This window comes from Callionymus lyra, chromosome 6 (assembly GCF_982586985.1).
Source record: "Callionymus lyra chromosome 6, fCalLyr1.hap1.1, whole genome shotgun sequence".
Lineage (NCBI taxonomy): Eukaryota > Metazoa > Chordata > Actinopteri > Syngnathiformes > Callionymidae > Callionymus > Callionymus lyra.
The window spans coordinates 179,076-251,164 of NC_141823.1; the positions used below are offsets into that span (position 1 = coordinate 179,076).

Genomic DNA, 72,089 nt, shown 5'->3' on the forward strand with positions numbered 1-72,089 from the left:
GAGCTCTGATTGGCTGCTGTGCATATTAATCAAATGGTTATTGCGCCGATTGGTTGAACATTTGATTGACATGCACAGCAGCCAATCAGAGCTCCCGCCCCTTCCACTGAACGCACTGAAAAGATCATATGAATCGAGAATAAAAAGAGCAAAACGTGCGACAGTCATTTTACGCAATTCAGAAAAACGATATAGAATTATAAGCTTGTTTTTTTTAAATAATATATCGAACAAAATAATGCGCGTTTGATCGCTTCAGGTTCTTCTCTAGAGTCACAGAAACATGACGTCACTTCAGGTTCTTCTCTAGAGTCACAGAAACATGACGTCACTACAGGTTCTTCTCTAGAGTCACAGAAACATGACGTCACTTCAGGTTCTTCTCTAGAGTCACAGAAACATGACGTCACTTCAGGTTCTTCTCTACTAGAGTCACAGAAACATGACGTCACTTCAGGTTCTTCTCTACGAGAGTCACAGAAACATGACGTCACTTCAGGTTCTTCTCTAGAGTCACAGAAACATGACGTCACTTCAGGTTCTTCTCTACGAGAGTCACAGAAACATGACGTCACTTCAGGTTCTTCTCTACGAGAGTCACAGAAACATGACGTCACTTCAGGTTCTTCTCTACTAGAGTCACAGAAACATGACGTCACTTCAGGTTCTTCTCTAGAGTCACAGAAACATGACGTCACTTCAGGTTCTTCTCTAGAGTCACAGAAACATGACGTCACTTCAGGTTCTTCTCTAGAGTCACAGAAACATGACGTCACTTCAGGTTCTTCTCTAGAGTCACAGAAACATGACGTCACTTCAGGTTCTTCTCTAGAGTCACAGAAACATGACGTCACTTCAGGTTCTTCTCTAGAGTCACAGAAACATGACGTCACTTCAGGTTCTTCTCTAGAGTCACAGAAACATGACGTCACTTCAGGTTCTTCTCTAGAGTCACAGAAACATGACGTCACTTCAGGTTCTTCTCTAGAGTCACAGAAACATGACGTCACTTCAGGTTCTTCTCTACGAGAGTCACAGAAACATGACGTCACTTCAGGTTCTTCTCTACGAGAGTCACAGAAACATGACGTCACTTCAGGTTCTTCTCTAGAGTCACAGAAACATGACGTCACTTCAGGTTCTTCTCTAGAGTCACAGAAACATGACGTCACTTCAGGTTCTTCTCTACTAGAGTCACAGAAACATGACGTCACTTCAGGTTCTTCTCTAGAGTCACAGAAACATGACGTCACTTCAGGTTCTTCTCTACGAGAGTCACAGAAACATGACGTCACTTCAGGTTCTTCTCTAGAGTCACAGAAACATGACGTCACTTCAGGTTCTTCTCTAGAGTCACAGAAACATGACGTCACTTCAGGTTCTTCTCTAGAGTCACAGAAACATGACGTCACTTCAGGTTCTTCTCTAGAGTCACAGAAACATGACGTCACTTCAGGTTCTTCTCTAGAGTCACAGAAACATGACGTCACTTCAGGTTCTTCTCTACGAGAGTCACAGAAACATGACGTCACTTCAGGTTCTTCTCTAGAGTCACAGAAACATGACGTCACTTCAGGTTCTTCTCTAGAGTCACAGAAACATGACGTCACTTCAGGTTCTTCTCTAGAGTCACAGAAACATGACGTCACTTCAGGTTCTTCTCTAGAGTCACAGAAACATGACGTCACTTCAGGTTCTTCTCTAGAGTCACAGAAACATGACGTCACTTCAGGTTCTTCTCTAGAGTCACAGAAACATGACGTCACTTCAGGTTCTTCTCTAGAGTCACAGAAACATGACGTCACTTCAGGTTCTTCTCTAGAGTCACAGAAACATGACGTCACTTCAGGTTCTTCTCTGGAGTCACAGAAACATGACGTCACTTCAGGTTCTTCTCTACTAGAGTCACAGAAACATGACGTCACTTCAGGTTCTTCTCTAGAGTCACAGAAACATGACGTCACTTCAGGTTCTTCTCTACGAGAGTCACAGAAACATGACGTCACTTCAGGTTCTTCTCTACTAGAGTCACAGAAACATGACGTCACTTCAGGTTCTTCTCTAGAGTCACAGAAACATGACGTCACTTCAGGTTCTTCTCTACGAGAGTCACAGAAACATGACGTCACTTCAGGTTCTTCTCTAGAGTCACAGAAACATGACGTCACTTCAGGTTCTTCTCTAGAGTCACAGAAACATGACGTCACTTCAGGTTCTTCTCTAGAGTCACAGAAACATGACGTCACTTCAGGTTCTTCTCTACTAGAGTCACAGAAACATGACGTCACTTCAGGTTCTTCTCTACTAGAGTCACAGAAACATGACGTCACTTCAGGTTCTTCTCTACTAGAGTCACAGAAACATGACGTCACTTCAGGTTCTTCTCTACTAGAGTCACAGAAACATGACGTCACTTCAGGTTCTTCTCTACGAGAGTCACAGAAACATGACGTCACTTCAGGTTCTTCTCTAGAGTCACAGAAACATGACGTCACTTCAGGTTCTTCTCTAGAGTCACAGAAACATGACGTCAGGTCCATCAAAGTTAAGCTGCAGGTTTCAATGAAAGCGCAACAAATGCTGGTTTTCCTTTTGTGATCGAGTCCTTAAAACACACTTGCATTAATACACCATCACATGATGACTATTTGTAAATGACCTTTATCTCACGAATATAATAAGAATACGCAGAAACACAAACACGTTAAACAGGTGCAGGTGAGACACATTCTAATGACGTCAGAGACGATCAGACAAAGCGATGATGATGTGAAGTTACTGATGAACAGTTTTATTCTCGTTAAACTTCATCTGAAATTTAATTAATCCACTTGTGTGATTCATATCAGACATGTTTAAAATTAACAAATATAAACTGTTAGTTTGAATTCATGTTTTCATTTGTTTTTGTTTTTTTCATGATCACAGAAATGGAGAAATTTTAGTCCTGTGCTTCATTTAAATATGATGGACATATTGAAATGGAGGCATGGAAAGGGATGAACCCGTCTGAATTCTTTGTTGATTTTGATGAACAAAGGAAAAGGGCTTGAATTCGTGTCAAGCACAGATTCTTACATCTGAATATTATTTATATGGCTCCCACTGAAATCAATTTCCAAATATTTTGCTTTCATGGCTCTCTGAGTCAAAAAGGTTCCCGACCCCTGCTCTATAGTGTTACTCTGCATTACTCATGAAACCTCCTTAGTGTTACTCTGCATTACTCATGGAGCCTCTATAGTGTTACTCTGCATTACTCATGGAGCCTCTATAGTGTTACTCTGCATTACTCATGGGGCCTCTATAGTGTTACTCTGCATTACTCATGAAACCTCCTTAGTGTTACTCTGCATTACTCATGGAGCCTCTATAGTGTTACTCTGCATTACTCATGGAGCCTCTATAGTGTTACTCTGCATTACTCATGAAACCTCTATAGTGTTACTCTGCATTACTCATGGAACCTCCTCAGTGTTACTCTGCATTACTCATGGAACCTCTATAGTGTTACTCTGCATTACTCATGGAGCCTCCTCAGTGTTACTCTGCATTACTCATGGAGCCTCTATAGTGTTACTCTGCATTACTCATGGAGCCTCCTCAGTGTTACTCTGCATTACTCATGGAGCCTCTATAGTGTTACTCTGCATTACTCATGGAGCCTCCTCAGTGTTACTCTGCATTACTCATGGAGCCTCTATAGTGTTACTCTGCATTACTCATGGAGCCTCCTCAGTGTTACTCTGCATTACTCATGGAGCCTCTATAGTGTTACTCTGCATTACTCATGGAGCCTCTATAGTGTTACTCTGCATTACTCATGGAGCCTCTATAGTGTTACTCTGCATTACTCATGGAGCCTCTATAGTGTTACTCTGCATTACTCATGAAACCTCCTTAGTGTTACTCTGCATTACTCATGGAGCCTCTATAGTGTTACTCTGCATTACTCATGGAGCCTCTATAGTGTTACTCTGCATTACTCATGAAACCTCTATAGTGTTACTCTGCATTACTCATGGAACCTCCTCAGTGTTACTCTGCATTACTCATGGAACCTCTATAGTGTTACTCTGCATTACTCATGGAGCCTCCTCAGTGTTACTCTGCATTACTCATGGAGCCTCTATAGTGTTACTCTGCATTACTCATGGAGCCTCCTCAGTGTTACTCTGCATTACTCATGGAGCCTCTATAGTGTTACTCTGCATTACTCATGGAGCCTCCTCAGTGTTACTCTGCATTACTCATGGAGCCTCTATAGTGTTACTCTGCATTACTCATGGAGCCTCCTCAGTGTTACTCTGCATTACTCATGGAGCCTCTATAGTGTTACTCTGCATTACTCATGGAGCCTCCTCAGTGTTACTCTGCATTACTCATGGAGCCTCTATAGTGTTACTCTGCATTACTCATGGAGCCTCTATAGTGTTACTCTGCATTACTCATGGAGCCTCTATAGTGTTACTCTGCATTACTCATGGAGCCTCCTTAGTGTTACTCTGCATTACTCATGGAGCCTCCTTAGTGTTACTCTGCATTACTCATGGAGCCTCTATAGTGTTACTCTGCATTACTCATGGAGCCTCCTCAGTGTTACTCTGCATTACTCATGGAGCCTCCTCAGTGTTACTCTGCATTACTCATGGAGCCTCCTCAGTGTTACTCTGCATTACTCATGGAGCCTCCTCAGTGTTACTCTGCATTACTCCATGACTTCAGTCATGAACATGTCGACTAATGTTGATTATTTGAATTTGTTCTTTTTAGAGTAATAGTCAAAAACGAGCTAACCTGTCTTAGAACAAAAATACTTGAAACATTAAGTTTAAAGTTTTACAGTAACATTCCACTGTAGCTGCCGACACTGATGCCTTCACTGCCGTCAAACCCTAACGTGGTCCTCGTACCTGAGAGCAGCTTCTCTGTGATCTCCATCAGGTCGTGGTAGTCGGCGTACGCCATGTAGAACTCGCAGGTGGTGAACTCTGGATTGTGAGTGAGATCGATGCCTTCGTTCCTGAACTGGCGCCCGATCTCGTAGACTCGGTCGATCCCGCCGACCACGAGCATCTGCGAGGAGACTTGGATGAAGCAGCTGCAACAAGAGTGTTATTGAGCCGGAGTGTGGACCTTGTGGTAGAGTTCAGGAGCGATCCTCATGTAGAGCTTCATGTCCAGCTCGTTGTGGTGAGTCACGAACGGACGCGCCACGGCTCCGCCCGGGATGATGTTCATCATGGGGGTCTCGATCTGCACCGGGAGAGGCATCAGCTCCACACAAGTCGTCTCCGACACACCAGTCAAGTTACCTCCAAAAAGCCGAGCTGGTCCAGGAAGCTGCGCAGGTACGTGATGATCTTGGCTCGAGTCACAAACTTTTGTCTCACGTAGTCGTTGAGGATCAGGTCCAGGTAGCGCTGCCTGAACCTCGTCTCCTTGAGAGTGGAAGTGAAAGAGCTTCAGGTCCGACACATAAACACACTTTCTTCAAGGACTCTTGTCTTCTACTTCAAAGTACACGTGTAGTATTATTAAATACTTTGGTTTGGATCAGTACCTTGTCTTTCAGGCCGAAGTGCAAGTGAGGCAGCATGTGCAGACACGGAGAGAGAAGCGTCAACTCAACGGGAATGATGCTGAGTTCGCCCTTTTTCGTCTTCCCGGGGTTCCCTCGCACGCCGATGATGTCACCGCGCCTCAGCTTGTTGTTGATGGCGAAGAACGCATCCTCAGACGAGTAGGCTCTTCAAATAAGACACAAGATGAACAAAACAATCCAAACACTCGTCCTTCGACGTAGTTCACCTGGAGTTGGCCATGACCTGGAGCTTCACACCTTCTCCTCGCAGGTCGTAGAACAGCAGCTTCGCACCAGACACTCTCTTGGCGTGGACGCGACCTGAGGACGGTTCAGATCAACAACGGTTCCAATCCTTCCACAGAGACTTCCTGTCCTGATTCAACACCTGACACATTGAGCAGCACGTCCGTCAACTGGTCTCCGGGCTGCAGGTGCTCGTACTTCTCGATGAACTCCGTGAGGGACAAGTCCACCTTGAACTTGTGTGGGTACGGGTCCTCGGACGTGCCCTTCAGCTCCTGGATGGCCTGGGTGCGGATTTTGTAGTATTGCTGAGAAGAGAAAACATTTCAGGACTTGAAGAACGGTTGAGTCAAGAGAAGGTTTCATGAGATCATCTGTAGAAGGAGTCAAAGGTTAGATGTTGGACAACATGAAACAATAAAGAAGTGAAATAAAGAAAACAAAGTCTAAACTTGAAAGTAAACATCTGTGGTGTTTGAAAGAAGCATTTGTTCAGTAAGTCCAGCATCTGCAGATGCAGCAGCTCACGCACGTGTTTCCTTCTGTTCATGATTCACAAACGACAGTCAAATAATAATTATGAAATACTTCATAAAGTTCATGTTGATTATATGATTCAAAACGTTCTACTTTATAAAACACTGAAGTCATGGAGCCTTACATTGGGGTCGAGGGTCTCCTCGTCCAGGTCGTTCTGCTTGTCGTCAGTTTCCTTCTTCTGCTCCTTCACTTTGGCCTCCTTCTCTCCAGCCTTCTTCTCCGCCTTCATCCTCCTCTTCTGCTCACTGCGACACACACCGGTTTCAACAGTCGTTCAGATATCACACAAGTCTGCGACGGCGACAAAAGGTTGGTTGTTTTCTCAGTGGAAGGAAAAGCCACCAACCTTCCGTCACCTCGCCATCGGATCCCATAAACCTGCGCCGCAGCCGTGCGTGGCCAGGTGTGTTTTAACCACCGTCCGCCGACCACACAGGCTCGACACACCTGCTGCGCTCTGGCCACACACAACATGACCGTCTACCTGAGGGAGTTACAAGAGCAGACACAACATGACCATCTACCTGAGGGAGTTACAAGAGCTTCTACCTGAGGGAGTTACAAGAGCGTCTACCTGAGGGAGTTACAAGAGTGTCTACCTGAGGGAGTTACAAGAGCGTCTACCTGAGGGAGTTACAAGAGCGTCTACCTGAGGGAGTTACAAGAGCGTCTACCTGAGGGAGTTACAAGAGTGTCTACCTGAGGGAGTTACAAGAGCAGACACAACATGACCATCTACCTGAGGGAGTTACAAGAGCTTCTACCTGAGGGAGTTACAAGAGCGTCTACCTGAGGGAGTTACAAGAGTGTCTACCTGAGGGAGTTACAAGAGCAGACACAGCATGACCATCTACCTGAGGGAGTTACAAGAGTGTCTACCTGAGGGAGTGACAAGAGCAGACACAGCATGACCATCTACCTGAGGGAGTTACAAGAGTGTCTACCTGAGGGGGTTACAAGAGCAGACACAACATGACCATCTACCTGAGGGAGTTACAAGAGTGTCTACCTGAGGGAGTTACAAGAGCAGACACAGCATGACCATCTACCTGAGGGAGTTACAAGAGTGTCTACCTGAGGGAGTAACAAGAGCTTCTACCTGAGGGAGTTACAAGAGTGTCTACCTGAGGGAGTTACAAGAGTGTCTAACTGAGGGAGTTACAAGAGTGTCTACCTGAGGGAGTTACAAGAGTGTCTAACTGAGGGAGTTACAAGAGTGTCTACCTGAGGGAGTTACAAGAGTGTCTACCTGAGGGAGTTACAAGAGCGTCTACCTGAGGGAGATACAAGAGTGTCTACCTGAGGGAGTTACAAGAGTGTCTACCTGAGGGAGTTACAAGAGTGTCTACCTGAGGGAGTTACAAGAGTGTCTACCTGAGGGAGTTACAAGAGCGTCTACCTGAGGGAGATACAAGAGTGTCTACCTGAGGGAGTTACAAGAGTGTCTAGGTAGTTACAAGAGTGTCTACCTGAGGGAGTTACAAGAGCGTCTACCTGAGGGAGTTACAAGAGCTTCTACCTGAGGGAGTTACAAGAGTGTCTACCTGAGGGAGTTACAAGAGTTACAAGAGTGTCTACCTGAGGGAGTTACAAGAGCTTCTACCTGAGGGAGTTACAAGAGCTTCTACCTGAGGGAGTTACAAGAGCGTCTACCTGAGGGAGTTACAAGAGCGTCTACCTGAGGGAGTTACAAGAGTGTCTACCTGAGGGAGTTACAAGAGCTTCTACCTGAGGGAGTTACAAGAGTGTCTACCTGAGGGAGTTACAAGAGCTTCTACCTGAGGGAGTTACAAGAGTGTCTACCTGAGGGAGTTACAAGAGCGTCTACCTGAGGGAGTTACAAGAGTGTCTACCTGAGGGAGTTACAAGAGCTTCTACCTGAGGGAGTTACAAGAGCGTCTACCTGAGGGAGTTACAAGAGCGTCTACCTGAGGGAGTTACAAGAGTGTCTACCTGAGGGAGTTACAAGAGTGTCTACCTGAGGGAGTTACAAGAGTGTCTACCTGAGGGAGTTACAAGAGCTTCTACCTGAGGGAGTTACAAGAGCGTCTACCTGAGGGAGTTACAAGAGCTTCTACCTGAGGGAGTTACAAGAGCGTCTACCTGAGGGAGTTACAAGAGCGTCTACCTGAGGGAGTTACAAGAGCTTCTACCTGAGGGAGTTACAAGAGTGTCTACCTGAGGGAGTTACAAGAGCTTCTACCTGAGGGAGTTACAAGAGCGTCTACCTGAGGGAGTTACAAGAGCGTCTACCTGAGGGAGTTACAAGAGCGTCTACCTGAGGGAGTTACAAGAGTGTCTACCTGAGGGAGTTACAAGAGTGTCTACCTGAGGGAGTTACAAGAGTGTCTACCTGAGGGAGTTACAAGAGTGTCTACCTGAGGGAGTTACAAGAGCTTCTACGTGAGGGAGTTACAAGAGTGTCTACCTGAGGGAGTTACAAGAGTTACAAGAGTGTCTACCTGAGGGACTTACAAGAGTTACAAGAGTGTCTACCTGAGGGAGTTACAAGAGTTACAAGAGTGTCTACCTGAGGGAGTTACAAGAGTGTCTACCTGAGGGAGTTACAAGAGTGTCTACCTGAGGGACTTACAAGAGCGTCTACCTGAGGGAGTTACAAGAGCAGACACACTCGACGTGAAAGACTCAAATACTTGATATCGTCTCAAAAGATCAAGTGGTTAAAAAAATGAAACCATTGACCAACAATCTTCATACAAGTTTAGACGATGACACAAGGAAAATAAATACATGTCATTGCGAGAATAAAGAAGTGTTTATATGTGTAAAGATCTTCTCAGACCAGGCTTAGTTTAATTACAGTTGAAATACAGACACATTTAAAAAAAATGTCGGTCCAGGTTCAACACATCGATTTCATGGAAGATAAAGAGGAAATGATTCATCGTGGATTTATAATCTGGTGGTTAAAACTGACCAAAGTCCAGCTTGTGAGTTTAGAAACATTTGTGCTGATGATTGTAATAAGAGTTTAACATTTTTATTTGTTCAGGCTTTTCTTTGATTCTCTGGAACTCTTGTGTTTTTCTCACTGTTATCTTGACCTTTAAAGTATGTACTTTATTGAATATTGTTTTGATTGTTTAAGTTCTTTGTGACCCTGGTCTGGAAAAGTTCTCTATAAATACAAATTACTTAATTCTTAGAAGGTTATCTTTAGTGGAGCGAAAGTATCAAGACATTCTATTCTATGTTAATCTTTGTTTTATGTCGTTTATCTTTAGACTTAGAATGATGTAATCTTGCACTTTGTTTTAGAAACTTTGTTCTTGTTTTTATTTTACTGTGAGATTCTATCTATATATAGATATAGATATATCTATATATATCTATATATATCTCACTAGTTTATCAGAGAACTGTGTAGAAACCAGTAGATAAAAGATACTGAAGTTCACAAACTCTTATTGATTTTCATCTTTCATGAATGTTTTGAGTCACGAAGAGACAAAACATTTTATTTAAATACAATGAAGTTTGAATGTTATCGATTCGTATCGTTTTGCCATAAAATCATGACGAAACGAAACAGGCTGTTGCCGCGGTGGCTGCTGGGAAGAGTAGTCCCACTGATGAAACCTCGCGTTCCTTCAATGAAGCACCGGAAGGAGCTTTAATGTGTGTTTTCCCTGAAGAACATGTTCACCGCATCCACGACATACACGAGACTAACGGTTGCTGAGAAGGAGAGAAAAAATGATTTACTTTTTGCTGAGTTTCCCTCCGTCCGCCTCAGTCACGTCAGCCATGTTCTCGAGTGGTGTCCAGAAAGAACTGCGCATGCGCGTGGTCTCAAGAAAGCCGCGAGATCCTGGTGGTGCGTTCAGGTGTCAGAGGAAACTAGACTGTTGTGGAAAGAAACTGGTCCGCAGTTTATATATACAGTAGTATATATATATATAGTTATTACGTCATGTTTTGTGATGTCATTCATATCTTTGTGAGCCAATCCAGTTCCAGGACCAGGACCACGTGACCGACTATCAACAAACCCTCCTTTCCAGGAGCTCCGAATACACCTGACCAGGGAGGCTGAGGAGTGAGACCCCTATAGGTTAGTTTAGGTTAGGTTAGATTAGATAAGGTTAGGTTAGGTTAGATTAGATTAGATTAGATTAGATTAGATTAGGTTAGGTTAGGTTAGATTAGATTAGGTTAGGTTAGGTTAGATTAGATTAGATTAGGTTAGGTTAGGTTAGGTTAGTTTAGGTTAGGTTAGATTAGATAAGGTTAGATTAGGTTAGGTTAGGTTAGATTAGATTAGATTAGATTAGGTTAGGTTAGGTTAGATTAGATTAGGTTAGGTTAGGTTAGGTTAGATTAGATTAGGGTTAGGGTTAGGTTAGGTTAGGTTAGTTTAGGTGAGGTTAGGTTAGATTGGATAAGATTATATTAGGTTAGGGTTAGATTAGATTAAATTCGATTAATTAGGTAGAACTTTATTGATCCTCAGGTCTCCTTAAGAAATTGTTTTTCCAATTAGACACAACAATACAGGCGATTATTTATAAAAATAAAGTAAGAACAAAGAGAAACAAAGATAAAGAACAAGATGATACAATCTAAGTCTAAAGATAAAGAACAAGATGATACAATCTAAGTCTAAAGATAAAGAACAAGATGATACAATCTAAGTCTAAAGATAAAGAACAAGATGATACAATCTAAGTCTAAAGATAAAGAACAAGATCAAAGACAAATAACAAAGACTAACATAGAACATCGAGACACTTTCACTTCTGACCCCAAACTCAGAATTAAACAATATAATACAAAACAATATAATAACACGAGGAAGGAATGAGTCCTTTAGGTCTATGAGTGTTGCATCATGGGAGGAGCATTGGTGCTCCATGTGTTCACTGATGACAGTGTTGCATCATGGGAGGAGCATTGGTGCTCCATGTGTTCACTGATGACAGTGTTGCATCATGGGAGGAGCATTGGTGCTCCATGTGTTCACTGATGACAGTGTTGCATCATGGGAGGAGCATTGGTGCTCCATGTGTTCACTGATGACAGTGTTGCTTCATGGGAGGAGCGTTGGTGCTCCATGTGTTCACTGATGACAGTGTTGCATCATGGGAGGAGCATTGGTGCTCCATGTGTTCACCGATGACAGTGTTGCATCATGGGAGGAGCATTGATGCTCCATGTGTTCACTGATGACAGTGTTGCATCATGGGAGGAGCATTGGTGCTCCATGTGTTCACTGATGACAGTGTTGCATCATGGGAGGAGCATTGATGCTCCATGTGTTCACTGATGACAGTGTTGCATCATGGGAGGAGCATTGGTGCTCCATGTGTTCACTGATGACAGTGTTGCATCATGGGAGGAGCATTGATGCTCCATGTGTTCACTGATGACAGTGTTGCATCATGGGAGGAGCATTGGTGCTCCATGTGTTCACTGATGACAGTGTTGCATCATGGGAGGAGCATTGGTGCTCCATGTGTTCACTGATGACAGTGTTGCATCATGGGAGGAGCATTGGTGCTCCATGTGTTCACTGATGACAGTGTTGCATCATGGGAGGAGCATTGATGCTCCATGTGTTCACTGATGACAGTGTTGCATCATGGGAGGAGCATTGGTGCTCCATGTGTTCACTGATGACAGTGTTGCATCATGGGAGGAGCATTGGTGCTCCATGTGTTCACTGATGACAGTGTTGCATCATGGGAGGAGCATTGGTGCTCCATGTGTTCACTGATGACAGTGTTGCATCATGGGAGGAGCATTGGTGCTCCATGTGTTCACTGATGACAGTGTTGCATCATGGGAGGAGCATTGATGCTCCATGTGTTCACTGATGACAGTGTTGCATCATGGGAGGAGCATTGGTGCTCCATGTGTTCACTGATGACAGTGTTGCATCTTGGGAGGAGCATTGGTGCTCCATGTGTTCACTGATGACAGTGTTGCATCATGGGAGGAGCGTTGATGCTCCATGTGTTCACCGATGACAGTGTTGCATCATGGGAGGAGCGTTGATGCTCCATGTGTTCACCGATGACAGTGTTGCATCATGGGAGGAGCGTTGATGCTCCATGTGTTCACCGATGACAGTGTTGCATCATGGGAGGAGCGTTGATGCTCCATGTGTTCATCATGGGAGGAGCATTGATGCTCCATGTGTTCACTGATGACAGTGTTGCATCATGGGAGGAGCATTGATGCTCCATGTGTTCACTGATGACAGTGTTGCATCATGGGAGGAGCATTGGTGCTCCATGTGTTCACTGATGACAGTGTTGCATCATGGGAGGAGCATTGATGCTCCATGTGTTCACTGATGACAGTGTTGCATCATGGGAGGAGCATTGGTGCTCCATGTGTTCACCGATGACAGTGTTGCATCATGGGAGGAGCGTTGGTGCTCCATGTGTTCACCGATGACAGTGTTGCATCATGGGAGGAGCATTGGTGCTCCATGTGTTCACCGATGACAGTGTTGCATCATGGGAGGAGCGTTGGTGCTCCATGTGTTCACTGATGACAGTATTGCATCATGGGAGGAGCATTGATGCTCCATGTGTTCACTGATGACAGTGTTGCATCATGGGAGGAGCATTGATGCTCCATGTGTTCACCGATGACAGTGTTGCATCATGGGAGGAGCATTGGTGCTCCATGTGTTCACTGATGACAGTGTTGCATCATGGGAGGAGCATTGATGCTCCATGTGTTCACTGATGACAGTGTTGCATCATGGGAGGAGCATTGATGCTCTAGTGTTTCATCATGGGAGGAGCGTTGATGCTCCATGTGTTCACCGATGACAGTGTTGCATCATGGGAGGAGCGTTGATGCTCCATGTGTTCACCGATGACAGTGTTGCATCATGGGAGGAGCGTTGATGCTCCATGTGTTCACCGATGACAGTGTTGCATCATGGGAGGAGCGTTGATGCTCCATGTGTTTACTGATGACAGTGTTGCATCATGGGAGGAGCGTTGATGCTCCATGTGTTCACTGATGACAGTGTTGCATCATGGGAGGAGCATTGATGCTCCATGTGTTCACTGATGACAGTGTTGCATCATGGGAGGAGCATTGATGCTCCATGTGTTCACTGATGACAGTGTTGCATCATGGGAGGAGCATTGATGCTCCATGTGTTCACCGATGACAGTGTTGCATCATGGGAGGAGCATTGATGCTCCATGTGTTCACCGATGACAGTGTTGCATCATGGGAGGAGCGTTGGTGCTCCATGTGTTCACTGATGACAGTGTTGCATCATGGGAGGAGCATTGATGCTCCATGTGTTCACTGATGACAGTGTTGCATCATGGGAGGAGCATTGATGCTCCATGTGTTCACTGATGACAGTGTTGCATCATGGGAGGAGCGTTGATGCTCCATGTGTTCACCGATGACAGTGTTGCATCATGGGAGGAGTGTTGATGCTCCATGTGTTCACCGATGACAGTGTTGCATCATGGGAGGAGCATTGGTGCTCCATGTGTTCACCGATGACAGTGTTGCATCATGGGAGGAGCGTTGATGCTCCATGTGTTTACTGATGACAGTGTTGCATCATGGGAGGAGCGTTGATGCTCCATGTGTTCACCGATGACAGTGATGCATCATGGGAGGAGCATTGGTGCTCCATGTGTTCACTGATGACAGTGTTGCATCATGGGAGGAGCATTGATGCTCCATGTGTTCACTGATGACAGTGTTGCATCATGGGAGGAGCATTGATGCTCTAGTGTTTCATCATGGGAGGAGCGTTGATGCTCCATGTGTTCACCGATGACAGTGTTGCATCATGGGAGGAGCGTTGATGCTCCATGTGTTCACCGATGACAGTGTTGCATCATGGGAGGAGCGTTGATGCTCCATGTGTTCACCGATGACAGTGTTGCATCATGGGAGGAGCGTTGATGCTCCATGTGTTTACTGATGACAGTGTTGCATCATGGGAGGAGCGTTGATGCTCCATGTGTTCACTGATGACAGTGTTGCATCATGGGAGGAGCATTGATGCTCCATGTGTTCACTGATGACAGTGTTGCATCATGGGAGGAGCATTGATGCTCCATGTGTTCACTGATGACAGTGTTGCATCATGGGAGGAGCATTGATGCTCCATGTGTTCACCGATGACAGTGTTGCATCATGGGAGGAGCATTGGTGCTCCATGTGTTCACCGATGACAGTGTTGCATCATGGGAGGAGCGTTGGTGCTCCATGTGTTCACTGATGACAGTGTTGCATCATGGGAGGAGCATTGATGCTCCATGTGTTCACTGATGACAGTGTTGCATCATGGGAGGAGCGTTGATGCTCCATGTGTTCACCGATGACAGTGTTGCATCATGGGAGGAGTGTTGATGCTCCATGTGTTCACCGATGACAGTGTTGCATCATGGGAGGAGCGTTGATGCTCCATGTGTTTACTGATGACAGTGTTGCATCATGGGAGGAGCGTTGATGCTCCATGTGTTCACCGATGACAGTGTTGCATCATGGGAGGAGCGTTGATGCTCCATGTGTTTACTGATGACAGTGTTGCATCATGGGAGGAGCGTTGATGCTCCATGTGTTCACCGATGACAGTGTTGCATCATGGGAGGAGCGTTGATGCTCCATGTGTTCACCGATGACAGTGTTGCATCATGGGAGGAGCGTTGGTGCTCCATGTGTTCACTGATGACAGTGTTGCATCATGGGAGTAGCATTGGTGCTCCATGTGTTCACTGATGACAGTGTTGCATCATGGGAGGAGCATTGGTGCTCCATGTGTTCACTGATGACAGTGTTGCATCATGGGAGGAGCATTGGTGCTCCATGTGTTCACTGATGACAGTATTGCATCATGGGAGGAGCATTGGTGCTCCATGTGTTCACTGATGACAGTGTTGCATCATGGGAGGAACATTGATGCTCCATGTGTTCACTGATGACAGTGATGCATCATGGGAGGAGCGTTGGTGCTCCATGTGTTCACTGATGACAGTGATGCATCATGGGAGGAGCATTGGTGCTCCATGTGTTCACTGATGACAGTATTGCATCATGGGAGGAGCATTGGTGCTCCATGTGTTCACTGATGACAGTGTTGCATCATGGGAGGAACATTGATGCTCCATGTGTTCACTGATGACAGTGATGCATCATGGGAGGAGCGTTGGTGCTCCATGTGTTCACTGATGACAGTGATGCATCATGGGAGGAGTGTTGGTGCTCCATGTGTTCACTGATGACAGTGTTGCATCATGGGAGATGATCATGATGACAGTAGTTGATGCATCCGACAATGATGCATCCGACAATGATGCATCCGACAATGATGCATCCGACAATGATGCATCCGACAATGATGCATCCGACACTGATGCATCCGACAATGATGCATCCGACAATGATGCATCCGACAATGATGCATCGGACAATGATGCATCCGACAATGATGCATCCGACAATGATGCATCCGACAATGATGCATCCGACAATGATGCATCCGACAATGATGCATTCGACAATGATGCATCCGACAATGATACATCCGACAATGATACATCCGACAATGATACATCCGACAATGATGCACCCGACAATGATGCACCCGACAATGATACATCCGACAATGATACATCCGACAATGATACATCCGACAATGATGCATCCGACAATGATGCATCCTACAATGATGCACCCGACAATGATGCATCCGACAATGATGCATCCGACAATGATGCATCCGACAATCATTCATCCGACAATGATACATCCAACAATGATACATCCAACAATGATGCATCCAACAATGATGCATCCAACAATGATGCATCCAACAATGATGCATCCGACAATGATTCATCCAACAATGATTCATCCCACAATGATTCATCCGACAATGATGCATCCAACAATGATTCATCCAACAATGATTCATCCAACAATGATTCATCCAACAATGATGCATCCAACAATGATTCATCCAACAATGATTCATCCAACAATGATGCATCCGACAATGATGCATCCAACAATGATTCATCCAACAATCATTCATCCAACAATGATGCATCCGACAATGATGCATCCAACAATGATACATCCAACAATGATTCATCCAACAATGATGCATCTGACAATGAGTCATCCAACAATGATGCATCTGACAATGAGTCATCCGACAATGATACATCCAACAATGATGCATCCGACAATGATGCATCCACCAATGATACATCCAACAATGATTCATCCAACAATGATGCATCCGACAATGATTCATCCAACAATGATACATCCAACAATCATTCATCCGACAATGATGCATCTGACAATGATGCATCCGACAATGATGCATCCAACAATGATGCATCCAACAATGATTCATCCAACGATGATGCATCCAACAATGATGCATCCAACAATCATTCATCCAACAATGATGCATCCGACAATGATGCATCCGACAATCATTCATCCAACAATGATTCATCCAACAATGATTCATCCGACAATGATTCATCCGACAATGATTCATCCGACAATGATGCATCCGACAATGATGCATCCAACAATGATTCATCCAACAATGATGCATCCAACAATGATGCATCCAACAATCATTCATCCAACAATGATGCATCCAACAATGATGCAGCCAACAATCATTCATCCGACAATCATTCATCCGACAATGATGCATCCGACAATGATTCATCCGACAATGATTCATCAGACAATGATGCATCCAACAATGATGCATCCAACAATGATGCATCCAACAATGATGCATCCAACAATGATGCATCCAACAATGATGCATCCAACAATGATTCATCCAACAATCATTCATCCAACAATGATACATTAAACAATCATTCATCCAACAATCATTCATCCAACAATGATACATACAACAATGATACATCCAACAATGATTCATCCGACAATGATACATCCGACAATGATACATCCGACAATGATACATCCGACAATGATACATCCGACTATGATGCATCCGACAATCATTCATCCGACAATGATACATCCAACAATCATTCATCCGACAATCATTCATCCGACAATGATGCATCCAACAATGATGCATCCAACAATGATGCATCCGACAATGATGCATCCAACAATGATTCATCCAAAAATGATGCATCCGACAATGATGCATCCGACAATCATTCATCCGACAATCATTCATCCGACAATCATTCATCCGACAATGATGCATCTGACAATGATGCATCCAACGTTGATGCATCCAACAATCATTCATCCAACAATGATTCATCCCACAATGATTCATCCAACAATGATTCATCCCACAATGATTCATCCAACAATGATGGATCGAACAATGATTCATCCGACAATCCTTCATCCGACAATCATTCATCCGTCAATGATGCATCCGACAATGATGCATCCGACAATCATTCATCCGACAATCATTCATCCGTCAATGATGCATCCGACAATGATGCATCATCCAACAATGATGCATCCGACAATCCTTCATCCGACAATCACTCATCCGACAATAACTCATCCGACAATCATTCATCCGTCAATGATGCATCCGACAATGATGCATCCGACAATCATTCATCCGACAATCATTCATCCGACAATGATGCATCCGACAATGATTCATCCGACAATGATTCATCCGACAATGATGCATCCGACAATGATTCATCCAACAATGATGCATCCAACAATGATGCATCCAACAATGATTCATCCAACAATGATGCATCCAACAATGATGCATCCAACAATGATTCATCCAACAATGATGCATCCAACAATGATGCATCCAACAATGATGCATCCAACAATGATGCATCCAACAATGATTCATCCAACAATGATTCATCCAACAATGATTCATCCAACAATGATGCATCCAACAATGATTCATCCAACAATGATTCATCCAACAATGATGCATCCAACAATGATGCATCCAACAATGATTCATCCAACAATGATTCATCCAACAATGATTCATCCAACAATGATGCATCCAACAATGATTCATCCAACAATGATTCATCCAACAATGATTCATCCAACAATGATGCATCCAACAATGATTCATCCAACAATGATTCATCCAACAATGATTCATCCAACAATGATGCATCCAACAATGATGCATCCAACAATGATTCATCCAACAATGATTCATCCAACAATGATTCATCCAACAATGATGCATCCAACAATGATGCATCCAACAATGATGCATCCAACAATGATTCATCCAACAATGATTCATCCAACAATGATTCATCCAACAATGATGCATCCAACAATGATGCATCCAACAATGATTCATCCAACAATGATGCATCCAACAATGATTCATCCAACAATGATTCATCCAACAATGATTCATCCAACAATGATGCATCCAACAATGATGCATCCAACAATGATTCATCCAACAATGATTCATCCAACAATGATTCATCCAACAATGATGCATCCAACAATGATGCATCCAACAATGATTCATCCAACAATGATGCATCCAACAATGATTCATCCAACAATGATTCATCCAACAATGATTCATCCAACAATGATGCATCCAACAATGATGCATCCAACAATGATGCATCCGACAATGACAAGACTCTGAACTGGATCAGTTCCAGAGTCAAGAGTAGATGCGAGTACGACTCTACAGTGCTTTGCTAAAGTATTCTTGGCATTTTTTGATGTTTTGCTGCCTTATAACCTGCAATAAACATGGATTTTTTGAGGATTTGCAACATTTAATTGACAGAAGACAACTTTAAAGATTTTAAACGTTTGTTACTGTGAAGCAAACAACAAATAGGACAAAATAACAGAAGAAGTAATTGTAAAAGTATTCAATCCCAGGAAGTCAGGACTTTGTAGAAGCTTTTTGAGTCTCAAAGTCGCTCTGCATGAGTTTTTCTTTCCTGTGATTTTTGCCGATTCCTCGTGTGAACCTGCTCCTGCTCCTTCTAGTTGGATGGTCATCACTCTTAGAGTCTGACCACAGATCTTCTGTTGAAGTCTTGACCAGGACCTTCCAACACATTGACATGTTTCAACCACAGTGTGTTTGGGCTCATGGTCCTGAAGGTAAACCTTCAACCTCACATCATGAGTCGTACAGAGAATCTATCCTTCCGTCCACCTGGACCAGTTCCCCAGTCCTGCCCTGAACCCCCCACAGATGCTGCACCACATGTTTCACTGTGCTGTTCTTCAGGTGATACCATGTGTTCAATGCATCTCCTCAGACGAGAGAACCTTCATGTCTTTTAGAAAACTCAACGTTCTACTTCTTCTGGCCACACATGAAGTCCAACTCTACGGCGCTCCAGGCTCTGCTGTGGACTCTGCAGATCCTCCTGACCTCAGGTCTCTGTGCTGCCTCTGATTAATGCCTTCCATGCCGGTCACTGAGTTTTGGTGTTTGTTGTTGTTGTTCTTTCCATTTGTGACTGATGATCCCCAGGATCACTTCAGATCTAAGATCTTCTAACCCCTGAACGTCTACTTTTGCAAGAACATCAGTAACATCTACCTCACTGACGAGATAATACTTCATACTGACAATACTTCAGTTTTGTCAGTATGAAGTATCATCACTGACAAGAAAATACTTCATACTGATAATACTCCACTGTTGAGAGAAACAAGTGACATCGTCCACAAACTAATCTTTTTGGAATAAACCAAATAGTTGCCTGTATAAAAGTAAAATAAACAATCCATTTGAAAATAAAGACAGAAAAGAAGAACATTTGAAAACATTTAATAAAGACAGCAAGTACTTCCCAAAACACGCCTGAAGAAACAGATGCTTGTATGACTTGTTGACACAGTTTCAAACGGTTTTTAGATCATTTTCTTTTACCAGTCCTTGAAAAAGAGTCAAAATCGACAATTGTTTCCAGTAAACAGCAGAGACGAAGATGTTGTTTTGATATTGTTTAAAGTAGAAAAATATACATTCAACAACAGATCTACATTCATAGTAGCTGCACAGCAGTTCCACGTCTACGCCGCACAACATCAACATAACAGACGTTTCTGTACAAATAAACATAGAAGAGATTCTATTGTTGTAGAAGTTTCTAAGTCATGGCAACATCGTGAAGTCACTGGAGTGTGAATGAGTCGCACAAGGGTTCACTTTGTAAAGTTGTTGAACATATTCATCTCATTCTACTGCATTCAAAACACACAATAAAAACTGTTTCGACATATTTAGAATAAACAGAAGATCACATGTCACTGGTTATAACACTATCATTAACACTGTTTCCTCGTGTTGACAATCATCACTTCTAACAAGCTTCACTTTTGCAAATACAGTCTCACAATAAAACTAAAATCACAAACATTTTCATATTAACCCTCGTTTCCTCAAACATATGGTTCCTCAGATCACATTAAAGTCACTTCATTGATAAATGTTTCCAGTCGGTTGATCTACAAACACGTCTTAACGAGAGATTTGTGCGGAAGATACGAGTCACACAAACTACTAAAGACCAGAACAAGCCATAAAACTGACCTGTGCAGGGAACATGAAGGTCTTCCTTCAGAGTCACATTAACAATAGACGCCTCCAGGTCCAACAATACTAGTCCAGGTCACACAGTGACGCCGCCGACTCACCTTCTCACAGGACGAGGCAGGAAGTGACATCACTTTTATCCATGTTAGAAAGCGAGACTCGCTGATGAGTCCATAGAAAAGGCCACTTACAGATGTTGGTGAACATGTAAACGCTGGGAATATGTGTGCGACAGTGACGTGTGTTGATAATGAAGTCATACCATCAACGTCGCTGTGAAGGCACCTATAATACATTGAACCTCAGTCACGTCCTGGAGCAGCAACACCTCATGTGTAGAAGGTCAGTAGGAACGCGTCAAACTGCTGCCCGGCTCCTGCAGGCTGACCAGGATGTCGTCCATCTTGTTGGGAGAGACGCTCATGTTGCTCTGAACCGGCGCCGCACGCGACAGATTCAGCAACGACTGGATCTGAGCATCAGTTTCTCTCTGGTTCTGACCCGACTGGCTGATGGCTATGATCTGATCGGACAGTGTGTTTCCCTCCGTGTTCATCAGTTGACCACAGTCTGCAGGAGAATCACTCGTTCAGTAACATTACAAGTGAGTTCAATGGTTAACATCATTATTTCTGCCTCATGATAAAATGTTCCTTTCATGACGTACACTTTAGAAGTTAAGACGGTTTCGAACCATCAAATTCTTACCATTTTGCATCCCAAAGATGAAAAGGTCCGACTGTGGCGCTGCACTGGGTCGGTTCATGGTTCCGCTGACCGTTGGCTGGAACAGAGTCTGCTGGACAGACGAGGACGTCGTTGTCTGTGAGGCGAACATGGCCGACTGTGCCGCTTGCAGAGATGCCATGTTGGACCCAATGTTGGACCCAATGTTGGAAGCCATGTTGGACGCCATATTGGAAGCCATGTTGGAAGCCAAGTTGGACCCCATGTTAGAAGCCATGTTGGAAGCCATGTTGGACGCCATGTTGGACCCAATGTTGGAAGCCATGTTGGACCCCATGTTGGAAGCCATGTTGGAAGCCAAGTTGGACCCCATGTTGGAAGCCATGTTGGACGCCATGTTGGACGCCATGTTGGACCCAATGTTGGAAGCCATGTTGGACCCCATGTTGGAAGCCATGTTGGACCCCATGTTGGAAGCCATGTTGGAAGCCATGTTGGAAGCCATGTTGGACCCAATGTTGGAAGCCATGTTGGACCCCATGTTGGAAGTCATGTTGGAAGCCATGTTGGACGCCATGTTGGACGCCATGTTGGACGCCATGTTGGAAGCCATGTTGGAAGCCATGTTGGACCCCATGTTGGAAGCCATGTTGGAAGCCATGTTGGACCCCATGTTGGAAGCCATGTTGGACTGGGACATGAAGAGACCCACAGGCTGCTCCTGTCGAGCGCTGGTGCTGGTGCCAAGTTGCATGGGCAGCTGGTCCTGATAGAGAACCTGCGCTCGTGGGTCAGGGGGGTTACCCAGAGTCATGGGCTCCGAGCTGTCATGGTGGTTCACACGGGCCTGAGAGAAGAGCATGGAGGGGTTCTGGTGGTCTTGAGGGACGAGACTGCTGCTGGTCAGTGGAGGCATCTGGCCCTGGCTGTTGAAGAGTAGGCCCGGGTTCTGGTCCGGGGTGTTGCAGAACAGAAGCGGGCTAGGACTGCTCGTCCCTGCAGATGAATGCTGGGAGATATTCTGGAACAAAGATGGCTGCTGAGCGTGACTCTGAGGTTGTGGATCCAAGGCTCGGCTCTGCTGTGCTGGAAACACGGACTGTGATTCTGTAGCTGCAGGTTGAAGAGAGGTGAGGAAGTCCAGCTGCTGCTGGGCGGGGCCCGGGGTCATGTCGGGCGGCGGAGGACAGAACAGACCTGGGGTGGAGGGTCTCTGTGTGTTCTGGAAGATATTGGACTGGGCTTGCTCTGGAGGGTGAAACAGAGCCCCCTGAGTAGCTTCTGACAGAGAGGAGGGAAAGATGGGGGGCGAAGGGTTAGTCGGGGTCTGCAGGAAGTTTGTTTGAGCCGAGATTATCTCGTTGGCCTTTTGGAAGAGCTCCTGCTGCTGGTTCTGGTCTGACTGCATCCGAACCTGGGACTGAAACATCTGCAACTTGTCCATCACATGCTGCTGAAGCTGCTGTTGTTGTTGAAGTTGTTGTTGCTGTTGAAGTTGTTGTTGCTGTTGTTGCTGTTGTTGCTGCTGCTGCTGCTGTTGTTGCTGTTGTTGAAGTTGTTGTTGCTGTTGTTGTTTGGCCATGGTACCTTCTGCCTCTAGAGATAAACTACAAAAGCCTTTAGCTTTGAGTTGTCGAACTGCTTCCTCTAGGTGGGTCATTTCATCTCGGGGGAAGACGTTCAACTGCTGCTGCGAAGATCCTCCACAGATCCTCACTACAGGTCCAGCCCCGGCGTCTGGCCGCTCTGGTCCGGGAACCTCTCTGGGCTCCAGAAGGAACTGCTGTGGTCGCAGGCTGTCTACAGCGAAGCTGCTGGCTTGGAGCTCTTGCTTCTGGATGGTGCTCAGAGGCTCTGGATTGTTGAAAACTGGAGGCTGTCCTTCAGCAGGCCCGCTGACCGTTTGTGGGACGTTGATGGAGAAGCTTTTGGATGCACTTGGGATTCCCGTAGCAACATCTGAGCTCTGCTGGGAGTCAAACAAACATCAAGATGACATAGACGTGTATACAGTGGTATGAAAAAGTTTGGTCACCCCTGTAGATTTTCTTGATTTTCCTTATAAATCATTGGTTGTTTTATTTGGGCATAACCAGGATGTTATGCATGGCAGAAAAAGAACACAGCATTCCAAGAAAAGAACTTGCTGCCGACAGTAAAATGTGGTGGTGGTTCCATCATGCACTGGGGCTGTGTGGCCAGTGCAGGGGAATCTTGTTAAAGTTGAGGGGCGCATGGATTCCTCTCAATATCAGCAGATTCTGGAGAACAATGTCCAGGAATCAGTAACAAAGTTGAAGTTGAGCCGGGGCTGGATCTTCGACAAGACAATGATCCTAAACACTGCTCAAAATCTACTAAGGCGTTCATGCAGAGGAACAAGTAGAACGTTCTGGAAGGATTTCATTCCCCAGACCTGAATATTATTGAACATTGATGGTGTGATTTAAAGCGTCCATGAAACCATCAAACCTGACTGACCTGGAGAGGATCTGTAAAGAAGGTCCAAAACACCTTCCAACAGAATCCAGACGCTAACTGGAAGCTATAGGAAGCGTTTAGAGGCTGTTATTTCTGAAGAAGATGCACAAAATATTAAGTAATTTTTCTTTTGTGATCTAAATTTATGCACATGCCTAATTTTGTTTCAATAATTCTTGCACACTTTCTGTAAATAATATAATCTTTATTTCACTTCTCAAATATTACTGTGTTTGTCTGTATAAGATATATTTAACTGTTCTATCCAAACAACCAATGAATTATAAAGAAAATCATGAAAATGTACAGGTGACCAAACTTTTTCATAACACTGTATGTATATATAGTTAGAGATGTATTAAAGAAAAGCAGTCGATCAACTAGTGAAGGATAAAAAACAGGGTTTCATTACCTTGAAGCCTCCAGGAGCCTGCAGGTTGTTGCTCACCTCCATCATCATCACATCTTCTCTCTTGACTGCAGGCATCAGAGCAGGAATCAAAGCTTCACTCAGAGCTGTGAAGAACAACACGTCAGAGCGAGGACCTTCTCATCTGTCCTCACCTGTTGAAGTCTTACTGGGTTCATCGTAGGGGCACGTTTTGACAGGCGATGGCGTCTCTGTCTTCACCGGAGCGTCAACATTCACTGAGGGACATGAACATTACAAGTCTGTGACTTGTGTGTGTCGTTGATGAGAACACACACCTGAGTCTGGTGTGTAGGTAAACATCTGGACATCATGTGACCTCCCAGCGTTGGTGAGCACGTAGATCCAGACGCACATCGGAGACGAGAGTGTGTGGTGTTGGTACTGAGGGACTTTGACGATGAGATGGTTCTTGAGCAGGAGACACGAGAAAACTTTTGAGTTTTTGGTCAAGGACCATCAACAAGTGTGACCTCTGACCCTGGGAACACTTTTATCCACTCGCAGCTGAAATACACACTTGGGTTTGTTTGTCCACGAGAGAGAGTACGAGAGAACGTGATGATAATGTGGTGGTGGTGATGGACAGTAATGGATGTAGAACATCCTAGAACATCCAAGAACACCCAAGAACATCCGAGAACGCCCAAGAACATCCAAGAACATTCAAGAACACCCAAAAACATCCGAGAACGCCCAAGAACATCCAAGAACATTCAAGAACACCCAAGAACACCCAAGAACATCCGAGAACGCCCAAGAACACCCAAGAACGTCCGAGAACGCCCAAGAACATCCAAGAACATTCAATAACACCCAAGAACGTCCAAGAACATCCAAGAACATTCAAGAACACCCAAGAACACCCAAGAACATCCAAGAACATTCAAGAACACCCAAGAACACCCAAGAACACCCAAGAACGTCCAAGAACACCCAAGAACATCCGAGAACGCCCAAGAACATCCAAGAACATTCAAGAACACCCAAGAACACCCAAGAACATCCAAGAACATTCAAGAACACCCAAGAACACCCAAGAACGTCCAAGAACACCCAAGAACATCCGAGAACGCCCAAGAACATCCAAGAACATTCAAGAACACCCAAGAACACCCAAGAACGTCCAAGAACACCCAAGAACATCCGAGAACGCCCAAGAACATCCAAGAACATTCAAGAACACCCAAGAACACCCAAGAACATCCAAGAACACCCAAGAACATCCGAGAACGCCCAAGAACATCCAAGAACATTCAAGAACACCCAAGAACACCCAAGAACATCCAAGAACATTAAAGAAAAGAGAAAAGAGAAAAGAGAAAAGAGAACGTGATGATAATGTGGTGGTGGTGATGGACAGTAATGGATGTAGAACATCCTAGAACATCCAAGAACACCCAAGAACATCCGAGAACGCCCAAGAACATCCAAGAACATTCAAGAACACCCAAGAACACCCAAGAACACCCAAGAACGTCCAAGAACACCCAAGAACATCCGAGAACGCCCAAGAACATCCAAGAACATTCAAGAACACCCAAGAACATTCAATAACACCCAAGAACGTCCAAGAACATTCAATAACACCCAAGAACATGCTAAGAACAACCAAGAACATAGAAAAACACCCAAGTACATTCAATAACACCCAAGAACATCCAATAACACCCAAGAACATTCAATAACACCCAAGAACATTCAATAACACCTAAGATCATCCAAGAACACCCAAGAACATTCAATAACACCCAAGAACATCCAAAGACACCCAAGAACATTCAATAACACCCAAGAACATCCAATAACACCCAAGAACGTCCAAGAACGTCCAAGAACATCCAAGAACATCCAAGAATACATTGATTCAAAAGTACCTGATGAAAATATTCCATGTCAATTTCAGCTTCTGCTTTCCATGAGGATTCATCTGAAAAAACAAACGTTGAGCATCTAGAGTCGTTTTATTTTGTGAGTCAACAAACGAACCTGAAACATCCTGTTGAAACACAACTTTGGTGTCTTTGAGGAAGTTCTTGCCGATGATGAAAAGTTCTTCTCCTCCTTTCACAGAGCAGCTGTGCAGAGACTTCTTCAGGATCTCAGGCAGACCGGCCGGCTGAGCTGTTTGTTACACACGTGTTTGTTACACACGTGTTTGTTACACACTGTTTGTTACACACGTGTTTGTTACACACGTGTTTGTTACACACGTGTTTGTTACACACTGTTTGTTACACACGTGTTTGTTACACACGTGTTTGTTACACACGTGTTTGTTACACACTGTTTGTTACACACGTGTTTGTTACACACTGTTTGTTACACACGTGTTTGTTACACACGTGTTTGTTACACACGTGTTTGTTACACACTGTTTGTTACACACGTGTTTGTTACACACGTGTTTGTTACACACGTGTTTGTTACACACGTGTTTGTTACACACTGTTTGTTACACACTGTTTGTTACACACGTGTTTGTTACACACGTGTTTGTTACACACGTGTTTGTTACACACGTGTTTGTTACAGACGTGTTTGTTACACACGTGTTTGATACACACATGTTTGTTACCCACGTGTTTGTTACACACGTGTTTGTTACAAACAAAGCATACACACCCACACATACACACGCAAACACACACTCACGCATGCATACACACCCACACACGCACGCGCACACGCACACACAAACACACACACAAACACACACACTCACACATGCATACACACCCACACATACACACGCAAACACACACTCACGCATGCATACACACCCACGCACGCACACACACGCGCACACGCACACACAAACACACACACACACACTCACACATGCATACACACGCAAACACACACACTCACACATGCATACACACCCACACGCAAACACACACACTCACACCCACACATACACACGCAAACACACACACTCACACATGCATACACACCCACACGCAAACACACACACTCACACATGCATACACACCCACACATACACACGCACACACACACCCTCACGCATGCATACACACCCATACATACACACGCAAACACACACACTCACGCATGCATACACACCCACACATACACACGCAAACACACACACTCACGCATGCATACACACCCACACATACACACGCAAACACACACACACTCATGCATGCATACACACCCATACATACACACGCAAACACACACACCCACACATACACACGCAAACACACACACTCACACATGCATACACACCCACACATACACACGCAAACACACACACTCACACATGCATACACACCCACACGCAAACACACACACTCACACATGCATACACACCCACACCCACACGCAAACACACACACTCACACATGCATACACACCCACACGCAAACACACACACCCACACATACACACGCAAACACACACACGCAAACACAAACACTCACACATGCATACACACCCACACGCAAACACACACACTCACACATGCATACACACCCACACGCAAACACACACACCCACACATACGCAAACACACACACGCAAACACAAACACTCACACATGCATACACACCCACACGCAAACACACACACTCACACATGCATACACACCCACACGCAAACACACACACCCACACATACACACGCAAACACACACACTCACACATGCATACACACCCACACGCAAACACACACACTCACACATGCATACACACCCACACGCAAACACACACACCCACACATACACACGCAAACACCCACACGCAAACACACACACTCACGCATGCATACACACCCACACATACACACGCAAACACACACACTCACCCATGCATACACACCCACACGCAAACACACACACTCACGCATGCATACACACCCACACATACACACGCAAACACACACACTCACCCATGCATACACACCCACACGCAAACACACTCACGCATGCATACACACCCACACATACACACGCAAACACACACACTCACGCATGCATACACACCCACACGCAAACACACACACTCACGCATGCATACACACCCACACATACACACGCAAACACACACACTCACGCATGCATACACACCCACACATACACACGCAAACACACACACACTCACGCATGCATACACACCCACACGCAAACACACACACTCACGCATGCATACCCACCCACACATACACACGCAAACACACACACTCACGCCTGCATACACACCCACACGCAAACACACACACTCACCCATGCATACACACCCACACGCAAACACACACACTCACGCATGCATACACACCCACACATACACACGCAAACACACACACTCACCCATGCATACACACCCACACGCAAACACACACACTCACGCATGCATACACACCCACACATACACACGCAAACACACACACTCACGCATGCATACACACCCACACGCAAACACACACACTCACGCATGCATACACACCCACACATACACACACACTCACGCATGCATACACACCCACACATACACACGCAAACACACACACTCACGCATGCATACCCACCCACACATACACACGCAAACACACACACTCACGCCTGCATACACACCCACTCATACACACGCAAACACACACACTCACACATGCATACACACCCACACGCAAACACACACACTCACGCATGCATACACACCCACACATACACACGCAAACACACACACTCACGCATGCATACACACCCACACATACACACGCAAACACACACACTCACGCATGCATACACACCCACACATACACACGCAAACACACACACTCACGCATGCATACACACCCACACATACACACGCAAACACACACACTCACACATGCATACACACCCACACATACACCTCAAAAAACACACACTCACGCATGCATACACGCCCACACATACACACGCAAACACACACACTCACACATGCATACACACCCACACATACACCTCAAAAAACACACACTCACGCATGCATACACGCCCACACATACACACGCAAACACACACACTCACGCATGCATACACACCCACACATACACACGCAAACACACACACTCACGCATGCATACACACGCAAACACACACACTCACACATGCATACACACCCACACATACACACGCAAACACACACACTCACACATGCATACACACCCACACATACACACGCAAACACACACACTCACACATGCATACACACCCACACATACACACGCAAACACACACACTCACGCATGCATACACGCCCACACATACACACGCAAAAACACACACTCACGCATGCATACACACCCACACATACACACGCAAACACACACACTCACACATGCATACACACCCACACATACACACGCAAACACACACACTCACGCATGCATACACACCCACACATACAAACACACACACTCACGCATGCATACACACCCACACATACACACGCAAACACACACACTCACACATGCATACACACCCACACGCAAACACACACACTCACGCATGCATACACACCCACACATACACACGCAAACACACACACTCACGCATGCATACACACCCACACATACACACGCAAACACACACACTCACGCATGCATACACACCCACACATACACACGCAAACACACACACTCACGCATGCATACACACCCACACATACACACGCAAACACACACACTCACACATGCATACACACCCACACGCAAACACACACACTCACGCATGCATACACACCCACACATACACACGCAAACACACACACTCACGCATGCATACACACCCACACATACACACGCAAACACACACACTCACGCATGCATACACACCCACACATACACACGCAAACACACACACTCACGCATGCATACACACCCACACCCACGCACACAGCAATGTTGTGTTTCTTGTCGTCTATTGAATCTATTTCTTGTTTCACGTGAACTTTGTTTTCCTGAAGCAGGTCCATGAAGAAGATCCTCAGGAACGTCTTGAGATCAGATCCACCTCCGACACCTGACCCTGGACAAGGATGTTTGGACTCACTGCACAAAATGGGGGACGAGGTCGTCTGGAGCGTGATCACGGATCCGTCCGGACGAGGCACGATGACACGGAACACCAGCCTTGCTCTCGTGCTCTTCTTCTTGGACCCGATGACGCCGATGCGAGCCTCCACGTCTGCGTTTCGCAGCTTCAGGATCCCGACGCAGTCCAGCCTGCACACAGAGCTGGTGATCAGACAGAAGCAGTCGATCGCCATCGTCAGCGGGCTCGTACGCCAGAGTCTTGCCGGGCTCCATCGGAACCTGGATCACCGTCGTGCCCTCCACGTCCAGCTCGCTACAGGCGGTCGTGTTGCGACCCGTCACCCTGCAGGCCTGGTAGAACCCGTGAGGCTTCACTCGCCCGCCGTCGTTCCCCACAAACACCTGCAGGACCACGGGCTCGCTCACGCCCTCTAGCTGTGGCACAAGAGAAGGACTCGTTTGTGTCATTAGATCCTTTACCTTCTTGTTTTAACAAAAAATCAAGCTGAAGGTTTTCGAACCGACAACCCTCAGAAGAGCTCACGAGTGTGTACCTTGACGGTGGGGAAGCCCTGCTGCGTGCGGTCCTTCACGGCGCCGCGGCTGCCTTCGGTCAGATATCGAGCTCGGTGCTGAGTCTCCGGCTGCACCAGGATCTTCAGCTCCTTCGAGCCGCTCCTCTGAGGGTGTTGCATGGACAGAAGACCTGCCTTTCGTACTGACCTGGGGTCGTCTTGAGAGCTGCAGGAAAATCAGGAGATAAACATCTTCAGACCAGAAGCTTCATGTCTTTAAATTCCATGAATGAGAGTTTCATGAATGTATATAAATCTATGATGAACCAGGATGATCTGTTTCAGCTGCTGTACAAGTCTTTTGCTGACATCTCTGCCATCTTGTTCTGACTGAACTTTGTAATATGAAAATGGTGCCACTAGTGGCCCTCAGTGAGTGCCTCAGGTCAAAGTTCAAAGGTGTGGCCCTCAATAAAACCACTTGAAATCCAGAAGAACAAAGTTGAACATTTGAAGCTTCGATCAATCATTGAGTCTTTGAAGCTTTTTTTGTTTATTCATCTGAGATTAATTTGTTGAACAGTGTTTGTGTTTGACCTCCTGCTGCCTCAGAGAGAAGTGTGTGAGCGTGCGTGTGTCTGTCTGTGTGTGTGTGTGTGTTCATGTGTGTGTGTGTGCGTGTGTTCATGTGTGTGTGTTCATATGTATGTGTATGTGTGTTAATATGTATGTGTGTGTGTAACACAGGGTGAAGCGCCTAGTGCAGTAGCGTAGGAATGCATGAGCCTCCTCTGCCAGTACATAACCTCTCCACCACCAAGACTCCACGTGGCCATACATGTTAACTGGGTACTAGGCAGTCCCAGGCTAAACTACAGGGGATCTCCTAAAATATCCTACTGCGCAGGTATTCACCTATAACCACGGTGAACTTACCTGGATCCATATCTGGTCAAAGTCTGGCAGCGATGGGGTTTTTGGCGACGGGAGCAGGTTTGAATAGACTGGGAGCTCCTAGTCAGAGCTCTGCACCTCAGCAGCGCAGGGTAAAGGTCGCCTTTAGCTGGGGCTGAGTGGCAGCCATTCTCGGCAGACCCCTGTGCGACTGAGCAGCCCCTATATATGGACCACACTACTCACCTCAAGCGAGAAGGGGCCTAGAAAAGGTGGCCTAAAAATTGCTCACTCAACCCTCACCTGGACAGGCTAGGGTCATTCCACTTCTGCGGTCGAAACAGAAGAAACAGGTATTTTAACCTCAAGCTGGCTTCATGGAACACAAGAACCCTCTTGGACTCTTTTGGCAAGTCTGAATGACCTCACAGAAGGACAGCCCTGGTTGCGTCTGTTGTTGCTATAACATCGACATTGCTGCCCTGAGTGAAACCAGGCTCCTTCATGAGGGCTCTCTAAAAGAGGAGGGCATGGGCTTCACTTTCTACTGGAAATGCTATCCCCAAGGTGGACAACATCTGCACAATGTGGGCCTGGCCATTAAGAACACACTAATGCTGAAGCTGGTATGGTGGACGGAGAAGGCATGTGAAATTCATGATATTCACAACTTTTATAACTCTGTGAAATCTATCTATGGCCCAACAGGTCACTGCATCACTACCTAAAAACAGCAGATGCTTAAAGTCCTGAAAGACCAGGATAGTATCCTAGTAAAGTGGGCTGAACATTTCAGCACCCCCTAAATCAGGACTCTGATGCAGACTACACCACTAGCAGGACCTACAGCAGGATGGGACTGACCATCAACACTGCCAACACAGAGATAATCTGCCAGTGGAGCAGCAACATCTCAACCACACCCCCTGTCTTCACTCTATAGGAGAAAAAACTGCTAGTGGTTCCATCTTTCAAATACCTGGGGAGCATTCTGTCTGAAGACAACAGCATTGACATGGAGATCCAGAACAGAATGAATCAAGCATCAACCTATGGGAGACTCAGACGCCGGGTTTTCCAGAACAAAAATCTTAATTTAAGCACCAACATCTCTGTCTACCAAGCAATCTGCATCACCACCTCCTCTACAGCTGTGAAGCTGGAACTGTTCAACATCTGTTACAGTGTGTCCTTGGAATCACTTGGCGTGACAGAGTGTCGCTCACTGAGATCCTGAGAAGAACAGGCTGCAAAAGTATGGAGGCCACAATCGCTCGGCACCAACTGCGATGGCTCATGTCACAAGGATGCCCAACAACCGCGTACCCCGCAGAGCGTTGTATGTCCAGCTACAACAAGGACAGTGTGTGTGTGTGTTCATGTGTGTGTGTGTCCATGTGTGTGTGTGTTTTTGTGTGTGTCCATTTAATAATAATAATAATAATAATAATGTCTATTTGTGTAGCGCCTAAAGTGTGTTGCTCAGAGACACAATGCCACAAACTCATCCTTAGCTAGATTAAACCCACAACCTGTCAGACCGCGAGCAACCACTGTTGGACCTCCTGGTCCACGACTCACCTCCCGTTGGCTCCGGTCTCAGGGCCCAGTTGTGACAGGACGAAGTGAGGAGCTTTAGCACTGTCGGCGTCAAACACGTCCATACTGGCTTCTTTACGCACAGACTTGGGCCCCGGCCTCTGTCGGGGGGTTCTCTTGCGGGACTTCCTGGGCGCCCCTGTGTTGTCGTTGTACGACAGAACACTCATGTTGCTGAAGTTGGACACGGAGTCGTCGGTCCAGATGCTGCTGCTCTGCTCCGAGTCCAGCGTGGCGTCGCCCTGACAGGACATGTCGTCCAGCAGGTCCTGCGGCGGCGGCGAGATGTTCAGCACCGGCGGGCGCCGCGAGGGACTCGTCTGAAGGGGCCCGTCCTGGCTCGCCCGGCCCCCGAGCTCGCCCGCACAACAGCAGCCGCCCTCAGGAACCATCCTGCACGTCTTCAGGTCCTCAGAGTCTCTCTTGCAGCCGCAGGTCTGGTCGGAGCTGGTCTTGGCGGAGCCGGACACGAGAGCGCGACGTCCGTCCATCAGGTCTACAAGAGAACAGAGTCTTCATCAGAGTCTTCATCATAGTCTTCGTCATAGTCTTCGTCAGAGTCTTCGTCAGAGTCTTCGTCAGAGTCTTCGTCAGAGTCTTCGTCAGAGTCTTCGTCATAGTCTCCGTCAGAGTCTTCGTCAGAGTCTTCGTCAGAGTCTTCGTCAGAGTCTTCGTCAGAGTCTTCGTCATAGTCTTCGTCAGAGTCTTCGTCAGAGTCTTCGTCAGAGTCTTCGTCAGAGTCTTCGTCATAGTCTTCGTCAGAGTCTTCGTCATAGTCTTCATCAGAGTCTTCGTCAGAGTCTTCGTCAGAGTCTTCGTCAGAGTCTTCGTCAGAGTCTTCGTCAGAGTCTTCGTCATAGTCTTCGTCAGAGTCTTCGTCATAGTCTTCATCAGAGTCTTCGTCAGAGTCTTCATCAGAGTCTTCGTCATAGTCTTCGTCAGAGTCTTCGTCAGAGTCTTCGTCAGAGTCTTCGTCAGAGTCTTCGTCAGAGTCTTCGTCATAGTCTTCGTCAGAGTCTTCGTCATAGTCTCCGTCAGAGTCTTCGTCAGAGTCTTCGTCAGAGTCTTCATCAGAGTCTTCGTCATAGTCTTCGTCAGAGTCTTCGTCAGAGTCTTCGTCAGAGTCTTCGTCAGAGTCTTCGTCAGAGTCTTCGTCATAGTCTTCGTCAGAGTCTTCGTCATAGTCTTCATCAGAGTCTTCGTCAGAGTCTTCATCATAGTCTTCATCATAGTCTTCATTATAGTCTTCATCATAGTCTTCATCAGAGTCTTCATCATAGTCTTTATCATAGTCTTCATCATAGTCTTTATCATAGTCTTCATCATAGTTTTCATCAGAGTCTTCATCAGAGTCTTCATCATAGTCTTCATCATCGTCTTCATCATATTCTTCATCATAGTCTCAGAGTCTTCATCATAGTCTTCGTCAGAGTCTTCATCATAGACTTCATCATAGTCTTCATCAGTCTTCATCAGTCTTCATCATAGTCTTCATCAGTCTTCATCATAGTCTCAGAGTCCTAATCATAGTCTTCATCAGAGTCTTCATCAGAGTCTTCATCATAGTCTTCATCAGAGTCTTCATCAACGTCTTCATCATCGTCTTCATCATATTCTTCATCATAGTCTCAGAGTCTTCATCAGAGTCTTCATCATAGACTTCATCATAGTCTTCATCAGTCTTCATCATAGACTTCATCATAGTCTTCATCATAGTCTTCATCATAGTCTTCATCATAGTCTTCATCATAGTCTCAGAGTCTTCATCATAGTCTTCATCAGAGTCTTCATCATAGTCTTCATCAGAGTCTTCATCAACGTCTTCATCAAAGTCTTCATCAGATTCTTCATCATAGTCTTCATCATAGTCTTCATAAGAGTCTTCATCAGAGTCTTCATCATAGTCTCAGAGTCTTCATCAGAGTCTTCGTCATAGTCTTCATCAGAGACTTCATCATAGTCTTCGTCAGAGTCTTCATCACAGTCTTCATCATAGTCTCAGAGTCTTCATCAGAGTCTTCATCATAGTCTTCATCAGAGACTTCATCATAGTCTTCGTCAGAGTCTTCATCATAGTCTTCATCATAGTCTTCATCAGAGACTTCATCAGAGACTTCATCAGAGACTTCATCAGAGTCTTCATCATAGTCTTCATCATAGTCTTCATCAGAGACTTCATCAGAGACTTCATCAGAGTCTTCATCATAGTCTTCATCAGAGACTTCATCAGAGACTTCATCAGAGTCTTCATCATAGTCTTCATCAGAGTCTTCATCATAGTCTTCATCAGAGACTTCATCAGAGACTTCATCAGAGTCTTCATCATAGTCTTCATCATAGTCTTCATCAGAGACTTCATCAGAGACTTCATCATAGTCTTCATCATAGTCTTCATCAGAGTCTTCGTCATAGTCTTCATCAGAGACTTCATCAGAGACTTCATCAGAGTCTTCATCATAGTCTTCATCATAGTCTTCATCAGAGACTTCATCAGAGACTTCATCAGAGTCTTCATCATAGTCTTCATCATAGTCTTCATCAGAGACTTCATCCGAGTCTTCATCATAGTCTTCATCAGAGACTTCATCAGAGACTTCATCATAGTCTTCATCAGAGTCTTCATCATAGTCTTCATCAGAGACTTCATCATAGTCTTCATCAGAGTCTTCATCAGAGACTTCATCAGAGACTTCATCATAGTCTTCATCATAGTCTTCATCAGAGTCTTCATCAGAGACTTCATCAGAGACTTCATCAGAGACTTCATCATAGTCTTCATCATAGTCTTCATCATAGTCTCAGAGTCTTCATCATAGTCTTCATCAGAAGTGTGGTGTGTGTGTTCCTGTAGGTGTGAAGTCATGGTGTGTGTTCCTGTAGGTGTGAAGTCATGGTGTGTGTTCCTGTAGGTGTGAAGTCATGGTGTGTGTTCCTGCAGGTGTGAAGTCATGGTGTGTGTGTTCCTGCAGGTGTGAAGTCATGGTGTGTGTTCCTGCAGGTGTGAAGTCATGGTGTGTGTTCCTGCAGGTGTGAAGTCATGGTGTGTGTGTTCCTGCAGGTGTGAAGTCATGGTGTGTGTTCCTGCAGGTGTGAAGTCATGGTGTGTGTGTTCCTGCAGGTGTGAAGTCATGGTGTGTGTTCCTGCAGGTGTGAAGTCATGGTGTGTGTTCCTGCAGGTGTGAAGTCATGGAGTGTGTTCCTGCAAGTGTGAAGTCATGGTGTGTGTGTTCCTGCAGGTGTGAAGTCATGGTGTGTGTTCCTGCAGGTGTGAAGTCATAGTGTGTGTTCCTGCAGGTGTGAAGTCATGGTGTGTGTGTTCCTGCTGGTGTGAAGTCATGGTGTGTGTTCCTGCAGGTGTGAAGTCATGGTGTGTGTTCCTGCAGGTGTGAAGTCATGGTGTGTGTTCCTGCAGGTGTGAAGTCATGGTGTGTGTTCCTGCAGATGTGAAGTCATGGTGTGTGTTCCTGCAGGTGTGAAGTCATGGTGTGTATTCCTGCAGGTGTGAAGTCATGGTGCGTGTTCCTGCAGGTGTGAAGTCATGGTGTGTGTTCCTGCAGGTGTGAAGTCATGGTGTGTGTTCCTGCAGGTGTGAAGTCATGGTGTGTGTGTTCCTGCAGGTGTGAAGTCATGGTGTGTGTTCCTGCAGGTGTGAAGTCATGGTGTGTGTGTTCCTGCAGATGTGAAGTCATGGTGTGTGTTCCTGCAGGTGTGAAGTCATGGTGTGTGTGTTCCTGCAGGTGTGAAGTCATGGTGTGTGTTCCTGCAGGTGTGAAGTCATGGTGTGTGTTCCTGCAGGTGTGAAGTCATGGTGTGTGTTCCTGCAGGTGTGAAGTCATGGTGTGTGTTCCTGCAGGTGTGAAGTCATGGTGTGTGTGTTCCTGCAGGTGTGAAGTCATGGTGTGTGTTCCTGCAGGTGTGAAGTCATGGTGTGTGTGTTCCTGCAGGTGTGAAGTCATGGTGTGTGTTCCTGCAGGTGTGAAGTCATGGTGTGTGTTCCTGCAGGTGTGAAGTCATGGAGTGTGTTCCTGCAAGTGTGAAGTCATGGTGTGTGTGTTCCTGCAGGTGTGAAGTCATGGTGTGTGTTCCTGCAGGTGTGAAGTCATAGTGTGTGTTCCTGCAGGTGTGAAGTCATGGTGTGTGTGTTCCTGCTGGTGTGAAGTCATGGTGTGTGTTCCTGCAGGTGTGAAGTCATGGTGTGTGTGTTCCTGCAGGTGTGATCATGTGAAGTCATGGTGTGTGTGTTCCTGCAGGTGTGAAGTCATGGTGTGTGTGTTCCTGCAGGTGTGAAGTCATAGTGTGTGTTCCTGCAGGTGTGAAGTCATGGTGTGTGTGTTCCTGCAGGTGTGAAGTCATGGTGTGTGTTCCTGCAGATGTGAAGTCATGGTGTGTGTTCCTGCAGGTGTGAAGTCATGGTGTGTGTTCCTGCAGATGTGAAGTCATGGTGTGTGTTCCTGCAGATGTGAAGTCATGGTGTGTGTTCCTGCAGGTGTGAAGTCATGGTGTGTGTGTTCCTGCAGATGTGAAGTCATGGTGTGTGTTCCTGCAGATGTGAAGTCATGGTGTGTGTTCCTGCAGGTGTGAAGTCATGGTGTGTGTGTTCCTGCAGATGTGAAGTCATGGTGTGTGTTCCTGCAGGTGTGAAGTCATGGTGCGTGTTCCTGCAGGTGTGAAGTCATGGTGTGTGTTCCTGCAGGTGTGAAGTCATGGTGTGTGTTCCTGCAGGTGTGAAGTCATGGTGTGTGTGTTCCTGCAGGTGTGAAGTCATGGTGTGTGTTCCTGCAGGTGTGAAGTCATGGTGTGTGTGTTCCTGCAGATGTGAAGTCATGGTGTGTGTTCCTGCAGGTGTGAAGTCATGGTGTGTGTGTTCCTGCAGGTGTGAAGTCATGGTGTGTGTTCCTGCAGGTGTGAAGTCATGGTGTGTGTTCCTGCAGGTGTGAAGTCATGGTGTGTGTTCCTGCAGGTGTGAAGTCATGGTGTGTGTTCCTGCAGGTGTGAAGTCATGGTGTGTGTTCCTGCAGGTGTGAAGTCATGGTGTGTGTGTTCCTGCAGGTGTGAAGTCATGGTGTGTGTTCCTGCAGGTGTGAAGTCATGGTGTGTGTTCCTGCAGGTGTGAAGTCATGGTGTGTGTTCCTGCAGGTGTGAAGTCATGGTGTGTGTTCCTGCAGGTATGAAGTCATGGTGTGTGTTCCTGCAGGTGTGAAGTCATGGTGTGTGTGTTGCTGCAGGTGTGAAGTCATGGTGTGTGTTCCTGCAAGTGTTAAGTCATGGTGTGTGTTCCTGCGGGTGTGAAGTCATGGTGTGTGTTCCTGCAGGTGTGAAGTCATGGTGTGTGTTGCTGCAGGTGTGAAGTCATGGTGTGTGTTCCTGCAGGTGTGAAGTCATGGTGTGTGTTCCTGCGGGTGTGAAGTCATGGTGTGTGTTCCTGCAGGTGTGAAGTCATGGTGTGTGTTGCTGCAGGTGTGAAGTCATGGTGTGTGTTCCTGCAGGTGTGAAGTCATGGTGTGTGTTCCTGCAGGTGTGAAGTCATGGTGTGTGTGTTCCTGCAGGTGTGAAGTCATGGTGTGTGTTCCTGCAGGTGTGAAGTCATGGTGTGTGTGTTCCTGCAGGTGTGAAGTCATGGTGTGTGTGTTCCTGCAGGTGTGAAGTCATGGTGTGTGTGTTCCTGCAGGTGTGAAGTCATGGTGTGTGTTCCTGCAAGTGTTAAGTCATGGTGTGTGTTCCTGCAGGTGTGAAGTCATGGTGTGTGTGTTCCTGCAGGTGTGAAGTCATGGTGTGTGTTCCTGCAGGTGTGAAGTCATAGTGTGTGTTCCTGCAGGTGTGAAGTCATGGTGTGTGTGTTCCTGCAGGTGTGAAGTCATGGTGTGTGTTCCTGCAGGTGTGAAGTCATGGTGTGTGTTCCTGCAGGTGTGATCATGTGAAGTCATGGTGTGTGTGTTCCTGCAGGTGTGAAGTCATGGTGTGTGTGTTCCTGCAGGTGTGAAGTCATGGTGTGTGTTCCTGCAGGTGTGAAGTCATGGTGTGTGTTCCTGCAGGTGTGAAGTCATAGTGTGTGTTCCTGCAGGTGTGAAGTCATGGTGTGTGTGTTCCTGCAGGTGTGAAGTCATGGTGTGTGTGTTCCTGCAGGTGTGAAGTCATGGTGTGTGTTCCTGCAGGTGTGAAGTCATGGTGTGTGTTCCTGCAGGTGTGAAGTCATGGTGTGTGTTCCTGCAGGTGTGAAGTCATAGTGTGTGTTCCTGCAGGTGTGAAGTCATGGTGTGTGTTCCTGCAGGTGTGAAGTCATGGTGTGTGTTCCTGCAGGTGTGAAGTCATGGTGTGTGTGTTCCTGCAGGTGTGATCATGTGAAGTCATGGTGTGTGTTCCTGCAGGTGTGAAGTCATGGTGTGTGTGTTCCTGCAGGTGTGATCATGTGAAGTCATAGTGTGTGTTCCTGCAGGTGTGAAGTCATGGTGTGTGTGTTCCTGCAGGTGTGATCATGTGAAGTCATGGTGTGTGTGTTCCTGCAGGTGTGATCATGTGAAGTCATGGTGTGTGTGTTCCTGCAGGTGTGAAGTCATGGTGTGTGTTCCTGCAGGTGTGAAGTCATGGTGTGTGTTCCTGCAGGTGTGAAGTCATGGTGTGTGTTGCTGCAGGTGTGAAGTCATGTTGTGTGTTCCTGCAGGTGTGAAGTCATGGTGTGTGTTCCAGCAGGTGTGAAGTCATGGTGTGTGTTGCTGCAGGTGTGAAGTCATGGTGTGTGTTGCTGCAGGTGTGAAGTCATGGTGTGTGTTCCTGCAGGTGTGAAGTCATGGTGTGTGTTCCTGCAGGTGTGAAGTCATGGTGTGTGTTCCTGCATGTGTGAAGTCATGGTGTGTGTTCCTGCAGGTGTGAAGTCATGGTGTGTGTTGCTGCAGGTGTGAAGTCATGGTGTGTGTTCCTGCAGGTGTGAAGTCATGGTGTGTGTTCCTGCAGGTGTGAAGTCATGGTGTGTGTTCCTGCAGGTGTGAAGTCATGGTGTGTGTTGCTGCAGGTGTGAAGTCATGGTGTGTGTTCCTGCAGGTGTGAAGTCATGGTGTGTGTTGCTGCAGGTGTGAAGTCATGGTGTGTGTGTTCCTGCAGGTGTGAAGTCATGGTGTGTGTTCCTGCAGGTGTGATCATGTGAAGTCATAGTGTGTGTTCCTGCAGGTGTGAAGTCATGGTGTGTGTTGCTGCAGGTGTGAAGTCATAGTGTGTGTTCCTGCAGGTGTGAAGTCATGGTGTGTGTTCCTGCAGGTGTGAAGTCATGGTGTGTGTTCCTGCAGGTGTGATCATGTGAAGTCATGGTGTGTGTTCCTGCAGGTGTGAAGTCATGGTGTGTGTTCCTGCAGGTGTGATCATGTGAAGTCATGGTGTGTGTTCCTGCAGGTGTGAAGTCATGGTGTGTGTTCCTGCAGGTGTGAAGTCATGGTGTGTGTTCCTGCAGGTGTGAAGTCATGGTGTGTGTTCCTGCAGGTGTGAAGTCATGGTGTGTGTGTTCCTGCAGGTGTGAAGTCATGGTGTGTGTTCCTGCAGGTGTGAAGTCATGGTGTGTGTTGCTGCAGGTGTGAAGTCATGGTGTGTGTGTTCCTGCAGGTGTGAAGTCATGGTGTGTGTTGCTGTAGGTGTGAAGTCATGGTGTGTGTTCCTGCAGGTGTGAAGTCATGGTGTGTGTTCCTGCAGGTGTGAAGTCATGGTGTGTGTTGCTGCAGGTGTGAAGTCATGGTGTGTGTTCCTGCAGGTGTGAAGTCATGGTGTGTGTTCCTGCAGGTGTGAAGTCATGGTGTGTGTTCCTGCAGGTGTGAAGTCATGGTGTGTGTTCCTGCAGGTGTGAAGTCATGGTGTGTGTTCCTGCAGGTGTGAAGTCATGGTGTGTGTTCCTGCAGGTGTGAAGTCATGGTGTGTGTTCCTGCAGGTGTGAAGTCATGGTGTGTGTTGCTGCAGGTGTGAAGTCATGGTGTGTGTTCCTGCAGGTGTGAAGTCATGGTGTGTGTTCCTGCAGGTGTGAAGTCATGGTGTGTGTTCCTGCAGGTGTGAAGTCATAGTGTGTGTTCCTGCAGGTGTGATCATGTGACCTGCTCAGGTGATCAACCGTCTCAACGGCTTCAGTGTGTTACGACTTCAGGTGCCAAACACACATGTTGTGGTTTCTGTCAAAGAAAAACAGAATCTACCTGCAGCGAGTGACGAGGGGGGCTCGACTTCTCCACCGCTCGTCTGACTCATGGTCGCAGGGTCTGGTCCAATGAAACGACGGCAGCTCAGAGGTCGAGTCTGTGGGAGGAGCCACAACATTAGCTTCACACACACACTGGAAAAACTGTGGAACCGCAGAAACATTAGAGAAAATAAAAACATTTTTACAATAGAATGTCTTTTGAGTGACGACAAAATAAAGTCAATGAATACATGATTCATTATGTTTCACACATTCGTCAACACAGGTCAATATATTGTTCAAGAGTTCGATTTCTACTTGAGAAAGTTACAGTTCAAAACAAACACTAGAGTCACACATAAGCCTCCGACGTCAGTGCCTCCTTTCACTGCCGCAGGACGGGGGGGTCGAGAGGTCGAGGGGGGTCGAGGGGTCGAGGGGTCGAGCAGCTTCTTCTGAACATTCATTTCATCACAAACTTTGGTGCGAGTGAGAAAAGGTCTCGACCTCAGAGTCCGTCAGACGCTGAGGTCGAGAAACGTGTGAAACGTCTTGACATCGTGTTCGTCGGACAGCGACGCACAACTTCCTGCTCGCACACTCCACACTCAGAGTGAGTCGACGCGACTCTGTTCAAGAGACTTTTCTCCTCAACGTGAAATCAATGTTTGTTAAAAGTGTCTCCTGAGATGATTTGAAGGTAAAAGAAACTCACCATGTGACGCCTCACGCTTCACCTCACATTCCTGCTCCTGCTGCTGCTCGCCTGGCACCGGGGCGTGGCACCGTGTTGACCCCCCTCGGTCCCCCTCCTCCAAAGAAAACACTCTCGCCCTCTCCTGGTCTTGTTTACTGTTCCTCGCTCCAGACTCGCAGAACAGGTTGGTTTGTCGTTGAGCGTCCAGTGGAGCAGAAACACCAGCACGACGTGATGTTTATCTCCTGCTGCGTTCACAGGCGTCCAGGAGCGACGACACTGAAATGTTTACAGCCGAGACAGAGAAGCCGCCGCAGGCTCCATAGCAACATGGACGCCTCAAGAATCTGACGTTACGACATGTTTCGCCGTGAGTCACCAGATCCACCTCAGCATCGACAGATGTGAAGAAACTAACTCTCACTGACACTCAACCACTATAGTGAGATCTTCCAGTGGATCGTCAGCTTGTATTGGATGAAGGTGGAACCAGAAGGAATGAAGGATCAGCGTTTCCAGCGTGAGGTCCAGGTCACATGATCCAGTCAAAACTGTTGTCATGATTCAAAACCTCATCGTTTCCTCTCAGGAGTCGCTGCCAAAGTCAGTCGACAACGTGAGACGGTGGAAACATAAGATGTTCACTCATGTCGTTCACTCTTCGTGTCGTTCACTCTTCGTGTCGTTCACTCTTCGTGTCGTTCACTCTTCGTGTCGTTCACTCTTCGTGTCGTTCACTCTTCGTGTCGTTCACTCTTCATGTCGTTCACACTTCATGTCGTTCACTCTTCATGTCGTTCACACTTCGTGTCGTTCACTCTTCGTGTCGTTCACACTTCATGTCGTTCACTCTTCATGTCGTTCACTCTTCATGTCGTTCACACTTCATGTCGTTCACTCTTCATGTCGTTCACACTTCGTGTCGTTCACTCTTCGTGTCGTTCACTCTTCATGTCGTTCACACTTCATGTCGTTCACACTTCATGTCGTTCACTCTTCATGTCGTTCACTCTTCGTGTCGTTCACACTTCGTGTCGTTCACTCTTCGTGTCGTTCACACTTCGTGTCGTTCACTCTTCGTGTCGTTCACACTTCGTGTCGTTCACTCTTCGTGTCGTTCACTCTTCATGTCGTTCACACTTCATGTCGTTCACCCTTCATGTCGTTCACCCTTCATGTCGTTCACACTTCGTGTCGTTCACTCTTCGTGTCGTTCACTCTTCGTGTCGTTCACACTTCGTGTCGTTCACTCTTCGTGTCGTTCACTCTTCGTGTCGTTCACTCTTCGTGTCGTTCACTCTTCGTGTCGTTCACTCTTCGTGTCGTTCACACTTCGTGTCGTTCACTCTTCGTGTCGTTCACACTTCGTGTCGTTCACTCTTCGTGTCGTTCACTCTTCGTGTCGTTCACTCTTCATGTCGTTCACACTTCGTGTCGTTCACTCTTCGTGTCGTTCACTCTTCGTGTCGTTCACACTTCGTGTCGTTCACTCTTCATGTCGTTCACTCTTCATGTCGTTCACTCTTCATGTCGTTCACTCTTCATGTCGTTCACTCTTCGTGTCGTTCACACTTCATGTCGTTCACTCTTCATGTCGTTCACACTTCGTGTCGTTCACTCTTCGTGTCGTTCACACTTCGTGTCGTTCACTCTTCGTGTCGTTCACTCTTCGTGTCGTTCACTCTTCGTGTCGTTCACTCTTCGTGTCGTTCACTCTTCGTGTCGTTCACTCTTCGTGTCGTTCACTCTTCATGTCGTTCACACTTCATGTCGTTCACTCTTCGTGTCGTTCACTCTTCGTGTCGTTCACACTTCGTGTCGTTCACACTTCGTGTCGTTCACACTTCGTGTCGTTCACTCTTCATGTCATTCACTCTTCGTGTCGTTCACACTTCGTGTCGTTCACTCTTCGTGTCGTTCACACTTCGTGTCGTTCACTCTTCATGTCGTTCACACTTCGTGTCGTTCACTCTTCGTGTCGTTCACTCTTCGTGTCGTTCACTCTTCGTGTCGTTCACTCTTCGTGTCGTTCACTCTTCGTGTCGTTCACTCTTCATGTCGTTCACACTTCATGTCGTTCACTCTTCATGTCGTTCACTCTTCGTGTCGTTCACACTTCGTGTCGTTCACTCTTCATGTCGTTCACTCTTCATGTCGTTCACACTTCATGTCGTTCACACTTCGTGTCGTTCACTCTTCATGTCGTTCACTCTTCATGTCATTCACACTTCGTGTCGTTCACTCTTCGTGTCGTTCACACTTCGTGTCGTTCACTCTTCGTGTCGTTCACTCTTCGTGTCGTTCACTCTTCATGTCGTTCACACTTCATGTCGTTCACTCTTCGTGTCGTTCACTCTTCGTGTCGTTCACACTTCGTGTCGTTCACTCTTCATGTCGTTCACTCTTCATGTCGTTCACACTTCATGTCGTTCACTCTTCATGTCGTTCACTCTTCATGTCGTTCACACTTCGTGTCGTTCACTCTTCGTGTCGTTCACACTTCGTGTCGTTCACTCTTCGTGTCGTTCACACTTCGTGTCGTTCACTCTTCGTGTCGTTCACTCTTCGTGTCGTTCTCTCTTCGTGTCGTTCACTCTTCGTGTCGTTCACACTTCGTGTCGTTCACTCTTCGTGTCGTTCACTCTTCGTGTCGTTCACTCTTCGTGTCGTTCACACTTCGTGTCGTTCACTCTTCGTGTCGTTCACTCTTCGTGTCGTTCTCTCTTCGTGTCGTTCACACTTCGTGTCGTTCACTCTTCGTGTCGTTCACTCTTCGTGTCGTTCACTCTTCGTGTCGTTCACTCTTCGTGTCGTTCACTCTTCGTGTCGTTCACACTTCGTGTCGTTCACTCTTCGTGTCGTTCTCTCTTCGTGTCGTTCACTCTTCGTGTCGTTCACTCTTCGTGTCGTTCACTCTTCGTGTCGTTCACACTTCGTGTCGTTCACTCTTCGTGTCGTTCACTCTTCGTGTCGTTCACACTTCGTGTCGTTCACACTTCGTGTCGTTCACTCTTCGTGTCGTTCACTCTTCGTGTCGTTCACTCTTCGTGTCGTTCACTCTTCGTGTCGTTCACTCTTCGTGTCGTTCTCTCTTCGTGTCGTTCACTCTTCGTGTCGTTCACTCTTCGTGTCGTTCACACTTCGTGTCGTTCACACTTCGTGTCGTTCACTCTTCGTGTCGTTCACTCTTCGTGTCGTTCACTCTTCGTTTCGTTCTCTCTTCGTGTCGTTCACTCTTCGTGTCGTTCACTCTTCGTGTCGTTCACTCTTCGTGTCGTTCACTCTTCGTGTCGTTCACTCTTCGTGTCGTTCACTCTTCGTTTCGTTCACTCTTCGTGTCGTTCACTCTTCGTGTCGTTCACTCTTCATTAGAGGAACTGAACATTCACCTCATCCATCCATCCATCCTGTCATCCATCCATCCATCCATCCTTCCTGTCATCATCTATCCATTCTTCCTGTCATCCATCCATCCATCCATCCTTCCTGTCATCATCTATCCATTCTTCCTGTCATCCATCCATCATCCATCCTTCCTGTCATCCACCCATCCATCTTTCCTTCCTGTCATCCATCCATCCATCCACCCATCCATCCATCCTTCCTGTCATCCATCCATCCATCCATCCTTCCTGTCATCCATCTATCCATTCTTCCTGTCATCCATCCATCATCCTTCCTTCCTGTCATCCATCCATCCATTCTTCCCGTCACCCATCCATCATCCATGCTTCCTGTCATCCATCCATCCTTCCTGTCATCCATCCATCCATCCATCCATCCTTCCGGTCATCCATCCATCCATCCATCCTTCCTGTCATCCATCCATCCATTCTTCCTGTCATCCATGCATCATCCATGCTTCCTGTCATCCATCCATCCATCCATCATCCATCCTTCCTGTCATCCATCCATCCATCCATCCATCATCCATCCTTCCTGTCATCCATCCATCCATCCATCCTTCCTGTCATCCATCCATCCATCCTTCCTGTCATCCATCCATCCATCCATCCATCCTTCCTGTCATCCATCCATCCTTCCTGTCATCCATCTATCCATCCTTCCTGTCATCCATACATCATCCTTCCTTCCTGTCATCCATCCATTCTTCCCGTCACCCATCCATCATCCATGCTTCCTGTCATCCATCCATCCATCCTTCCTGTCATCCATCCATTCTTCCTGGCATCTATTTTTCCTGTCATCCATCCATCATCCATCCATCATCCATCCTTCCTGTCATCCATCCATCCATCCATCATCCATCCTTCCTGTCATCCACCCATCCATCCATCCTTCCTGTCATCCATCCATCCATCCATCCATCCTTCCTGTCATCCAATCATCCTTCCTGTCATCCATCTATCCATTCTTCCTGTCATCCATACATCATCCTTCCTTCCTGTCATCCATCCATCCATTCTTCCCATCACCCATCCATCATCCATGCTTCCTGTCATCCATCCATCCATCCTTCCTGTCATCCATCCATTCTTCCTGGCATCTATTTTTCCTGTCATCCATCCATCATCAATCCATCCATCCATCCTTCCTGTCATCCATCCATACTTCCTGTCATCCATCCATTCTTGTCATCCATCCATCCATCCTTCCTGTCATCCATCCTTCCTTCCTGTCATCCATCTATTCATCCTGTCATCCATCCATTCTTCCTGGCATCCATTCTTCCTGTCATCCATCCATCATCCATCCTTCCTGTCATCCATCATCCATTCTTGTCATCCATCCACGCATCCTTCCTGTCATCTATCCATTCATTCTTGTCATCCATCCATCCTTCCTGTCATCTATCCATCCATCCTTCCTGTCATCCATCCATCCATCCTTCCTCTCATCCATCCATCCTTCCTGTCATCCATCCATCCTTGTCATCCATCCATCCATTATCCATCCAACCATTCTTGTCATCCATCCCTTCTTCGTGTCATCGATCCATCCATCCATCCATTCTTCCTGTCATCCATCCATACTTCCTGTCATCCATCATCCATGCATCCATCCTTCCTGTCATCCATCCATCTATTCTTGTCATCCATCCATCCATCCATACTTCCTGTCATCCATTCTTGTCATCCATCCATCCATCCATTATTCCTGTCATCGATCCATCTATCCATCCATTCTTCCTGTCATCCATCCATCCTTCCTTCCTGTCATCCATCCATCCTTCCTTTCATCCATCCATCATCCATCCTTCCCGTCATCCATCCATCCATCCATCATCCATCCTTCCTGTCATCCATCATCCATCCTTCCTGTCATCCATTCATCCATTATTGTCATCCATCCATCCATCCATCAATCCATACTTCCTGTCATCCATCCATTCATTCTTGTCATCCATCCATCCATCCATCCATTTTTCCTGTCATCCATCCATACTTCCTGTCATCCATCCTTGTCATCATCCATCCATCATCCATCCTTCCTGTCATCCATCCATCCATTCTTGTCATCCATCCATCCATCATCCATCCTTCCTGTCATCCATCCAGCCATCCATCCTTCCTGTTATCCATCCATTCTTCCTGTCATCCATCCATCATCAATCCATCCATCCATCCATCCTTCCTGTCATCCATCCATCCTTCCTGTCATCCATCCATACTTCCTGTCATCCATCCATACTTCCTGTCATCCATCCATCCTGTCATCCATCCATTCATTCTTGTCATCCATCCATCCATCCTTCCTGTCATCCACCCATCCATTCTTGTCATTCATCCATGCATTCTTCCTGTCATCCATCCATCATCCATCCTTCCTGTCATCCATCCACGCATCCTTCCTGTCATCCATCCATACTTCCTGTCATCTATCCATCCATCCTTCCTGTCATCCATCCATCCATTCTTGTCATCCATCCATCCTTCCTGTCATCTATCCATCCATCCTTCCTGTCATCCATCCATCCATCCTTGTCATCCATCCATCCATCATCCATCCTTCCTGTCATCCATCCATCCATTCTTGTCATCCATCCCTTCTTCGTGTCATCGATCCATCCATCCATCCATTCTTCCTTTCATCCATCCATACTTCCTGTCATCCATCATCCATGCATCCATCCTTCCTGTCATCCATCCATACTTCCTGTCATCCATCATCCATGCATCTATCCTTCCTGTCATCCATCCATCTATTCTTGTCATCCATCCATCCATCGATCCTTCCTGTCATCCATTCTTGTCATCCATCCATCCATCCATTATTCCTGTCATCGATCCATCTATCCATCCATTCTTCCTGTCATCCATCTATCCTTCTTTCCTGTCATCCATCCATCCTTCCTTTCATCCATCCATCCATCCATCATCCATCCTTCCTGTCATCCATCCATCCATCCATCATCCATCCTTCCTGTCATCCATCATCCATCCTTCCTGTCATCCATCCATCCATCCATCCATCCATCATCCATCCTTCCTAACATCCATTCATCCATTATTGTCATCCATCCATCCATCAATCCATACTTCCTGTCATCCATCCATTCATTCTTGTCATCCATCCATCCATCATCCATCCTTCCTGTCATCCATCCAGCCATCCATCCTTTCTGTCATCCATCCATTCTTCCTGTCATCCATCCATCATCAATCCATCCATCCTTCCGGTCATCCATCCATCCTTCCTGTCATCCATCCATCCATCCATCATCCATCCTTCCTGTCATCCATCCATCCATCCTTCCTGTTATCCATCCATCCATTCTTGTCATCCATCCATCCATCCTTCCTGTCATCCATCCATCCATCATCCATCCTTCCTGTCATCCATCATCCATCCTTCCTGTCATCCATCCATCCATTCTTGTCATCCATCCATCCATACTTCCTGTCATCCATCCATTCTTCCTGTCATCCATCCATACTTCCTGTCATCCATCCATCATCCATCCTTCCTGTCATCCCTCCATCCATTCTTGTCATCCATCCATCCATCCATTCTTCCTGTCATCCATCCATCCTTCCTGTCATCCATCCATCCATCCTTCCTGTCATCCATCCATCCATTCTTGTCATCCATCCATCCATCCTTCCTGTCATCCATCCATCCATTCTTGTCATCCATCCATCCTTCCTGTCATCCATCCATCCATCCATCCATCCATCCATCCATCCATCCATCCATCCATCCATCATCCATCCTTAATGTCATTCATCCATCCATCCATTCTTGTCATCCATCCATCCATCCATTCTTCCTGTCATCCATCCATCCTTCCTGTCATCCATCCATCCATCCTTCCTGTCATCCATCCATCCATTCTTGTCATCCATCCATCCATCCTTCCTGTCATCCATCCATCCATCCATTCTTGTCATCCATCCTTCCTTCCTGTCATCCATCCATCCATTCTTGTCATCCATCCATCCTTCCTGTCATCCATCCATCCATTCTTGTCATCCATCCATCCATCCATCCTTCCTGTCATCCATCCATCCATCCATCCATCCATCATCCATCCTTCCTGTCATCCATTCATCCATTATTGTCATCCATCCATCCATCATCCATCCTTCCGGTCATCCATCCATTCATTCTTGTCATCCATCCATCCATCATCCATCCTTCCTGTCATCCATCCAGCCATCCATCCTTTCTGTCATCCATCCATTCTTCCTGTCATCCATCCATCATCAATCCATCCATCCTTCCTGTCATCCATCCATCCATTCTTGTCATCCATCCATCCATTCTTCCTGTCATCCATCCATCCTTCCTGTCATCCATCCATCCATCCTTCCTGTCATCCATCCATCCATTCTTGTCATCCATCCATCCATCCTTCCTGTCATCCATCCATCCATCCATTCTTGTCATCCATCCTTCCTTCCTGTCATCCATCCATCCATTCTTGTCATCCATCCATCCTTCCTGTCATCCATCCATCCATTCTTGTCATCCATCCATCCATCCATCCTTCCTGTCATCCATCCATCCATCCATCCATCCATCCATCATCCATCCTTCCTGTCATCCATTCATCCATTATTGTCATCCATCCATCCATCATCCATCCTTCCGGTCATCCATCCATTCATTCTTGTCATCCATCCATCCATCATCCATCCTTCCTGTCATCCATCCAGCCATCCATCCTTTCTGTCATCCATCCATTCTTCCTGTCATCCATCCATCATCAATCCATCCATCCTTCCTGTCATCCATCCATCCTTCCTGTCATCCATCCATCCATCATCCATCCTTCCTGTCATCCATCCATCCATCCTTCCTGTCATCCATCCATCCATTCTTGTCATCCATCCATCCATCCTTCCTGTCATCCATCCATCCATCCATCCATCATCCATCCTTCCTGTCATCCATCCATCCATCATCCATCCTTCCTGTCATCCATCCATCCATTCTTGTCATCCATCCATCCATCCTTCCTGTCATCCATCCATTCTTCCTGTCATCCATCCATACTTCCTGTCATCCATCCATCATCCATCCTTCCTGTCATCCCTCCATCCATTCTTGTCATCCATCCATCCATCCATTCTTCCTGTCATCCATCCATCCTTCCTGTCATCCATCCATCCATCCTTCCTGTCATCCATCCATCCATTCTTGTCATCCATCAATCCATCCTTCCTGTCATCCATCCATCCATTCTTGTCATCCATCCATCCTTCCTGTCATCCATCCATCCATCCATCATCCATCCTTCCTGTCATTCATCCATCCATCCATTCTTGTCATCCATCCATCCATCCATTCTTCCTGTCATCCATCCATCCTTCCTGTCATCCATCCATCCATCCTTCCTGTCATCCATCCATCCATTCTTGTCATCCATCCATCCATCCTTCCTGTCATCCATCCATCCATCCATTCTTGTCATCCATCCTTCCTTCCTGTCATCCATCCATCCATTCTTGTCATCCATCCATCCTTCCTGTCATCCATCCATCCATTCTTGTCATCCATCCATCCATCCATCCATCCTTCCTGTCATCCATCCATCCATTCTTGTCATCCATCCATCCATTCTTCCTGTCATCCATCCATCCTTCCTGCCATTCATCCATCCATCCTTCCTGTCATCCATCCATCCATTCTTGTCATCCATCCATCATCCATCCTTCCTGTCATCCATCCATCCATCCTTCCTGTCATCCATCCATCCATCATCCATCCTTCCTGTCATCCATCCATCCATCCTTCCTGTCATCCATCCATCCATTCTTGTTATCAATCCATCATCCATCCTTCCTGTCATCCATCCATCCTTCCTGTCATCCATCCATCATCTATCCATCCATCATCCATCCTTCCTGTCATCCATCCATCCATCCTTCCTGTCATCCATCCATCCATCCATCCATCATCCATCCTTCCTGTCATCCATCCGTCCATCATCCATCCTTCCTGTCATCCATCCGTCCATCATCCATCCTTCCTGACATCCATCCATCCATCATTCCTGTCATCCATCCATCCATCCATCCTTCCTGTCATCCATCCATCCATCCATCTCAGTGAAGAACAAGACTCAGTTTTAACGATGAAGCTTCAACACAAACGACAACAATCTTTATCCACGAATCTCTTCATCACAACAAACAAACAGAAGAAAAAGTATTTATCAGAGAAACGAAGGATCTTTAAGATTCTTCGTTAAAAACTTTAATGAGATATTTTTTACATTTAATTGTAAATTAATGTCGTCAATTATAATAATAGTTATTTCTTGTGTATTAAAATCACTTCTAAAATAAAACTAAATACATGGAAATAAATTCAGATATTTCGAATTTTAGAGTTTAAGTTAAATCAAGCAATCTGTCAATCATCTCACGTCAACCTGTCAATCATCTCACGGTCAATCTGTCAATCATCTCACAGTCAATCCGTCAATCATATCACAGTCAACCTGTCAATCATCTCACAGTCAATCAGTCAATCATATCACGGTCAACCTGTCAATCATCTCACAGTCAATCAGTCAATCATATCACGGTCAACCTGTCAATCATATCACAGTCAATCCGTCAATCATCTCACGTCAACCAGTCAATCATCTCACAGTCAATCCGACAATCATCTCACGTCAACCTGTCAATCATATCACGGTCAACCTGTCAATCATATCACGGTCAATAAGTCAATTATATCACGGTCAACCTGTCAATCATCTCACAGTCAATCAGTCAATTATATCACGGTCAACCTGTCAATCATCTCACAGTCAATCCGTCAATCATCTCACGTCAACCTCTCAATCATCTCACAGTCAATCCGTCAATCATCTCACGTCAACCTGTCAATCATCTCACAGTCAATCTGTCAATCATCTCACAGTCAATCCGTCAATCATCTCACGTCAACCTGTCAATCATCTCACAGTCAATCATCTCACAGTCAATCTGTCAATCATCTCACGTCAACCTGTCAATCATCTCACGGTCAATCAGTCAATTATATCACGGTCAACCTGTCAATCATCTCACAGTCAATCCGTCAATCATATCACGTCAACCTGTCAATCATCTCACAGTCAATCAGTCAATTATATCACGGTCAACCTGTCAATCATCTCACAGTCAATCTGTCAATCATCTCACAGTCAATCCGTCAATCATCTCACAGTCAATCCGTCAATCATCTCACGTCAACCTGTCAATCATCTCACAGTCAATCATCTCACAGTCAATCTGTCAATCATCTCACGTCAACCTGTCAATCATCTCACAGTCAATCTGTCAATCATCTCACCGACAATCTGTCAATCATCTCACAGTCAATCATCTCACGTCAACCTGTCAATCATCTCACAGTCAATCTGTCAATCATCTCACAGTCAATCCGTCAATCATCTCACGTCAACCTGTCAATCATCTCACAGTCAATCATCTCACAGTCAATCTGTCAATCATCTCACGTCAACCTGTCAATCATCTCACAGTCAATCTGTCAATCATCTCACCGACAATCTGTCAATCATCTCACAGTCAATCTGTCAATCATCTCACAGTCAATCAATCATCTCACAGTCAATCCGTCAATCATCTCACCGACAATCTGTCAATCATCTCACAGTCAATCCGTCAATCATCTCACCGACAATCTGTCAATCATCTCACAGTCAATCATCTCACAGTCAATCTGTCAATCATCTCACAGTCAATCCGTCAATCATCTCACAGTCAATCCGTCAATCATCTCACCGACAATCTGTCAATCATCTCACAGTCAATCTGTCAATCATCTCACAGTCAATCATCTCACAGTCAATCTGTCAATCATCTCACGTCAATCATCTCACAGTCAACCTGTCAATCATCTCACAGTCAATCCGTCAATCATCTCACAGTCAATCATCTCACAGTCAATCTGTCAATCATCTCACAGTCAATCATCTCACAGTCAACCTGTCAATCATCTCACGTCAACCTGTCAAGCATCTCACAGTCAATCCGTCAATCATCTCACAGTCAATCATCTCACAGTCAATCTGTCAATCATCTCACGTCAACCTGTCAATCATCTCACGTCAACCTGTCAAGCATCTCACAGTCAATCCGTCAATCATCTCACAGTCAATCTGTCAATCATCTCACCGACAATCCGTCAATCATCTCACCGTCAATCATCTCACCGTCAATCATCTCACAGTCAATCATCTCACAGTCAATCTGTCAATCATCTCACCGACAAACATATCACGGTCAATCTGTCAATCAATGGTCAGGTTTGATTCAACAACATTAAAACGTAATAAATGTCTTACGTTACATATGTGTGACGTCACATGTAACCGTGTGTGATTCCATCAACTTGACAAACAATCAACTCAAACACAAAGTTACCTTCACAGAGCAGGGGTCAGGGGTCAAGTCGAGACCTCGCCGAACAGTCACGTGAGGTGAGCTGGCATCTCTACCTGCTCAGGTGTGACGGCAGGTAAACGTTACTCTGGAGAAAAAGCTTCAGTCGTCGAGAGTCGAAGTGAAACTCAGGTGCGACGCTTTCACAACCGGAAGTGAGGTCATCACAGTGGGCGGGGTTATGGAGGAACACGGAAGTAAACAGTGAGTTACAGTTGATTTTCTTGATCGATATTTGAATTGATCAATATTGTTTTTGACTGTATACGATTGTAACATTCTAACGAATGCTTCAATATTTATATTAAAAATATATGCAAAAACTTTATACGTCGTTTCATGTAAAAGTAAACTTGATTAAAAGTTCAGCGAATGTTTGCTTCTCTTCTCAAACGTTTTAAGAGAATAATCAACGATAAATTAATCAATAATCAACGATAAATTAATCAATAATCAACGATAAAGTAATCAATAATCAACGATGAATGAATCAATAATAAATTAAAGCCACTTCAACATTAAAATAACACGGAACGATCAATGTTTACTGGCATTAAATGTTTAAAATAAAGATTCAATGATATGTTGTTGGAAATAAAGTGATTTTAAAGTTTTAAAGTATAAAATAAAGAGCGATTACATGTGGATTAACGCGGAAAGAAAATAAAAGCAAACACGAGTGAACAGCGCCACCTTCAGGACAAACACACACAGAGAACTAAAAAGGCAGGACTTAAAACAGTGATTGACGTTGGTTCTTGAACGCACCACGCATGCTCTTGAACAGATCTCCTGATGTCCTTGAACACATCTCCTGATGTCCTTAAACACACCTCCTAATGTCCTTGAACACATCTCCTGATGTCCTTGAACACATCTCATGATGTTCTTGAACACATCTCCTGATGTTCTTGAACACATCTCGTGATGTTCTTGAACACATCTCGTGATGTTCTTGAACACATCTCCTGATGTTCTTGAACACATCTCCTGATGTCCTTGAACACATCTCGTGATGTTCTTGAACACATCTCGTGATGTTCTTGAACACATCTCCTGATGTTCTTGAACACATCTCCTGATGTCCTTGAACACATCTCCCGATGTTCTTGAACACATCTCCTGATGTCCTTGAACACATCTCATGATGTTCTTGAACACATCTCCTGATGTTCTTGAACACATCTCCTGATGTTCTTGAACACATCTCCTGATGTTTTTGAACACATCTCCTGATGTTCTTGAACACATCTCATGATGTTCTTGAACACATCTCATGATGTTCTTGAACACATCTCCTGATGTCCTTGAACACATAATAATAATAATAATCTCTATTTATATAGAGCCTTTCTAGACCAGGGTCACAAAGCGCTTTGACAGCCATTCACACATACTGATGGGAGTAGGCTGTAGGCTGCACCACATGGCGCCGAATCTGCCATCAGGAGCAATCAGGGTAAAGAGTCTTCAGGGACACAACAACAAAGGCTTGTCTGGAGCTGGGATTGAACCTGCAGCCATCCTCTAGTCTTTTGGACTGCAGGCAACCACTCTACCATCTGAGCTATGACGCCCCCTGATGTTCTTGAACACATCTCATGATGTTCTTGAAAACATCTCATTATGTTCTTGAACATATCTCCTGATGTCCTTGAGCACATCTCCTGATTTTCTTGAACACATCTCCTGATGTTTTTGAAAACATCTCATGTTGTTCTTGAACACATCTCCTGATGTTCTTGAACACATCTCATGATGTTCTTGAACACATCTCATGATGTCCTTGAACACATCTCTCAGAAGTCTCTCAGAACTCTACAGCTCATTCATCTGCAGCTCGTGTCCTGACTAGGAGGCGCAAACACACCTGTGCTGTCTTCCCTACATTGGCTTCCTGTAGAATTTAACTTCTCCTCCTTCACTCCTTCAACTCTGATCTATAAGTTATACCACAAATCTCTAAATGTAGATTTGGAGCCAGGGCCTTCAGTTTTCAAGCCCCTCTGCTGTGGAACCAACTACCGACTTCAGTCCGGAGGGCAGACACCCTCTCTATGTTTAAAAACAATCTTAAAACCTTACTTTTCGATAAAGCCTATAACTAACTTAACTGTTTATCTTAGCTGCTATAACTAAGTTAACTGTTTATCTTAGCTGCTATAACTAAGTTAACTGTTTATCTTAGCTGCTATAACTAACTTAACTGTTTATCTTTAGCTGCTATAACTAACTTAACTGTGCATCTTTAGCTGCTAAAACTAACTTAACTGTTTATCTTAGCTGCTATAACTAACTTAACTGTTTATCTTAGCTGCTATAACTAACCTAACTGTTTATCTTAGCTGCTATAACTAACTTAACTGTTTATCTTAGCTGCTATAACTAAGTTAACTGTTTATCTTAGCTGCTATAACTAAGTTAACTGTTTATCTTAGCTGCTATAACTAAGTTAACTGTTTATCTTAGCTGCTATAACTAACTTAACTGTTTATCTTAGCTGCTATAACTAACTTAACTGTTTATCTTAGCTGCTATAACTAAGTTAATTGTTTATCTTAGCTGCTATAACTAACTTAACTGTTTATCTTTAGCTGCTATAACTAACTTAACTGTTTATCTTAGCTGCTATAACTAAATTAACTGTTTATCTTTAGCTGCTATAACTAACTTAACTGTTTATCTTTAACTGCTATAACTAACTTAACTGTTTATCTTAGCTGCTATAACTAACTTAACTGTTTATCTTAGCTGCTATAACTAACTTAACTGTTTATCTTTAGCTGCTATAACTAACTTAACTGTTTATCTTTAGCTGCTATAACTAACTTAACTGTTTATCTTAGCTGCTATAACTAACTTAACTGTTTATCTTAGCTGCTATAACTAACCTAACTGTTTATCTTAGCTGCTATAACTAACTTAACTGTTTATCTTAGCTGCTATAACTAACTTAACTGTTTATCTTAGCTGCTATAACTAACTTAACTGTTTATCTTAGCTGCTATAACTAACTTAACTGTTTATCTTTAGCTGCTATAACTAACTTAACTGTTTATCTTTAGCTGCTATAACTAACTTAACTGTTTATCTTAGCTGCTATAACTAACTTAACTGTTTATCTTAGCTGCTATAACTAACCTAACTGTTTATCTTAGCTGCTATAACTAACTTAACTGTTTATCTTAGCTGCTATAACTAAGTTAACTGTTTATCTTAGCTGCTATAACTAACTTAACTGTTTATCTTAGCTGCTATAACTAACCTAACTGTTTATCTTAGCTGCTATAACTAACTTAACTGTTTATCTTAGCTGCTATAACTAAGTTAACTATTTATCTTAGCTGCTATAACTAAGTTAACTGTTTATATTTAGCTGCTATAACTAACTTAACTGTTTATCTTTAGCTGCTATAACTAACTCAACTGTTTATCTTTAGCTGCTATAACTAACTTAACTGTTTATCTTAGCTGCTATAACTAACTTAACTGTTTATCTTTAGCTGCTATAACTAACTTAACTGTTTATCTTAAGCTGCTATAACTAACTTAACTGTTTATCTTTAGCTGCTATAACTAACTTAACTGTTTATCTTTGGCTGCTATAACTAACTTAACTGTTTATCTTTAGCTGCTATAACTAACTTAACTGTTTATCTTTAGCTGCTATAACTAACTTAACTGTTTATCTTAGCTGCAATAACTAACTTAACTGTTTATCTTAGCTGCTATAACTAACCTGACTGTTTATCTTAGCTGCTATAACTAACCTAACTGTTTATCTTAGCTGCTATAACTAATTTAACTGTTTATCTTAGCTGCTATAACTAAGTTAACTGTTTATCTTAGCTGCTATAACTAACTTAACTGTTTATATTTAGCTGCTATAACTAACTTAACTGTTTATCTTTAGCTGCTATAACTAACTTAACTGTTTATCTTTAGCTGCTATAACTAACTTAACTGTTTATCTTAGCTGCTATAACTAACTTAACTGTTTATCTTTAGCTGCTATAACTAACTTAACTGTTTATCTTTAGCTGCTATAACTAACTTAACTGTTTATATTTAGCTGCTATAACTAACTTAACTGTTTATCTTTAGCTGCTATAACTAACTTAACTGTTTATCTTTAGCTGCTATAACTAACTTAACTGTTTATCTTTAGCTGCTATAACTAACTTAACTGTTTATCTTTAGCTGCTATAACTAACTTAACTGTTTATCTTAGCTGCTATAACTAAGTTAACTGTTTATCTTAGCTGCTATAACTAACTTATCTGTTTATATTTAGCTGCTATAACTAGCTTAACTGTTTATCTTTAGCTGCTATAACTAACTTAACTGTTTATCTTTAGCTGCTAAACCTAACTTAACTTTTTATCTTAGCTGCTATAACTAACTTAACTGTTTATCTTTAGCTGCTATAACTAACTTAACTGTTTATATTTAGCTGCTATAACTAACTTAACTGTTTATCTTAGCTGCTATAACTAAGTTAACTGTTTATCTTAGCTGCTATAACTAACTTAACTGTTTATCTTAGCTGCAATAACTAACTTAACTGTTTATCTTAGCTGCTATAACTAACTTAACTGTTTATCTTAGCTGCTATAACTAACTTAACTGTTTATCTTAGCTGCTATAACTAAGTTAACTGTTTATCTTAGCTGCTATAACTAACTTAACTGTTTATATTTAGCTGCTATAACTAACTTAACTGTTTATCTTTAGCTGCTATAACTAACTTAACTGTTTATCTTTAGCTGCTATAACTAACTTAACTGTTTATCTTAGCTGCTATAACTAACTTAACTGTTTATCATTAGCTGCTATAACTAACTTAACTGTTTATCTTTAGCTGCTATAACTAACTTAACTGTTTATCTTTAGCTGCTATAACTAACTTAACTGTTTATCTTAGCTGCTATAACTAAGTTAACTGTTTATCTTAGCTGCTATAACTAACTTAACTGTTTATATTTAGCTGCTATAACTAGCTTAACTCTTTATCTTTAGCTGCTATAACTAACTTAACTGTTTATCTTTAGCTGCTAAAACTAACTTAACTGTTTATCTTAGCTGCAATAACTAACTTAATTGTTTATCTTTAGCTGCCATAACTAACTTAAATGTTTATATTTAGCTGCTATAACTAACTTAACTGTTTATCTTAGCTGCTATAACTAAGTTAACTGTTTATCTTAGCTGCTATAACTAACTTAACTGTTTATCTTTAGCTGCTATAACTAACTTAACTGTTTATCTTTAGCTGCTATAACTAACTTAACTGTTTATCTATAGCTGCTATAACTAACTTAACTGTTTATATTTAGCTGCTATAACTAACTTAACTGTTTATCTTTGCTGCTATAACTAAGTTAACTGTTTATCTTAGCTGCTATAACTAACTTAACTGTTTATTTTAGCTGCTATAACTAACTTAACTGTTTATCTTAGCTGCTATAACTAAGTTAACTGTTTATCTTAGCTGCTATAACTAACTTAACTGTTCATCTTTAGCTGCTATAACTAACTTAACTGTTTATCTTTAGCTGCTATAACTAACTTAACTGTTTATCTTAGCTGCTATAACTAAGTTAACTGTTTATCTTAGCTGCTATAACTAACTTAACTGTTTATCTTAGCTGCTATAAATAAGTTAACTGTTTATCTTAGCTGTTATAACTAACTTAACTGTTTATCTTAGCTGCTATAACTAACCTAACTGTTTATCTTAGCTGCTATAACTAAGTTAACTGTTTATCTTAGCTGCTATAACTAACTTAACTGTTTACCTTAGCTGCTACAACTAAGTTAACTGTTAACCTTAGCTGCTATAACTAACTTAACTGTTTATCTTAGCTGCTATAACTAACTTAACTGTTTATCTTAGCTGCTATAACTAACTTAACTGTTTATCTTTAGCTGCTATAACTAAGTTAACTGTTTATCTTAGCTGCTATAACTAACTTAACTGTTTATCTTAGCTGCTATAACTAACCTAACTGTTTATCTTAGCTGCTATAACTAACTTAACTGTTTATCTTAGCTGCTATAACTAAGTTAACTGTTTATCTTAGCTGCTATAACTAACTTAACTGTTTATATTTAGCTGCTATAACTAACTTAACTGTTTATCTTTAGCTGCTATAACTAACTTAACTGTTTATCTTTAGCTGCTATAACTAACTTAACTGTTTATCTTAGCTGCTATAACTAACTTAACTGTTTATCTTTAGCTGCTATAACTAACTTAACTGTTTATCTTTAGCTGCTATAACTAACTTAACTGTTTATATTTAGCTGCTATAACTAACTTAACTGTTTATCTTTAGCTGCTATAACTAACTTAACTGTTTATCTTTAGCTGCTATAACTAACTTAACTGTTTATCTTTAGCTGCTATAACTAACTTAACTGTTTATCTTTAGCTGCTATAACTAACTTAACTGTTTATCTTAGCTGCTATAACTAACTTAACTGTTTATCTTAGCTGCTATAACTAACTTATCTGTTTATATTTAGCTGCTATAACTAGCTTAACTGTTTATCTTTAGCTGCTATAACTAACTTAACTGTTTATCTTTAGCTGCTAAAACTAACTTAACTTTTTATCTTAGCTGCTATAACTAACTTAACTGTTTATCTTTAGCTGCTATAACTAACTTAACTGTTTATATTTAGCTGCTATAACTAACTTAACTGTTTATCTTAGCTGCTATAACTAAGTTAACTGTTTATCTTAGCTTCTATAACTAACTTAACTGTTTATCTTAGCTGCTATAACTAACTTAACTGTTTATCTTAGCTGCTATAACTAACTTAACTGTTTATATTTAGCTGCTATAACTAACTTAACTGTTTATCTTTAGCTGCTATAACTAACTTAACTGTTTATCTTTAGCTGCTATAACTAACTTAACTGTTTATCTTTAGCTGCTATAACTAACTTAACTGTTTATCTTTAGCTGCTATAACTAACTTAACTGTTTATCTTAGCTGCTATAACTAACTTAACTGTTTATCATTAGCTGCTATAACTAACTTAACTGTTTATCTTTAGCTGCTATAACTAACTTAACTGTTTATCTTTAGCTGCTATAACTAACTTAACTGTTTATCTTAGCTGCTATAACTAAGTTAACTGTTTATCTTAGCTGCTATAACTAACTTAACTGTTTATATTTAGCTGCTATAACTAGCTTAACTCTTTATCTTTAGCTGCTATAACTAACTTAACTGTTTATCTTTAGCTGCTAAAACTAACTTAACTGTTTATCTTAGCTGCTATAACTAACTTAATTGTTTATCTTTAGCTGCCATAACTAACTTAAATGTTTATATTTAGCTGCTATAACTAACTTAACTGTTTATCTTAGCTGCTATAACTAAGTTAACTGTTTATCTTAGCTGCTATAACTAACTTAACTGTTTATCTTTAGCTGCTATAACTAACTTAACTGTTTATCTTTAGCTGCTATAACTAACTTAACTGTTTATCTTAGCTGCTATAATTAACTTAACTGTTTATCTTAGCTGCTATAACTAAGTTAACTGTTTATCTTAGCTGCAATAACTAACTTAACTGTTCATCTTTAGCTGCTATAACTAACTTAACTGTTTATCTTTAGCTGCTATATCTAAGTTAACTGTTTATCTTAGCTGCTATAACTAACTTAACTGTTTATCTTAGCTGCTATAACTAACTTAACTGTTTATCTTAGCTGCTATAAATAAGTTAACTGTTTATCTTAGCTGTTATAACTAACTTAACTGTTTATCTTAGCTGCTATAACTAACCTAACTGTTTATCTTAGCTGCTATAACTAAGTTAACTGTTTATCTTAGCTGCTATAACTAACTTAACTGTTTACCTTAGCTGCTACAACTAAGTTAACTGTTTACCTTAGCTGCTATATCTAAGTTAACTGTTTATCTTAGCTGCTATAACTAACTTAACTGTTTATCTTAGCTGCTATAGCTAAGTTAACTGTTTGTCTTAGCTGCTATAACTAACTTAACTGTTTATATTTAGCTGCTATAACTAACTTAACTGTTTATCTTCAGCTGCTATAACTAACTTAACTGTTTATCTTTAGCTGCTATAACTAACTTAACTGTTTATCTTAGCTGCTATAACTAACTTAACTGTTTATCTTTAGCTGCTATAACTAACTTAACTGTTTATCTTTAGCTGCTATAACTAACTTAACTGTTTATCTTTAGCTGCTATAACTAACTTAACTGTTTATCTTTGGCTGCTATAACTAACTTAACTGTTTATCTTTAGCTACTATAACTAACTTAACTGTTTATCTTTAGCTGCTATAACTAACTTAACTGTTTATCTTAGCTGCTATAACTAACTTAACTGTTTATCTTAGCTGCTATAACTAACTTAACTGTTTATCTTTAGCTGCTATAACTAACTTAACTGTTTATCTTAGCTGCTATAACTAACTTAACTGTTTATCTTTAGCTGCTATAACTAACTTAACTGTTTATCTTTAGCTGCTATAACTAACTTAACTGTTTATCTTTAGCTGCTATAACTAACTTAACTGTTTATCTTTGGCTGCTATAACTAACTTAACTGTTTATCTTTAGCTGCTATAACTAACTTAACTGTTTATCTTAGCTGCTATAACTAACTTAACTGTTTATCTTAGCTGCTATAACTAACTTAACTGTTTATCTTAAGCTGCTATAACTAACTTAACTGTTTATCTTTAGCTGCTATAACTAACTTACATGTTTATCTTAGCTGCTATAACTAACTTAACTGTTTATCTTAGCTGCTATAACTAACCTAACTGTTTATCTTAGCTGCTATAACTAACTTAACTGTTTATCTTAGCTGCTATAACTAAGTTAACTGTTTATCTTAGCTGCTATAACTAACTTAACTGTTTATATTTAGCTGCTATAACTAACTTAACTGTTTATCTTTAGCTGCTATAACTAACTTAACTTTTTATCATTAGCTGCTATAACTAACTTAACTGTTTATCTTAGCTGCTATAACTAACTTAACTGTTTATCTTTAGCTGCTATAACTAACTTAACTGTTTATCTTTAGCTGCTATAACTAACTTAACTGTTTATCTTTAGCTGCTATAACTAACTTAACTGTTTATCTTTAGCTGCTATAACTATCTTAACTTTTTATCTTTAGCTGCTATAACTAACTTAACTGTTTATCTTAGCTGCTATAACTAAGTTAACTGTTTATCTTAGCTGCTATAACTAACTTAACTGTTTATATTTAGCTGCTATAACTAACTTAACTGTTTATCTTTAGCTGCTATAACTAACTTAACTTTTTATCATTAGCTGCTATAACTAACTTAACTGTTTATCTTAGCTGCTATAACTAACTTAACTGTTTATCTTTAGCTGCTATAACTAACTTAACTGTTTATCTTTAGCTGCTATAACTAACTTAACTGTTTATCTTTAGCTGCTATAACTAACTTAACTGTTTATCTTTAGCTGCTATAACTATCTTAACTTTTTATCTTTAGCTGCTATAACTAACTTAACTGTTTATCTTAGCTGCTATAACTAACTTAACTGTTTATCTTTAGCTGCTATAACTAACTTAACTGTTTATCTTTAGCTGCTATAACTAACTTAACTGTTTATCTTTAGCTGCTATAACTAACTTAACTGTTTATCTTTAGCTGCTATAACTAACTTAACTGTTTATCTTTAGCTGCTATAACTAACTTAACTGTTTATCTTTAGCTGCTATAACTAACTTAACTGTTTATCTTTAGCTGCCATCACTAACTTAACTGTTTATCTTAGCTGCTATAACTAAGTTAACTGTTTATCTTTGCTGCTATAACTAAGTTAACTGTTTGTCTTAGCTGCTATAACTAACTTAACCGTTTATCTTAGCTGCTATAACTAACTTAACCTTTTATATTTAGCTGCTATAACTAACTTAACTGTTTATCTTTAGCTGCTATAACTAACTTAACTGTTTATCTTTAGCTGCTATAACTAACTTAACTGTTTATCTTAGCTGCTATAACTAACTTAACTGTTTATCTTTAGACGCTATAACAAACTTAACTGTCTATCTTTAGCTGCTATAACTAACTTAACTGTTTATCTTTAGCTGCTATAACTAACTTAACTGTTTATCTTAGCTGCTATAACTAACTTAACTGTTTATCTTTAGCTGCTATAACTAACTTAACTGTTTATCTTTAGCTGCTATAACTAACTTAACTGTCTATCTGTAGCTGCTAAAACTAACTTAACTGTCTATCTTTAGCTGCTATAACTAACTTAACTGTTTATCTTTAGCTGCTATAACTAACTTAACTGTTTATCTTTAGCTGCTATAACTAACTTAACTGTTTATCTTAGCTGCTATAACTAACTTAACTGTTTATCTTAGCTGCTATAACTAACTTAACTGTTTATCTTAGCTGCTATAACTAACTTAACTGTTTATCTTAGCTGCTATAACTAACTTAACTGTTTATCTTAGCTGCAATAACTAAGTTAACTGTTTATCTTAGCTGCTATAACTAACTTAACTGTTTATCTTTAGGTGCTATAACTAACTTAACTGTTTATCTTAGCTGCTATAACTAACTTAACTGTTTATCTTTAGCTGCTATAACTAACTTAACTGTTTATCTTTAGCTGCTATAACTAACTTAACTGTTTATCTTTAGCTGCTATAACTAACTTAACTGTTTATCTTTAGCTGCTATAACTAACTTAACTGTTTATCTTTAGCTGCTATAACTAACTTAACTGTTTATCTTTAGCTGCTATAACTAACTTAACTGTTTATCTTTAGCTGCCATCACTAACTTAACTGTTTATCTTAGCTGCTATAACTAAGTTAACTGTTTATCTTAGCTGCTATAACTAAGTTAACTGTTTGTCTTAGCTGCTATAACTAACTTAACCGTTTATCTTAGCTGCTATAACTAACTTAACCTTTTATATTTAGCTGCTATAACTAACTTAACTGTTTATCTTTAGCTGCTATAACTAACTTAACTGTTTATCTTTAGCTGCTATAACTAACTTAACTGTTTATCTTAGCTGCTATAACTAACTTAACTGTTTATCTTTAGACGCTATAACAAACTTAACTGTCTATCTTTAGCTGCTATAACTAACTTAACTGTTTATCTTTAGCTGCTATAACTAACTTAACTGTTTATCTTAGCTGCTATAACTAACTTAACTGTTTATCTTTAGCTGCTATAACTAACTTAACTGTTTATCTTTAGCTGCTATAACTAACTTAACTGTCTATCTGTAGCTGCTAAAACTAACTTAACTGTCTATCTTTAGCTGCTATAACTAACTTAACTGTTTATCTTTAGCTGCTATAACTAACTTAACTGTTTATCTTTAGCTGCTATAACTAACTTAACTGTTTATCTTAGCTGCTATAACTAACTTAACTGTTTATCTTAGCTGCTATAACTAACTTAACTGTTTATCTTAGCTGCTATAACTAACTTAACTGTTTATCTTAGCTGCTATAACTAACTTAACTGTTTATCTTAGCTGCAATAACTAAGTTAACTGTTTATCTTAGCTGCTATAACTAACTTAACTGTTTATCTTTAGGTGCTATAACTAACTTAACTGTTTATCTTAGCTGCTATAACTAACTTAACTGTTTATCTTAGCTGCAATAACTAAGTTAACTGTTTATCTTAGCTGCTATAACTAACTTAACTGTTTATCTTTAGCTGCTATAACTAAGTTAACTGTTTATCTTAGCTGCTATAACTAACTTAACTGTTTATCTTAGCTGCTATAACTAACTTAACTGTTTATCTTAGCTGCTATAACTAACTCAACTGTTTATCTTTAGCTGCTATAACTAAGTTAACTGTTTATCTTAGCTGCTATAACTAAGTTAACTGTTTATCTTAGCTGCTATAACTAACTTAACTGTTTATCTTAGCTGCTATAACTAACTTAACTGTTTATCTTAGCTGCTATAACTAACCTAACTGTTTATCTTAGCTGCTATAACTAAGTTAACTGTTTATATTTAGCTGCTATAACTAACTTAACTGTTTATCTTCAGCTGCTATAACTAACTTAACTGTTTATCTTTAGCTTCTATAACTAACTTAACTGTTTATCTTAGCTGATATAACTAAGTTAACTGTTTATATTTAGCTGCTATAACTAAGTTAACTGTTTATCTTAGCTGCTATAACTAAGTTAACTGTTTATCTTAGCTGCTGTAACTAACTTAACTGTTTATCTTAGCTGCTATAACTAACTTAACTGTTTATCTTTAGCTGCTATAACTAACTTAACTGTTTATCTTAGCTGCTATAACTAACTTAACTGTTTATCTTAGCTGCTATAACTAACTTAACTGTTTATCTTCATCTGCTATAACTAACTTAATTGTTTATCTTTAGCTGCTATAACTAACTTAACTGTTTATCTTTAGCTGCTATAACTAACTTAACTTTTTATATTTAGCTGCTATAACTAACTTAACTGTTTATCTTAGCTGCTATAACTAACTGAACTGTTTATCTTTAGCTGCTATAACTAACTTAACTGTTTATCTTAGCTGCTATAACTAACTTAACTGTTTATCTTTAGCTGCTATAACTAACTTAACTGTTTATCTTTAGCTGCTATAACTAACTTAACTGTTTATCTTTAGCTGCTATAACTAACTTAACTGTTTATCTTAGCTGCTATAACTAACTTAACTGTTTATCTTTAGCTGCTATAACTAACTTAACTGTTTATCTTAGCTGCTATAACTAACTTAACTGTTTATCTTTAGCTGCTATAACTAACTTAACTGTTTATCTTAGCTGCTATAACAAACTTAACTGTTTATCTTAGCTGCTATAACTAACTTAACTGTTTATCTTTAGCTGCTATAACTAACTTAACTGTTTATCTTTAGCTGCTATAACTAACTGAACTGTTTATCTTAGCTGCTATAACAAAGTTAACTGTTTATCTTTAGCTGCTATAACTAACTTAACTGTTTATCTTAGCTGCTATAACTAACTTAACTGTTTATCTTAGCTGCTATAACTAACTTAGCTGTTTATCTTAGCTGCTACAACTAACTTAACTGTTTATCTTTAGCTGCTATAACTAACTTAACTGTTTATCTTAGCTGCTATAACTAACTTAACTGTTTATCTTTAGCTGCTATAACTAACTTAACTGTTTATCTTAGCTGCTATAACTAACTTAACTGTTTATCTTTAGCTGCTATAACTAACTTAACTGTTCATCTTAGCTGCTATAACTAACTTAACTGTTTATCTTAGCTGCTATAACTAACTTAACTGTTTATCTTAGCTGCTATAACTAACCTAACTGTTTATCTTTAGCTGCTATAACTAACTTAACTGTTTATCTTTAGCTGCTATAACTAACTTAACTGTTTATCTTAGCTGCTATAACTAACTTAACTGTGTATCTTAGCTGCTATAACTAACTTAACTGTTTATATTTAGCTGCTATAACTAACTTAACTGTTTATCTTAAGCTGCTATAACTAACTTAACTGTTTATCTTTAGCTGCTATAACTAACTTAACTGTTTATCTTAGCTGCTATAACTAACTTAACTGTTTATCTTTAGCTGCTATAACTAACTTAACTGTTTATCTTTAGCTGCTATAACTAACTTAACTGTTTATCTTTAGCTGCTATAACTAACTTAACTGTTTATCTTTGGCTGCTATAACTAACTTAACTGTTTATCTTTAGCTACTATAACTAACTTAACTGTTTATCTTTAGCTGCTATAACTAACTTAACTGTTTATCTTAGCTGCTATAACTAACTTAACTGTTTATCTTAGCTGCTATAACTAACTTAACTGTTTATCTTAAGCTGCTATAACTAACTTAACTGTTTATCTTTAGCTGCTATAACTAACTTAACTGTTTATCTTAGCTGCTATAACTAACTTAACTGTTTATCTTAGCTGCTATAACTAACCTAACTGTTTATCTTAGCTGCTATAACTAACTTAACTGTTTATCTTAGCTGCTATAACTAAGTTAACTGTTTATCTTAGCTGCTATAACTAACTTAACTGTTTATATTTAGCTGCTATAACTAACTTAACTGTTTATCTTTAGCTGCTATAACTAACTTAACTTTTTATCATTAGCTGCTATAACTAACTTAACTGTTTATCTTAGCTGCTATAACTAACTTAACTGTTTATCTTTAGCTGCTATAACTAACTTAACTGTTTATCTTTAGCTGCTATAACTAACTTAACTGTTTATCTTTAGCTGCTATAACTAACTTAACTGTTTATCTTTAGCTGCTATAACTATCTTAACTTTTTATCTTTAGCTGCTATAACTAACTTAACTGTTTATCTTAGCTGCTATAACTAACTTAACTGTTTATCTTTAGCTGCTATAACTAACTTAACTGTTTATCGTTAGCTGCTATAACTAACTTAACTGTTTATCTTTAGCTGCTATAACTAACTTAACTGTTTATCTTTAGCTGCTATAACTAACTTAACTGTTTATCTTTAGCTGCTATAACTAACTTAACTGTTTATCTTTAGCTGCTATAACTAACTTAACTGTTTATCTTTAGCTGCCATCACTAACTTAACTGTTTATCTTAGCTGCTATAACTAACTTAACTGTTTATCTTAGCTGCTATAACTAAGTTAACTGTTTGTCTTAGCTGCTATAACTAAGTTAACTGTTTGTCTTAGCTGCTATAACTAACTTAACCGTTTATCTTAGCTGCTATAACTAACTTAACCTTTTATATTTAGCTGCTATAACTAACTTAACTGTTTATCTTTAGACGCTATAACAAACTTAACTGTCTATCTTTAGCTGCTATAACTAACTTAACTGTTTATCTTTAGCTGCTATAACTAACTTAACTGTTTATCTTAGCTGCTATAACTAACTTAACTGTTTATCTTTTGCTGCTATAACTAACTTAACTGTTTATCTTAGCTGCTATAACTAACTTAACTGTTTATCTTAGCTGCTATAACTAACTTAACTGTTTATCTTAGCTGCTATAACTAACTTAACTGTTTATCTTAGCTGCAATAACTAAGTTAACTGTTTATCTTAGCTGCTATAACTAACTTAACTGTTTATCTTTAGCTGCTATAACTAACTTAACTGTTTATCTTTAGCTGCTATAACTAACTTAACTGTTTATCTTTGGCTGCTATAACTAACTTAACTGTTTATCTTAGCTGCTATAACTAACTTAACTGTTTATCTTTAGCTGCTATAACTAACTTAACTGTTTATCTTTAGCTGCTATAACTAACTTAACTGTTTATCTTTGGCTGCTATAACTAACTTAACTGTTTATCTTTAGCTACTATAACTAACTTAACTGTTTATCTTTAGCTGCTATAACTAACTTAACTGTTTATCTTAGCTGCTATAACTAACTTAACTGTTTATCTTAGCTGCTATAACTAACTTAACTGTTTATCTTAAGCTGCTATAACTAACTTAACTGTTTATCTTTAGCTGCTATAACTAACTTAACTGTTTATCTTAGCTGCTATAACTAACTTAACTGTTTATCTTAGCTGCTATAACTAACCTAACTGTTTATCTTAGCTGCTATAACTAACTTAACTGTTTATCTTAGCTGCTATAACTAAGTTAACTGTTTATCTTAGCTGCTATAACTAACTTAACTGTTTATATTTAGCTGCTATAACTAACTTAACGGTTTATCTTTAGCTGCTATAACTAACTTAACTTTTTATCATTAGCTGCTATAACTAACTTAACTGTTTATCTTAGCTGCTATAACTAACTTAACTGTTTATCTTTAGCTGCTATAACTAACTTAACTGTTTATCTTTAGCTGCTATAACTAACTTAACTGTTTATCTTTAGCTGCTATAACTAACTTAACTGTTTATCTTTAGCTGCTATAACTATCTTAACTTTTTATCTTTAGCTGCTATAACTAACTTAACTGTTTATCTTAGCTGCTATAACTAACTTAACTGTTTATCTTTAGCTGCTATAACTAACTTAACTGTTTATCTTTAGCTGCTATAACTAACTTAACTGTTTATCTTTAGCTGCTATAACTAACTTAACTGTTTATCTTTAGCTGCTATAACTAACTTAACTGTTTATCTTTAGCTGCTATAACTAACTTAACTGTTTATCTTTAGCTGCCATCACTAACTTAACTGTTTATCTTAGCTGCTATAACTAACTTAACTGTTTATCTTAGCTGCTATAACTAAGTTAACTGTTTGTCTTAGCTGCTATAACTAAGTTAACTGTTTGTCTTAGCTGCTATAACTAACTTAACCGTTTATCTTAGCTGCTATAACTAACTTAACCTTTTATATTTAGCTGCTATAACTAACTTAACTGTTTATCTTTAGCTGCTATAACTAACTTAACTGTTTATCTTTAGCTGCTATAACTAACTTAACTGTTTATCTTAGCTGCTATAACTAACTTAACTGTTTATCTTTAGACGCTATAACAAACGTAACTGTCTATCTTTAGCTGCTATAACTAACTTAACTGTTTATCTTTAGCTGCTATAACTAACTTAACTGTTTATCTTAGCTGCTATAACTAACTTAACTGTTTATCTTTAGCTGCTATAACTAACTTAACTGTTTATCTTTAGCTGCTATAACTAACTTAACTGTCTATCTGTAGCTGCTAAAACTAACTTAACTGTCTATCTTTAGCTGCTATAACTAACTTAACTGTTTATCTTTAGCTGCTATAACTAACTTAACTGTTTATATTTAGCTGCTATAACTAACTTAACTGTTTATCTTTAGCTGCTATAACTAACTTAACTGTTTATCTTAGCTGCTATAACTAAGTTAACTGTTTGTCTTAGCTGCTATAACTAAGTTAACTGTTTGTCTTAGCTGCTATAACTAACTTAACCGTTTATCTTAGCTGCTATAACTAACTTAACCTTTTATATTTAGCTGCTATAACTAACTTAACTGTTTATCTTTAGCTGCTATAACTAACTTAACTGTTTATCTTTAGCTGCTATAACTAACTTAACTGTTTATCTTAGCTGCTATAACTAACTTAACTGTTTATCTTTAGACGCTATAACAAACGTAACTGTCTATCTTTAGCTGCTATAACTAACTTAACTGTTTATCTTTAGCTGCTATAACTAACTTAACTGTTTATCTTAGCTGCTATAACTAACTTAACTGTTTATCTTTAGCTGCTATAACTAACTTAACTGTTTATCTTTAGCTGCTATAACTAACTTAACTGTCTATCTGTAGCTGCTAAAACTAACTTAACTGTCTATCTTTAGCTGCTATAACTAACTTAACTGTTTATCTTTAGCTGCTATAACTAACTTAACTGTTTATATTTAGCTGCTATAACTAACTTAACTGTTTATCTTTAGCTGCTATAACTAACTTAACTGTTTATCTTTAGCTGCTATAACTAACTTAACTGTTTATCTTTAGCTGCTATAACTAACTTAACTGTCTATCTGTAGCTGCTAAAACTAACTTAACTGTCTATCTTTAGCTGCTATAACTAACTTAACTGTTTATCTTTAGCTGCTATAACTAACTTAACTGTTTATCTTTAGCTGCTATAACTAACTGAACTGTTTATCTTAGCTGCTATAACAAAGTTAACTGTTTATCTTTAGCTGCTATAACTAACTTAACTGTTTATCTTAGCTGCTATAACTAACTTAACTGTTTATCTTAGCTGCTATAACTAACTTAACTGTTTATCTTAGCTGCTACAACTAACT

The 72,089-nt window shown here is 42.2% G+C and overlaps 2 protein-coding genes across 5 annotated transcripts in view; both read right to left on the reverse strand.

Annotated features, from left to right (window-relative positions):
* The window catches only part of kars1 (lysyl-tRNA synthetase 1), a 14,102-nt gene extending 3,880 nt beyond the window's left edge, over positions 1-10,222 (reverse strand). The window contains exons 1-9 of one of the 2 annotated variants that reach the window (XM_087793610.1): positions 10,097-10,184; positions 6,717-6,854; positions 6,492-6,615; positions 5,973-6,138; positions 5,812-5,905; positions 5,564-5,750; positions 5,316-5,441; positions 5,137-5,256; positions 4,914-5,076 (exon numbers count right to left, since the gene is read on the reverse strand). In XM_087793610.1, coding sequence (XP_087649736.1) covers positions 4,914-5,076; positions 5,137-5,256; positions 5,316-5,441; positions 5,564-5,750; positions 5,812-5,905; positions 5,973-6,138; positions 6,492-6,615; positions 6,717-6,844 — 1,108 coding nt within the window. In that variant the 5' untranslated portion in view covers positions 6,845-6,854; positions 10,097-10,184. Of the gene's footprint in view, positions 1-4,913; positions 5,077-5,136; positions 5,257-5,315; positions 5,442-5,563; positions 5,751-5,811; positions 5,906-5,972; positions 6,139-6,491; positions 6,616-6,716; positions 6,855-10,096 lie in introns of both variants that reach the window. The other variant, XM_087793611.1, reaches the window with a different exon arrangement.
* Positions 10,223-20,161: 9,939 nt separating this feature from the next.
* nfat5b (nuclear factor of activated T cells 5b) lies at positions 20,162-54,442 on the reverse strand. 3 transcript variants are annotated; one of them, XM_087792981.1, is made up of 14 exons: positions 54,286-54,442; positions 42,458-43,034; positions 41,759-41,858; positions 33,576-34,089; positions 31,140-31,326; positions 30,836-31,020; positions 30,602-30,774; positions 26,533-26,667; positions 26,421-26,473; positions 24,822-24,954; positions 24,693-24,761; positions 24,526-24,629; positions 21,654-23,598; positions 20,162-21,515 (listed from the first exon to the last, which is right to left on the reverse strand). In XM_087792981.1, the coding sequence occupies exons 2-14, from the start codon at positions 42,458-42,460 to the stop codon at positions 21,289-21,291; spliced, it is 3,828 nt and encodes a 1,275-aa protein (XP_087649107.1). In that variant the 5' UTR covers positions 42,461-43,034; positions 54,286-54,442; the 3' UTR covers positions 20,162-21,288. The 3 variants fall into 3 exon arrangements, with proteins under 3 accessions (XP_087649107.1, XP_087649106.1, XP_087649108.1); XM_087792980.1 differs by having other exon boundaries at positions 21,654-23,601; XM_087792982.1 differs by lacking the exon at positions 42,458-43,034 and having other exon boundaries at positions 21,654-23,601.
* Positions 54,443-72,089: the final 17,647 nt, after the last annotated feature.

What these genes read in the sequence shown, in the direction of transcription:
- nfat5b (XM_087792980.1), bottom strand. An exon ending in GAGACCGGAGCCAACGGGAG is followed by an intron (nt 31,327 to 33,575) that starts GTGAGTCGTGGA and finishes ATTTTCCTGCAG; the next exon opens with CTCTCAAGACGACCCCAGGT. An exon ending in AGGCTCCTGGAGGCTTCAAG is followed by an intron (nt 23,602 to 24,525) that starts GTAATGAAACCC and finishes TTTGACTCCCAG; the next exon opens with CAGAGCTCAGATGTTGCTAC.